Source organism: Zootoca vivipara, chromosome 4, assembly GCF_965207765.1.
Source record: "Zootoca vivipara chromosome 4, rZooViv2.hap1.1, whole genome shotgun sequence".
Lineage (NCBI taxonomy): Eukaryota > Metazoa > Chordata > Lepidosauria > Squamata > Lacertidae > Zootoca > Zootoca vivipara.
Genome location: NC_142587.1, coordinates 93,746,437 through 93,818,525, shown reverse-complemented (window position 1 = coordinate 93,818,525; position 72,089 = coordinate 93,746,437). Strand labels below are relative to the sequence as shown.

Genomic DNA, 72,089 nt, shown 5'->3' with positions numbered 1-72,089 from the left:
GCTCTCAAATAATCCAATTGAACATGTACAGGCAGCATTTTAGAAAACCAGGACACTTATTCAGGGTATCTAAATATGGATTCCAGGATCTAATTTTAAAAAAGGCCCTTTGTTTAAAATAAAAGCGAGGCGGGCAGAAAGGGTGCAAAAGACGTACGAGCTCAGGGGACTCGAAAGAACAAAGAAGAGGATTTTAGGATATCTCTGAAATGTATTCCCAAACAATCACTTTCTTGTAACTAAGCCCCAAGATTTATTCAATTTGGTTGGCTGGGCTTGTGTGGTTCCTTTGAGATTTATGTCATTTCCCATTCCTTTACACATTCTGCAAACTGTGGTCACAAACCAAATATGGGGTGCTCTCTTGGCTTTCAGGATACCCAGAGTAAGAACATAGTATCATAGAATTAAAGAATCATAGAATTGGAAGGTCCATCCAAGGGTCATATACGGTAGTCGAACCCTGGGGGGTGTCAAACAGAGAGTTCAGAAGAACCACATTTGCCCCCCAGCCCCGAGGTTCCATACCACTGCTCCATCAGAAGGGCCACCTAGACCAAGTTTTGCTTAAAGATAAATAACCGCAAGAAGGCAGAACAGTGGCTCACCATCCAGTAGGAAGCATGTCGAGTGAGCACACAACTCACTTGCTTGCTGTCTCCCCCACTATGGTGAGATTTAAATTTTAGATTTAAATTACAGCAATTATTTTGGAGAATTATTTCAACTTGGGAAGGTGGCCCATATTGGAGAAGGATGACTCTGGTCCTAAACCTCCGCTGTCTCGCAGGATTCTTTCAGGAGAAGAAAAGGCTAAGGAGTAAACCATACATGAATCTGGACTGGAGTCCCTAAGACAGTTGGATGGCAACTTGCAGGCCTCCTTCCGGCAATTCCTGCAGCCAAGCTGGTACCAGATCTGCTTTCCTTTGCACCACATCAACGAGGCCAGGAGGGGTGTGTGTGTCTTGTCATCTGGACAGCCAAGGACCTCCATGCACACTGCCCAGGCTTGCACCCTGGGGAGGTCACTTCAGTGCTGTTAATGCAGCAGTTTGACCACCCCAAGAGATGGACTCCATTGTCTCTTGAGACAGACAGATGCCAGCAACAACAATCCCCCCCCAAACTTACCTATATTTAGGGCTACTTTGGGGAAAGGAAGGGATATATGTTAAATACTACATTGGTACCTCGCAAGACGAATGCCCTGCAAGACTAATTTTTCACAAGATGAATGCGTTTTGCGATCCGATGGTGATTCGCAAGACGAATTTCTTTTGCGAAAAATTCGTCTTGCGAATCGCGGTTTCCCATAGGGAAGCATTGAAAGTTAATTAATGCGTTCCTATGGGCAAAAAAGGAAATTTCAATGCATTCCTATGGGAAACCGCAATTCGCAAGATGAATTTTTCGCAAAACAAATTGACTCGTGGAACAAATTAAATTCGTCTTGCGAGGCACCACTATACTACTAGTAGCGTTATGATCAGACTACATAACACCGGTCTTGAAAGACCTACATTGGCTCCCAGTATGTTTCCAATCTCAATTCAAAGTGTTGGTGCTGACCTTGAAAGCCCTAAACGGCCTCGTCCCAGTAGACCTGAAGAAGCGTCCCCACCCCCATCGTTCTGCCCGGACACTGAGGTCCAGCGGCAAGGGCCTTCTGGCGGTTCCCTCACTGCGAGAAGCGAGGTTACAGGGAACCAGGCAGAGGGCCTTCTTGGTAGTGGTGCCCACCCTGTGGAACACCCTCCCATTAGATGTTAAGGCAATAAACAACTATCTGACTTTTAGAAAAATAAAAAAATTCCTTCAGTAGCACCTTAAAGACCAACTAAGTTTTTATTTTGGTATGAGCTTCTGTGTGCATGCACACTTCGTCAGATATCAGGTGTGCATGCACACGAAAGCTCATACCAAAATAAAAACTTAGTTGGTCTTTAAGGTGCTACTGAAGGAATTTTTTTATTTTGCTACGACTCAGACCAACACGGCTACCTACCTGTGACTTTTAGAAGCCATCTGAAGGCAGCCCTGTTTAGGGAAGTTTTTAATGTTTGAAGTTTTATTCTGTTTATAATGCTTTGTTGAAAGCATTAAAAACAGAATGGCTGGGGAAACCCAGCCAGATGGGTGGGATATAAATAAATAAATAAAGTATTATTATTATTATTATTATTATTATTATTATTATTATTATTATTATTTCCATCCCCTCAAAGGCAGAAGTCTCAGCATCCTACGTGGCTTTTCATTTGAATAATGATATGTTGGCTGCCTATGTTCTACACACCTACACTACTTGCAATTTCTTCAATGGAAGATTACACTTTCCTCCCCTTCCCTTTTACACATTGCCTTGATGTGGTTGCTGCACACATCGCTCGGTGCCCCAGGGACACATTATCAACGACAGGTGCGATTTCACACTCTTTGTGCAATGGACTTCTGGAGCAATAAAGACAAGCCTGGATCTTCCTGCAAACTCTCTCTCTCCTGCGCTTCTGCCGAGAGGCTTCCTCATTTCCTGTATTTGTACAATACTTTATTTCATGGGTCCTCCAAGCTTTGAGCGCTACCGTAATAATGCAAGTGTTTATTAGATCTGTTGCGCAAACAATAGGCATGTTACGACAATAGTCATAAGCACCAGCTAGTCTTAAGCAGTAGCTCCTTAGCTGCGACTCTCTGTGTGAAGTATTCTCAAAGCTGTTTCCCTCCACCGTTCCTCTATGTTCAACCGGTCCACGACACTGGGAAACATTTGGCTTAGTTCATATTTTAATGCAGATCTACCTGATTCTTAGTTCCCAAGCAATATGTAAACCAAAAGGCACCCACCCCTGGGAATTCAACACCACCCTGAATCATGGGATGCAGTTTGTGTACAATTGGCCAGGGGTGCTGGGAGTTGTAATTCAATACATAGCTGCCAAGTCTCCCGTATTCCCCGGGAAACCCCCGTTTTTCTAGCCGTTCCCAGCTGGAAAAACGGACTTTTTTGTTTTCCCCTGGTTTACTTACCAGCCGGGGGAGGCTCCTTCTGCGCATGTCTGGAGTCTCTGGACATGCTCAGAAGCGATTTCTGGCATGGTGGCCATTTTGGAACTGGGTGGAGCATGCTCAGAAGCGACTTTCAATGCTGCTCTGCCTAGTTCCAAAATGGCGGCAGCGCTACTTCCGGTCTGCCGATCCCTTATTTTTCTGGCAGGAACTTGGCAGGTATGGTTCAATAACATCTAGAGGGTAGCTGCACTGGCATCTCCTGCCCTATGCACACTGAACACTCATCTAGTTAAGCCAATAATATGCCTCTAATCTGGAGAAAGGAGCCTGCATATGAGCATATGGCCTATAATAGGCCTAATTGCAGGCGGAGATGAAACAGCGTACGGGGGGAGGTTTAAAAAGTATCTACATGGTGATTGGAGAATAACTTGCACCAAAATATTAGTAAGACAAAGGAGATGGTGTTGGACTTCCGGAGAAAGAGAGGGGAACTTGCCCCGTTGTATATCGGCAGGGGGGGCTGTGTGGAGAGAGTCTCCTCTTTTAAATTCCTGGGAGTTTACCTTAGTGAGGACCTCACTTGGAAAATCAACATAACTCCAGTGGTCAGAAAGGCCCAACAGAGACTCCATTTCCTCAGGGTCTTGCAAAAGAATAATGTTAAACAACAATTGATGAACTCCTTTTACTGGTCCAGTGTCCTTTCATATTGTATCACAGTTGCCTTAGGAGAGCGAGGAAAATTCTCAGGGGTGACTCACACCCCGCCACCACCCCTTTAATCTTCTACCCTCAGGCAGGAGATATAGAAGTATAATCAGCCGTACCAACAGGCTAAAAAATAGCTTCTATCTGTGGGGCTGTTGAATGGAAAATAACATAGCGAAATTGACTTGCGAGGTGATGTGTTGTTTGATAAGAGATTGAGTGTTGGGGGGGGGAGGGAGCTCGTTTAATTTCATTGTACACTGGTTGTACAGTGACAATAAAGGTATTATTATTATTATTATTATTATTATTATTATTCTAAGCATTGTACTGAGCCAGACCAATAGTTCATCTAGTTCGATGTTGTCTACACTGACTAACAGCAGCTCTTCAGAGGTTCATACATTAGCCTCCTCTTGGCGATCACTTGTGGCCGAGTAAGATTGTCCTCCATGAATATAGTCTTAGTGGTCCGTAAATGATGGTGGAGGCCAATTCTGGCGCAGCACATCCTTCCACAGTGGGGACATAGGTTTCCAGGTGGGAGTTGATCACATTGAGGATTTGCCAAACGTGCCTTCCTCTTAGCTCATTTCTCCCTTTTGTCCTGATTTCATGCTTCTTCAAAACCCATGATGCCTTAGGAAAGGCTATTCTCCAATTGGAGCGCTTGCAGGCCAGTGTTTTCCCATTGTCATTGCTTATACTATATTTTTAAAGATTTGCCCTGAGAGCTTCCTTAAACCCATTTTGTTCTCTAGCAGTATTTTGCTTTCCATTCTTAAGTCGGGAATAGAGTAGTTGCTTTGGAAGACGATAATCAGGCATCCAAACAACATGGCCAGATGATGTTGGAGAATCATTGCTTCAACACTGGGGATCTTTCTTCTTCTGGTACACTGACATTTGTTTGCCTGTCTTCCCAAGTAATATTTAATTCCCCTCCCCCCAAAGACACTGTTGATGGGGGTGGCATTTGTAGGTGGTCCATGATCAGGCATTTGCCTCCACCAGCCCTATCTGGAAATACTGGGGATTGAATCTGGGACTTTCTGCATGCAAGGCAGATAGATGTTCTACCACTTGAAAGATTTCTCAGGACTCTGGTGCTGGATCATCTCTTGCAATCTTTGCCGTTTTCAGTCCAGCGGTCCAGCTCCTCTCTGTTGGGGATGAATTGCTACGATATATTAAACTGTGTTCTCACATTAAGGACCCCCACCCCAAACACAGAAGATGAGTGCCGAAGCGATGGAAATCCATCCATCAAGCCAAAATTTGGGTCTCCGTCATCGGTGACTTTGTGTCAGCTGAAGGAATTCTTCTCCTCTGTTTGCCCACCCCTAGGTGACCCAAATGTTCCCTGCGTTGGCCTCTTTTTGGTGTATGAAAGATTAACTTATTTTCCTAGCTTCTGTGTTAAGACGACAAGTTAATTTTTCACTCCTTTGGTTGAGTTATTGTGCCACTGGCTTCTATGAGATATAGCCGAGGCCTTAGAGAATGGCTCATAATTCACCAGAGGTGAAGTTCCAAGTGAGCAATGAGGGGGACGGCGATCACTCGCTTCCCCTTTTTAAGTTTCTGAAGGGTATTTTTCCTTTCCCCCACATGGAGACAAGTAGGAGATGTAAATCAACCCTCTACAAAACTCTGAAGCAGCCAAGTTCAGGTGTCTCCCAGAAGATAACGCCCACGTTGTGTGGCCGCCAAATTGTCATCCAAAGGGAATTTCAAGACAAATTTATGGGCTCATCCCAAACATCTGTGGGAATACATAGGGTACTATTACTATGGTGTCACCAATGGCGATGGCACTTTATGCTGTAGAAGGGGACGGGCACATCTAATTCAACATTAATTGAGGGAGAAGGATGTAAGAACATCAGAAGAGACCTACTGGATTGGCTCAAAGGTCCATCTAGTCCACCAACCTGTTCACACGGTGGCAAGCCAGATGTTTCTTCCAGAAAGCCCACAAACAGGGCCTGAGTGCATCATCATCACCATCCTTTTTAATGCTCCTGCCAACCTAGCAGTTTGAAAGCACGTCAAAGTGCAAGTAGATAAATAGGTACCGCTCTGGTGGGAAGGTAAACGGCGTTTCTGTGTGCTGCTCTGGTTTGCCAGAAGCGGCTTAGTCGTGCTGGCCACATGACCTGGAAGCTGTACGCTGGCTCCCTCGGCCAGTAAAGCGAGATGAGCGCCGCAACCCCAGAGTCGTCCACGTCCCTTTACCTTTACCGTTTACTGTACATCAGTACTTGCATCAGTACTCTCCCCACCTGTGATTCTCAACAACTAGTATTCAGAGGCACACTGCCTCCAGCAGTGAAGGCAGAGAACACAGCTATTGTGACCCCCTGCAATGCAGGAATACCCAGCTTTCCCTTACGAGGATCAAACCTGCAAACTTGGCATTATCAGTGCCAAGCTCTGACCATCCATGCTCTCATGTCATCCAGTTCAACTCCCTGCTGAATGCAGGAACTACAGTGCAAGATACAAGCATGGTTTCCTCCATCTTCTATCCCCATGCACGCCTTGTGCCCCATCAGATTGGCTTGGGGAGGGTCAGAACCCCAAAACAATGCACAGGGCAGGAAAGGGGAGATAGTTCTGTTGGGTAAGCAGAATCAATCCTAATAGCATGACATAGGATTTCTCCTGCTGGGTGGTATTCAACTCACTTTTACACAGTCTAGAGTATTTGAAATTAAGGAACATGGCTAAGTTTTGTCCATTCATTCCAGTGGGTCTACTCTGAGTAATGTCACCCGATTTTATGAAATCAATCAATCAATTGATAAAATATATTGAGCTCCCTATATAATATATAGAGTCACTATGTATTATTTGATTTATATTTAATACAGTGGTACCTTGGTTTACGAACTTAATCAATTCCGGAAGTCCGTTCTTAAACCAAAGCATTCTTAAACCAAGGCGTGCTTTCCCATAGCAGCAGGGAACTCAATTTACAAATGGAACACACTCAACAGGAAGCAAATCATGTTCTTATTCCAAAGCAAAGTTCACAAACCAAAACACCTAATTCTGGGTTTGCAGCATTCTTAATCCAAGTTGTTCATAAACCAAGCTGTTCTTAAACCAAGGTACTACTGTATAAGGGTTAAGATATGAAATGCAATATTATTGTGCTCATTATTACTATTATTATTATTATTATTATTAAATTTATATACTGCCCTGTACCTGCAGGTCCCAGACTTTCAGAGTGGGCAACAGTATCCCAGAGAAATTCTCAACAACAATAAAATCAAAATGGCAATGCATTGTCAAAAAGTGTATTTCAGAGCAGAAACGATGAAAACGTCTGAGAAAAGTCAGCAGAAGAACCACAATTAAAACTTATCTAGCTGACATGCTGAAAAGCCCCAACAAGTAGTAAAGAAAGAAAGAAAGAAAAAAGTTTCGCCTGGTGCAAAAAAGAAAATGGATTTGGTGCCAAGTAAGTCTCTTTGGAAATGCAGCAAGAATATTACAAGCCAGGCAAGTTTGCCTGCCAGGATAATAGAAACATCATTGACATCTCTGCGGAACATGCATGCACTCAGCATCAGAAGACCTGGTCTCACCTATGGCTGTTTTGTGAGATGCACACCTTCTTTGGAAGAGTAAAGGCTTGGGAGTAAACCCTACATAAATCTAGAGCGTAGTCCCTAAGGCAGTTGGATGGTGCCTTATACGCCTCCTTCCGGCAATTCCTGCAGCCAAGCTGGTGCCAAATGTATTGCTCTGCTTTGTTTTGGCCCACGTCAGCGAGGCTTGTGACTTCACCGCCAGAGGCACATTCCATTGTCTCTCAAGACAGATAGATGCCAACAAGGAATTGGTCCATCTAAGTCATTGTCTACACTGGCTGGCAACAGCTCTCCAGGGTGGACCATTCCCAGCTCTAACCGGAGAGGCTGAGAATTGAAACTGGGAGCTTCTGGATGCAAAACAGATGCTCTGCCATCGAGCTATGCCCTTTCCTACAGAGGCAGGCCTACATGCTCGAGCGAGTCGGAAGCTCTTATATACTCGAAATCCATGATGTGAATATCAGGAGGGGGAGAAGGGAGGGAGGGAGGGTGGGAGGGAGGGAGGGAGGGGGAGCTAGGGAAAACCCTGGTAATTGATCAAATGGAAACAAAGGCTTAAATTGGCAGCAAACCTCAAGAAAACTGAAAACCGCACATCTGCTGCCGTTGCGTTCTAAATACACAGTTGTGCCCCACATGCTGCGAACGCCAGTAGCAGCTGGCCCCCTGTTGTGAATAAGGAATGAAACAATTTATTACAAAGGGACCTCTCTAAATCAATCTAGAAACCAGTAGCAGAGGGCTGGAAGCAGATGTGACACGAGCAATGCCAGCCCCCCCCGAAGTGGCACTGCCTATTCATCCCGCTTTAAACGCCGGGCGGATTCTTCCCTCCCCGGGGTGTGGAGAAAGAGCAACGATGGGATGCATTACACGAGGAAGGCAGGAGTTGGTGCATACACAAACCCCCATGAAGTTGGCATTTTCTGACATAGTCTGTTGCCATACATGGGCCAGTGCTTCTAGGGAGGCCACCTGCCCTACGCAATGGAGGATAGCCCTCTGTTTGGAAGGCTGCTGCCTTGTCCAAGTCTGGATTAAAAGGTAAGGAACCACCAGAAGGTCTTGACCGTCAACAGTTGACACCTGGGCGCGCAGGTCAGCTGATCAAAGTCTTTTCCACTGCAGCATGCATATTTAAGTTATCAACATTATTTCTAAACCTGCAATTCTCAATCTTTGAGAATTGTGAGCTTCGGTAGTCTTATTAAGCTTTTGCACATGAACCTTAGAAAGAGTCCGCCTCCTGAGGAAACCATTCCTGTGAAATGGGAAAGAAGCTAGCCGCCCGTCGGAAGAGATAAGGACGCATGGGAAGAGATAAGAACGCATGATACATCGTATCGGACTTTATTCTCGGACTTGATTATTGCACTTTATACTGGACTTTTAAGACTTCGAGCATGAGATTTTGTACACATTTTTGAATCTCTTTGTATATGTAAAGGTTGTTGGTGCATATACATTTAAATATTTGCACTTCATGGTTGTTTACCTTTTCATTGTTTTGCTAACATTACCGTGTTGTCTGCTTGTTGCTGCTACTGAAGGTAATGGGGCTGTTCATATGTCCAGCTGTCTTTTGTCAACAACAAATGGTCGCTGTTTTGTGTGCATGTGTTGAATATATGCTATATGGTAATTTATGGACCTCATAGGTATCTCAAGCCATTTGCACATGCATAATGTAGGCACCCTATATATAGAAATAAGCAAACCAGTGATATTTTAGAGTGCAGGCTAGCAGGCGGGGCCCATGACTTACATCATAGGAGCCTACACAACACAAAACACTGCATGTAGGTTTTCCTTATTTCCTTTTTTTAATCTTTTATTTTGGCATCCAGGTTTTTCCCTTTAATTTTTTTGGGGGCCCCCAAGAGAGGGCGGCCCTAAGCTATAGCTTGTTTAGCTTATACGTAAATCTGGCAGAGTCGACACATACACAAAGTTGGCATTTTCTAACGTAGTCCATTGCCATTTTCTGATGGCACTGCTCCCACATTTTGGCTAAAAGCGAACCTCAGAGCACCTTCCAGATCAGCAGTTAAGACAGTTTCACACTCCCTCAGCCTTACAATCATAAGAGGACCTCACACAAAGAAAATGGATGAGAAAGTGAGCTCAAGGGAATGTGTCCTGGAAAAGAAAATGGCCAACTGGCTGGAATGGTGAACAGATGCCCTCTACACCAGGCCTGGAGGTGCCACCTGGCCCAACCCACCACACTGTTGTTCCTGCTGTGCATCTAGAGAATGCGGGGAGAAGACAATGGTGAGACTCGGGTTGTGGGAGTGGCTCTGTGGGAGTGGCAGCCTGGGTCTCTAACTGTGCTCAAGCAGCCATCATGTTATTGATGCCCTGCCCGGCCTCTGCATCATCTCTGCACACAGCGATGTCGGTGTTGAGAGGGCAGCTCAGAAGCACTGCCTGGCCCAACTATGTCTCCTCCTCCTCCTCCTCCTCCTCCTCCTCCTCCTCCTCCTCCTCCTCCTCCTCCTCCTCCTCCTCCTCCATCTCCATGCTGCAACCTCATGCATCTCTGAATACCAGACAGTGGGTGTCTCCATGCCCTGCTTGGGAGCTGCCAGAGGCTTTGCGTTGGCTGAATGTGGGACTAGATTTGATGTGATCCAGTGAGGCAACTGTTAAACTGAGCAGAAGAACATCCTGCCGTTTGGGGGGAACAGCCAGAGCTCAGCGGTAGAGTGTCAGGGACTGGCTGGAAGAGGAGTGGTGGTGGAAGCCACCCGAACCAAGAGCCCCCCAGGGAAAGCATAGAGAGAGAAGATTTGGATCTGGGCTCCTGGTGGTGGGAAACCGGCTCCACCCCAGAGGAGGGGGAAGGCTGGGAAGTGCTGGAGGAGGAAACGGGCAGGTGCCCTGACCCACAGGGATCAGACTTGACAGCTCCACCACAGAGCCACCCTGGCAGCTTCTCTACTGACAGCCTGCAAGACCCCACCCCCCCCACCCCTAGAACAAGGCATCTACTGTATGTCACAGAACAAAGTGCCAGGCAGAAACAGAGAGGGGCTTGGGGCTCACAGTAGACAGAGAGAGGGGCCTGACTCACAGGGTTAGAGAGTGAAGTGGGAGGGAGTTAAAAGTCAGTCTGGGCAACAGCTTCATCTAGAAAGGAGCAATCCTTCCATCATCATCATCATCATCATCATGGGGTGATATGATAGCCATGTTCAAATATATGAAAGGATGTCATATGGAGGAGGGAGAAATATTGTTTTCTGCTGCTCCAGAGAAGCGGACACGGAGCAATGGATTCAAACTTCAAGAAAGAAGATTCCACCTAAACATTAGGAAGAACTTCCTGACAGTAAGAGCTGTTCGGCAGTGGAATTTGCTGCCAAGGAGTGTGGTGGAGTCTCCTTCTTTGGAGGTCTTTAAGCAGAGGCTTGACAGGCATATGTCAAGAATGCTTTGATGGTGTTTCCTGCTTGGCAGGGGGTTGGACTGGATGGCCCTTGTGGTCTCTTCCAACTCTATGATTCTATGATCATCATCATCAAACTAACTGCAAGTTAGCCGGCTTGTTACTGACTTTCTCTGTTCAGTGAATGACCTGTTCTCCCTTTTGGCTCCCTGACACAGAGCATCTACATTGTACACAGAAGCTCCCGCGTTCAATCCCTGGCTCCTCCAAGTAGGGCTGGGAGAGCTGCCCTCTCTGAGGCTCTGGAGTATCCCTGCCAGTCCATGTAGATCAGGCATCCCCAAACTGCGGCTCTCCATATGTTTTGGCCTACAACTCCCATGATCGCTAGCTAACAGGACCAGCGGTCGGAGAAGATGGGAATTGTAGTCTAAAACATCTGGAGGGCCGCAGTTTGGGGATGCCTGATGTAGATCATACTGAGCTAGATGGACCAGTGGGTCTGATTCAGGATAATGTTCCTACATTTTAAAGAGAAGAGTCCTTCTGAGTCAGGCCAAAGGCCCATCTAGTCCAGCACCCTATTCTCACACCCAAACCCGATGCCCACGAGAAGCTGAAAAGCAAGGCCAGAGCCCCAGGGCACTCTGCAATCTTACACTTGCATGCTTATGCATGAGTAAATCTAATTAACTCAAGGGGACTTGCTTCCGAGTAGGATTGTGCTGCTGCATTCTTAAGGAGGACAAGGGTTTTGTCTACATGGCAAAGGAGCTCTTTCTTGGCAGATGTCTGCCTGCCTATGGGATCACACAGCATTTGCCATCTTGTGAATAGAGGGCATTGTATGTTTGTTCTGGTAATTATAGGCCTCCGAGTCCGATTGTGATGCTGGCATCAGAGCCCAGCTTCTCAGACTCTGAGATAGTGAGCCTCCCAAAGTCAAGAACTGGAATTGTTTTGAGCATTCCCAAGTGGAACGGAAACAAAATGAAGACAGATGCGAAGGGTTGGCAGGCGACCATCTTGGACGGGGCCTGGAGGAGGTTGGCAGAATGGAAAAGGTAGAGAGACGCACATTGGCTTCCAACAACCCGACTCCAAATTCTCCTCTGTGAATGTTGACGTTAAATACCCTCCAGATATCCTCTAAGTGCTGGAGTATTTACTGCATATTTGATATCTGAATTTGACACTTGCTTAGAGAATAGCTGGACTTGAGCAAACTCTCGAAAGGGCTAAATCGGATTGACTCGGAAGCCATCCACAGTCAGTAGCCCCTGCGAAAGTGGCATTTCCATGGCAGAAGCAAGATTTAAATCTGGGATTTCCCGATTTCTAATGCAGTCTCTTGGCTGCTATGCATCTTCATCATGTTATCAGCTCTTATAGATCAGACAGGCGGAAACAGGAAGGTGCCTTATACCTAGTTGCCTCATTGGTTTATGTAGCTCAGTATTGTCTACACTTACTGACAGCAGCTGTCCAGGGTTCTGCAGGGGTCTCAGTGGAGTTCTCTCCCAGCCCTACCTGAGGACGCTGGAGATTGAACCTGGGACCTTCTGCATGTAAGGCAAATTGGACTGTGGCTCCTTACAGGCAGGTTATCATCCAAGAAGTCCAACGTATTGCTCCGCTAATGCAGCAGTTTGACTTCACCCCGGGAGGCACACTCCATTGTCTCTTGAGACGGATGCCAATGAAAGCAGCAACACAATGACCAGGACTGAACAGTGTGCCTAGAGATCCTGGGCTGCCCTGACCACAAGACTCCCCTCTCGGCCTCACTGATGTGGTCCAAAGGAAAGCAGAGCAAGATGTTTGGCACCAGCTTGGCTGCAGGCAGGGGCGAACGGTGCCGCTTGGCTGCCCAGGGCAGCACCCGCTGGGGGTGGGGTGTCGCCAGGACGCACCAGAACGGACCGCACATGCACAGTCCGTCCGGGTTGGCACTGCTGCTCTGCTTGGCCGGCGCACTCTGAAGCAGAGCATGCTATGGAGCGGGTTGCCGGGTGGCGGCGGCAAACTGCAAGCAAGCCGCAGAGAGGCTTGCTCGCAGTTTGACGACGACGCCTGGCAACCCGCTCCATAGCGTGCTCTGCTTCTTCCTACTCGGGCGGAGGAGGCGAGGGGCGGGCTAGGGGCCGGAGGCGCTGCTCCTGTGCTGCCCCTGCCAGACTGGAGCTAGGGGCGGACCGCCCCCTTCGCTCCTCCCTTGCTACACGCCTGGCTGCAGGAGTTGCTCGCCAAGGCGCCATCAAACCATCTTATGGACTCCACTCTGGGTTTTTGTAGGGTTTACTCCTTGGCCATCTCTTCTCCCGAAGATATCCTGCAAGGCAGTGGAGGTTTAGGACAGGCACCCCCAAACTTCGGCCCTCCAGATGTTTTGGACTACAATTCCCATCATCCCTGACCACTGGTCCTCTTAGCTAGGGATCATGGGAGTTGTAGGCTAAAACATCTGGAGGGCCGCAGTTTGGGAATGCCTGGTTTAGGATCAGAGTTTTCCTTCTCTTAGATAGGCTCCCTTCTCAGGTTGACGATCCCCACATGCCCCTCACTTCCCTCTACAGTATATTCAGAAACTACCTTCTTGACCTGTAGACCCATGTTTCTTTGACATCACAGGACACATCTGTTGAGACATCCATTTCAGCTTCCAATTCCTCAGCTTTGTGGTGCTTGAGCCAATGGGAGCTTTAACTCTGGTCATAAACCTGCCAGTTTGTGGATCCCTGAATATATCTTGATTCCTGATTATGTTGCTCCAGAATCACACACCACCGCCTGCGGTTTCACATCGATCTATTTGTGAATGCACGGTCCCAGGTTCAATCCCTGTCATCTCCAAGATAGGACTGGCCACTCAGTGTTGACAATGCTGAGGTAGATGGCCCAATGATCTGACTTAGAATGAGGCAGCTTCCTATAGGAATATGGTCCTAAAACGCATGTGACAATGGCTAATGAGAGAAGGATGCAGTATGCCACATGGTGTTCTACCACTCCAGGGGTGGGGGGGTGGGGGAGTTGGGAGGAATGTTCCACTAAACATGTCATGTTCCTAGGGCGCCACATCAGGAATGGGCTTGCGCTAAAATCTGGCATTGATTTCAAAGCTCAGAATACAGGAGAGCTCTTATACAGCTGGAGCCACAAAATCAGCTCCCCAGTTTCGGGTTACAACAGGGTCAGTTTGACATTCTGCAGAGCCCTGCTCAATATTACATGTTTCTGACAGATTACAAGGTCAGCAGACCAATGATCATAAAGTTTAAAAGGATGGAGCCTTGATTTTCAAAGTTTGCAGTACAATTTCAGGAAAACAACCTGCCCTGGTCATCTTAACACAAAAGCAAAAGACCATCCCTGACTAATATACTTTCTGCAATAATAATAGTAAAAAACAAACGCCGTGGACAAAGTATGAAAGACCTTTTCCCCTGCCATTGATAGTTCATTGAGTTTTTCTTCTGCTGCCTAATTCGTTCTGCATTGATCTAGTTCAAGAGCTTCAAGCCATTAATGTACATGCACTTAAACCAGTTTTTGCTTAATTCCGTCATTTAGCAAGGGAGACTAAACTGATTTCAAGAAAGGGTTCCAGTGGTTTAAGTGCAGTGACGATATGGATTTGCACTCGTTTATCCAGATCAGATTAACACCTACTTTCTGAAATTAGTGGATATTTTTCCACGTAGGCAAGTTTATTAGGAAAATTAATGGAGTTCTTTTGTGGCTTAAAAAAACAACCCAACAAGACAAAACCCAAACAGAGGTGAGCTACAGTTTGTTGGAAAGAAAGCTCTGTGAATTATATGACTGTATTCAGCACAATACAATATTCTCTTTCCAAATGAGAAAATCACCAGGCCTGTGGATAAGTCAAATACATTTTGGAACATTAAGGGGCTCTAATTCAATCGCCACTCCATTCATTTTTTAAAGCATTTAGAGCGATTCTCCCCTGATTTGTCATGGCAGCTAGAATCCTCATGGAATAGATGCATTGTCTGGTTTAGATTCAGAGGTGGAGAGTCAACAGGCCATCAGTATTGCCAAGGGACTAACCATCTGTTCTCTTGGATGGTTATTTGGAGTGTTCTCACCACCTGCCTTTTTTTTTTTTTTTTACTAAATGGCCTGCTTATATGATAACCAGTTGTTGCACTTTTTTGAAAGGCACACACTTTTTTGAAAGGCCCAGTCTTGTTCAACATCTTTATCAATGACTTGGATGATGGGCTTGAGGGAATCCTGAGCAAGTTTGCAGATGACACCAAGTTGGGAGGGGTGGCTAACACCCCAGAGGACAGGATCACACTTCAGAATGACCTTAACAGATTAGACAACTGGGCCAAAGCAAACAAGATGAATTTTAACAAGGAGAAATGTAAAGTACTACACTTGGGCAAAAAAAATGAAAGGCACAAATACAGGATGGGAGACACCTGGCTTGAGAGCAGTACATGTGAAAAGGATCTAGGAGTTTTGGTTGACCACAAACTTGACATGAGTCAGCAGTGTGATGCAGCAGCTAAAAAAGCCAATGCAATTCTGGGCTGCATCAATAGGAGTATAGCATCTAGATCAAGGGAAGTAATAGTACCACTGTATTCTGCTCTGGTCAGACCTCACCTGGAGTATTGTGTCCAGTTCTGGGCACCACAGTTCAAGAAGGATACTGATAAGCTGGAACGTGTCCAGAAGAGGGCAACCAAAATGGTCAAAGGCCTGGAAACGATGCCTTATGAGGAACGGCTTAGGGAGCTGGGTATGTTTAGCCTGGAGAAGAGAAGGTTAAGGGGTGATATGATAACCATGTTCAAATATATAAAAGGATGTCATATAAAGGAGGGAGAAAGGTTGTTTTCTGCTGCTCCAGAGAAGCGGACACGGAGCAACGGATTCAAACTACAAGAAAGAAAATTCCACCTAAACATTAGGAAGAACTTCCTGACAGTAAGAGCTGTTCGGCAGTGGAATTTGCTGCCAAGGAGTGTGGTGGAGTCTCCTTCTTTGGAGGTCTTTAAGCAGAGGCTTGACAGCCATCTGTCAGGAATGCTTTGATGGTGTTTCCTGCTTGGCAGGGGGTTGGACTGGATGGCCCTTGTGGTCTCTTCCAACTCTATGATTCTATGATTCTATGATTCACATGTTGAAAGGAGGTTTTGCTGTTTTGTAACCTGTGCTACCTGTGCATTGGCTTTTTTACCCAGCTCCCTAAGCCGTTCCTCATGACCCTTGGGGTCCTTTCTGACTCTACAATTCTATGATTATGTCCAGGTCTGGTTTGAACATAAAAAATCCTAAGAAGGGCCTGGTAATTGCCCATCAACGGTGAACACCTGGGAAGCAGACTGAGCAGGTATGCAGGGCGCCAGCACATAGTCTTCCTCATTATGGGGAGATGCATTGCATTTCTATTTAAATTATAGGCATTATTTCTACATTTGCATCCATACATATACATGAGCATATGCACATTTCAGGAAAACCGGTGTTTTTGTTGACGCCTGCCCTAGTATGCTCTCCTGACATGCCTTGCAGCCTCAGGCGCACTGAGAGGCCAGCCACACCATTGATTTCCATGGCAGGTCAGAGGCTTACATCAAAAGTTTTGACGTGCTCAGCTTGCTGACCTTAGGCTATCCTTGATGCTTTTGGAGAAAATGAGATACAGCTCAGGGACATCCCTGGAAAGTGAAGTGGGGGGGCTAGGTACCGCTGTAAAACATATGGAGTGGCTTCCAGCACCCGCTCCAGATACAGGAACCCACTCCAGATTTTGGGCAGAAGGGAATGCTTTCTTCTTTAACTATCAACACACCAGCATATTAGGTTTGAACCATTCATACAAGCGGCTGAGATGAAGCGGAGGCTTTCTTCTGAAGGCAGTGTGGGAGATGCTTTTTGTCAACGGCACTTGAATCCCCAAAACAACCTCCCATGCTACCCTGGGAGGAGCCCCTGACCCGCCAAAGCAATTGGGGGGGGGGGCTGCGGGAAGGAATGGGAATCAGCAGCAGCAACAACCATCTTCCTCATTCCTTGAGGGCCACCTTGGCCCTCCAGATGTTTTGGACTCTGGCTCCTATCAGCCTCACAGGCTATGCAGGGTGAGTGGTGAGCTTAGAATAATAGAGTTGTAGAGTTGATGGCAGAAAGTGAGGAGGAATTAAAGAAGCTTTTAATGAGGGTGAAAGAGGAGAGCGCAAAATAAGGTCTGAACCTCAACATCAAAAAAACCAAGATCATGGCCACTGGTCCCATCACCTCCTGGCAAATAGAAGGGGAAGAAATGGAGGCAGTGAGAGATTTTACTTTCTTGGGCTCCTTGATCACTGCAGATGGTGACAGCAGTCATGAAATACTCAACACAAACATACAGAAGATGACTTCTCATTCTTTGTAATCTGGACATTGCCGCAAACCCGCTTTCAACATATGAACATTGACAGACTCCTTCTCCAACAGGAGTCCAAATTTATTCATCTTTTCAACACTTTACATCCAGGGGGCTTGAACAATAGTTTAGACTTCACATCATTCCTAGAATCGAATTTGTACTTTGTAACAACATTGAACCTAGTTATGTCCATATGCCTTTAAATTATCTCAACACTTGTAGTCCTAAATGCTATACTGTCTCTTTAATTTTGCTGCAACCTCGTTTCCTCTATCATTTAAGTGCTGCAAACAATTTGAGTTAACAAAGCAAACATACCTGGTACACTTAGACCTAAGAAACCCCGGTAAGCTACCTTTGTTTTTACTAGTATTATAACTCTGTTTGTAAAAACTACAAGTATTCCTGTAACAAGGATTGTTATATTTTGTAAGAGGATTTCTTATTTAAGTTTAGACAAGCCTTTTGTACGCTACAAGCAGTTTAAATCTTTATTTAGAAAGCAGACTATAAGGTTGAAGTTAGGTTGGTCACTCAAAGATATATCAGTAATGTTTATTTGAATACAGTCTCTGTCCTTTTTATGTGTTAAAACTTTATATCTTAAGAGTTGAATAATTTCTCATTACAAACATTTATGTTAACTTTTACATTCCAGCTGATGAAGAATCATCGAAACAGGGCCTTGTCCTGATGTTGATATTTACTGGAAGTTATCCTGAATAAAACTTTGTGAATATTTTTTGAAATTATCCTTTCTGGCCCGAGTTCTTGCAACTTTTCGTTTACTTATGAAATTAAAAGACGCCTGCTTCTTGGGAGAAAAGCAATGACAAACCTAGACAGCATCTTAAAAAGCAGAGACATCACCTTGCCTACAAAGGTCCGTATAGTTAAAGCTATGGTTTTCCCAGTAGTGATGTATGGAAGTGAGAGCTGGACCATAAAGAAGGCTTGAGAGCCCCATGGACTGCAAGAAGATCAAACCTATCAATTCTGAAGGAAATCAGCCCTGAGTGCTTACTGGAAGCACAGATCGTGAAGCTGAGGCTCCAATACTTTGGCCACCTCATGAGAAGAGAAGACTCCCTGGAAAAGACCCTGATGTTGGGAAAGATGGAGGGCACAAGGAGAAGGGGATGACAGAGGACGAGATGGTTGGACAGTGTTCTCAAAGCTAAGAACATGAGTTTGACCAAATTGTTGGAGGCAGTGCAAGACAGGAGTGCCTGGCGTGCTACGGTCCATGGGGTCACGAAGAGTCGGACACGACTAAACGACTAAACAACAGAGTTGAAAGGGACCCTGAGACTCATCTGGTCCAACCCCTGCAATGAAAGAATGTGGGGCTCAGACCCACAACCCTGAGTCTCATGCTCTACTGAGATCACAGCTTGCCAATGAGATCACAGTTCTCGCTCCTCTCGAGCCATATTCCCTTTTTTAATATTGAGTTTCCCTGTCTAAGCTGTGTCCAACGAAGGCCCCTCATATCTCCCCATGCAAGTCACACTACCATGATCAGAAAATAAGACGAGCCTGCTGGATCAGGCCAAAGGCCCACCTAGTCTTGGGCTCTATTCCTACAGTGGCAACCAGATGTCCATGGAAAGCCTGCAAAAAAAACTTGAACACAACAGCCTTCTACGCCCCCCATGGGATTCCCAGCAATGGGTATTCAGAGGTGGACAATCTCCAAAAATAGAGGTAGAAAATCTCAATCAGGGTTAGTAGAAATAAGCCATGAATTTGTGTAATCTGAATGGTGCCCAGTGCTGGCTCTCCTGTTCAGCGATAGCCACCAACAGGAGGCAATGATGGCGGCCAATTTGGATTGATTTTAAAGAGAATGAGACAATTTCACGGAGGAGAGGGCTATTCATGGCTCCTAGCCAGAATGGCCATGCTCTGCCTTCACGGAGGCAGAAATGCTTCTGAATACCAGCCGCTGAAAACCACAGGAGGGGAGGGGGCTCTTGTGCTCAAACCCTGCTTGCTGGTTTCCCAAAGGCCACTGCGAGAACAAGATAGTGGACTAGATGGGCCAATGGCCTGATCCAGCAGGTTCTTATGATGTGCGTATGAGAACATTCCACTGAGTAACTATGCATTGTATGAAGCACCATGCTTTTCCGTGTATAAGACGCCCCCATGTATAAGACGCCCCTATTTGGGGGGACTCAAATTTAAGAATATGTGGGGAGATGGCTAAGAGTTGTTGAGCTTTTTTAGGGGGGATTGCCAAAAATCGCTCACCTGCACGCACCGCTAAATCCATCTCTCATCTGTGCCCTCACTGGCAGAAACTGCCAAACACCCACCCAATTGCTGCAGCATCAGCCAATCAACCCCAGCCCTTGACGCAGCAACGAATAACATGGCCAATAGCCGCTGAAAGCCATAGCAGCAACCAATCAAATGGCTTAGGGAGCTGGGTATGTTTAGCCTGGAGAAGAGAAGGTTAAGGGGTGATACGATAGCCATGTTCAAATATATGAAAGGATGTCATATGGAGGAGGGAGGAAGATTGTTTTCTGCTGCTCCAGAGAAGCGGACATGGAGCAATGGATTCAAACTACAAGAAAGAAGATTCCACCTAAACATTAGGAAGAACTTTCTGACAGTAAGAGCTGTTTGGCAGTGGAATTTGCTACCAAGGAGTGTGGTGGAGTCTCCTTCTTTGGAGGTCTTTAAGCAGGGGCTTGACAGGCATATGTCAAGAATGCTTTGATGGTGTTTCCTGCTCGGCAGGGGGTTGGACTGGATGGCCCTTGTGGTCTCTTCCAACTCTACGATTCTATGATTCTATGACCACCCTATGCTACTATCCATGTATAAGATGACCCCCACTTTTAAGCATAATTTTTAAAGAAAAAAACCTAGTCTTATACACGGAAAACTACGGTAGTTTCTTTTGTCTGTGCTGAGTCTCACAATCTTTAGCTTCACTGGACAGCCTCAAGTTGGAGAGGGAAAGAAAAAGCTTCTCTCAGTTATGATTATTATGATAATTACCATATTATTATTTATATGCCGCCCATCCGGCTGGGTTAGCCCTGCCACTCTGGGCAGCTTCCATCACATATAAAATCACGATAAAATGCCAAACGTTAAAAACTTCCCAGAATAATAATAATAATAATCTCTCTCCGCATGTCTGCGTCCAAAACACTACCTTGCCTCCCACAAGGTGTCCAAGGCATGCTTTTAAAAAGCAAACCAGAAATATATATATATAATAATCTCCAAACCATTATGGTCAGATTGTACACACTTATTTTTCTCTTCTTCTTCTTGCCAGAGATGATGGACAGCCCATATGCTCTGTCTGATATGCCCAGCTAATTACATTGATGTTCAGCAGCAGTGCTCCAGTTAAGGACCTGTCAGCATTTCCTTATTTGCCGGGTTCAGAATGTAGTTGTAAAGCAATCGATTCTGGGCTGAGTTCTGACATGCTGGGCTATGTACTCGAGAGGCACCAAGCATCTGCTAAATACAGCACATAAACAGCCTTTTCTATTACAAAGCAGAGGAGGGGGAGGGAAGGAATTAACACTGCCCATCCAAGCAATATACATGAAGCAAGTGCCATGAAATCTTACGCTATAATACAATGAATTTGGGAGCAAGCCTAATTCCAAGCCCAAAGGATGGGTAGCTAAGGGGCCTTTGGAAGAAGTGGAAACACTGTGTTGCTAATGGAGAGGGGAGCCCGTTGGGGGGCACTCAGCCACAGAAGAAGACTTCTGAATGCCAGTGTGAAGCTCCACAGCTATGCCTAGGAGGCTACCTCGGGCCCAGGCTCGGCGTTAGAGGTCAGCCACGTTGGGAATTGTCCAAGACCCCCTTTGGGCTCAGAAGGGACCCTCACTGGGGAGCCAGGGGTTTGTTATAAGATGTGTGTTAATATCTGGATTTGGCTGACCCTGCCCGGAAAGACTGCAAATCCACGACCGGAGGAATTAACAAGCAGAAGCCTGGACATGACTTCTTGGATCTTTAAGGTGGCGTCTGTCCGTGATAAACGGCGGAGCTTGGAGGATATCCCAGTCTGGAAGGAGAGTGCAAGGATTTATGGGGAAGCTGGACAGAAACATAGGCTTTGTGGTAAATCTCGCCTGAAAATATTTCAGAGGCTGTTGGAAAAGATCTGGACTGTGTTGGATTAAAAGGATTGGAAAGAACTTGGAACTTTGATTAGAATGGCAGCAATTATCAATATTCAGAACCCTCAGAATTTGAAGCATGGGGAAGCAAAACTTTTATAATTTGGCACAATATTTGGTTGAATAGATATATCTTTGTATAATTTGGAATAATTGGTTTGATATGATTGATTTGTAAGTAAAAATCTAATAAAAAATGTTGTTGTTGTTTATAAAAAAGAATGGACCCCCACTGGCCTGACCTCAGTGCCGTTCCCTAGAATGGACATTTTACCTACAGGCGGGTGAATGGAAGCAATGCTCATCACCCACGGCAATGCATTTTGGGGACAGATCTATTGCCTGGGGATCTGGATCTCGGGTACGCTAAGGTGGCAGGTGGTCAACATGGACGGGAGCAGTTTGTGTCCCATTCTAAAGTGGTCCCACCATCTGGACCAATGCAGTGAGAGAGAACTGATGAAGAAATCATAGAACCATGTAACTGTAGAGTTGGAAGGGACCACAAAGCTCATTCCCTGCAACCCCAATCTTTTGCCCAGCGTAGGACTCGAACCCACAACTCTCTGAGATTAAGAGTTCCATGCTCTACTGACTGAGCTATGTCCTGAGTGAATCTGCCCATTTCAGTTTCTCTCATTTTACAACCCTAAATTCAATTCTCTGTATTTCCACATCCATTTGCATTCTTTCTTTTTTAAGTCTGTATGAAAATGCATCAGCACTTTAGTGCGAATTTCTTCTAATATACACACTTTTGTATGCACTATTGTCTGATATACACAATTCCCCCAAGCAATTTCCCCCAATATAATGCACTAGTGCATGTTATTTTCCAACACATGTATTTTTTTAATGTTTTTTTGCTCATTTCACCCTAGCACCTGAATATTTGTACATGTTACTGGACAGGAGGACTGCACTGCAAAATTCACAAAAAGCACAGTTTTTGAACAATGCCCATGCTTCAGTTCACATACTGGTTTGGAAAGCGAATTAGGTAGCTTCCCCCTTTAAAACCAAACCGAATCAAATTTCTCCTGCTCCCTAGGAAAGAGTTAAGTTCAGAGTATGGCCAATACCTCTTCTATCGCTACCAATGTAGATTTTTATTAATGCACCTAAATCAATTTTCTGCCCTTCACATTTGACCCACTAAGCTTTGAATCTGCTGACACGGGAGAGAAGCAGCCCTTTCTAAATTGAGGTTGCAAGATTTCCTTTTTGTAACACACACAGACTCACACTGCATTTTTTTTTTATTATTATTGCCTCGCTGTGTTTCCTAGCACAAAGCTGCTTTCTCTTATGTTGTAACAACATGCTTTACAGTTTGCATCGTGTGCAAACGACAACTTCAATGGGGGAAGCGGGAGAAGAGGCCGTCAAACTGGCGGGTCCACAGTCAGGAAACAACAACAAGCCCAGCAAAGGTCAGAGGAAAGAGGAGGCCCAGAAGAGTATCAAGAGTCTAGGCGGGTGAGAAGTCCAGCCAGGCAAGGATCACAGGAACAGGCTATAGGTCAGCAGAAGACCGTGTTTCTGTGGCAAAGACCAAGGGCGAAATGCAGGTCTTTCTTATGTAGTCTTCCTTGGCTTGCTCCCAGCTGTAGTGTGTCTCGTCACCTGACTGTACTTGCCGACCTGCACCCGATTCGGATAAGGTCAGCACAGCCAGGGCATGGCTCCTGCAAAACCTCACAATGCTCATTACAACTACAAAGAGTCCCATTCTGGCGGGGAGCAGGTTTGTTGTGCAAAAGCTCCAACCCGAATTCAGTGGCGGAGCTTCATGCTCTGGCACCGGGGGCAGAGAGCAGGTGGGGGAGGGGCTGGCGAGTGTTCTGGAGGTGTGGTGCATCGCCCGTAGGGGTGTGGCGCGCATTCTGGGGGCATGGTGCACTGCCCATAGGGGCGTGGGGCGTGTTCTAGGGGCGTGGCACACATTCTGGTGGCGGGGACTGCCGCCTGTGGGGGCGGGGTGCCCAGCGCGGGCGGGGGGACAGCCGCGATGGCGCCCTCAGGATCATGCTGCCTGGGGCGAGGCGCTCCTATCGCCCCCCTTCCTACGCCCCTGCCCGAATTGGGTTGTATGCAATCGAGTCTCAATCCCAGATAGTGACAGTCTGGATTTATGGAAAGTACGCAGGTGGCGCTGTGGGTTAAACCACTGAGCCTAGGGCTTGCTGATCAGAAGGTCGGCAGTTCGAATCCCTGTGACGGGGTGAGCGTCCGTTGCTCAGTCCCAGCTCCTGCCAACCTAGCAGTTCGAAAGCACATCAAAATGCAAGTAGATAAATAGGAACCGCTCAGACGGGAAGGTAAATGGTGCTTCCTTGCGCTGCTCTGGTTCGCCAGAAGCGGCTTTATCATGCTGGCCACATGACCTGGAAGCTGCACGCCGGCTCCCTCGGCCAGTAAAGTGAGATGAGCACCACAACCCCAGAGTCGTCCGCAACTGGACCTAATGGTCAGGGGTCCCTTCACCTTTACCTTTGACCTAGCTTCTAAAAAGAAACAGACAGTATATATATGGATATCGTGACTAGTTTGGGCTACCTGACGTGCTATCCAAATCAAGAACTGTTTCCCACATTGTGGTTTAGGAGTGGATGATGCTTCTCTGATGCAAAGGACAAAGGGAGCATCACAATCGTTTTGCAGGGACATTTCCATCCGCAATTTGATCTGAGACCTAAAATGAGGCAGCGATTGCAGACCTGATGATCCAGTGCTGGACCAGGGAAATAAGCTGGAGATGAAACCAAGGCTTCTGCTGTATTATTCTGTTCATCATCATAAACTGCTTTGTTTTTTTTTTTTTTGTGCCTATATAAGGCTAGATGCACCCATTTGCTACGCTATTTGGATACCGGCTTATAGGAATACAACAGGTGAAGGACTCAAAATTCACCTGTTTCAAAGGGCTTTTCACAGGTGTATTTTTGTTCGGACATGCTGTTGTCTTATTGTTCTATTGTTTTACTGCCACGGCTTTGGAAATGAATCTGTACTGTTTAATGTAGATCCACAGTGTTGGAAGGGATCCTGAAGGTCATCTAGCCCAACCCCCTACAATGCAGGAATGACCATCCAACGTCTGCTTTAAAACCTCCAAGGAAGGTAAACATTGAAGAGAACTGAACAAAGGAAGATGGCAATTATCTATCACAACACACCAGGTCTGGGGAAATGACCAGAGTCAATTGCAGATGGCCCTCCTAAAAGCTTGAAATGCACAGTGTATATACTACTGTTCTCCATGTAGAACACAAAACTAGTTGATATGAAGGGAAGTCTAGTAACGATATAGAGAACTTGGGAGTTGGATCCGGGTGGGGGGGGAGCTATAAAGAACCAGGTGCTTTATAGCTGATGTGATTAGATTAGAGGCAAGCCCATTTCGAGAGGCTTCCTTCGCACTGCCTGTGACACTGCAGCAATTTCCCCTTGCACATTCAGGCGAGGTATCGGGCGAATGATAAATCATTTGCATCCATTTCTCAATGAATGGAGGGGAGGCGAATTAGTATGCAAATGTAACTGTTGGCAAGCAGGACCATGTCAGCCCGAACGGAGTCAAATTAGTTGACGATTTTCCAAGAACAAATTTACATATTTCCGGGTGGGGTGGGAGGAAACACACACACAAAAAAAACAGAGAGAGAAAGAACCCCCAGACCTGCTTGCTGGCCACACGTCCAGGTTATCCAATTGGGAACAGAGGCTCTTTTTGAAATGTTGTCTGAAAGAATGTGATTAGGAGGAAAACTGATGACCGGTTGATGCATTCAGCAGGACCCGTTGCAAAGCTTTATTCACCAAAGAATCTGTCACTTTTCGTGCTGCAGGCATAGGCTTGACATCAGCGCGAGGCATCTTCAGGCGGTAGGTACCTCAGAGACCCAGTAGGCCCAGTACTGACACCTGCTCTGGGTCCACTGATTAGCACCAGGCAAAGAACAAACAAACAAACACCATTTCAATTCTCCCAAAATGACCCCAGAGTGATGCTAAACTGAAGGCATTGTGGGAAATTGAAAATGGCTGCTCAGCAGTGGACACTAATCAGGGCAAGGTGGCTGCTTGCCTCGGTAGCTAGCAGATCAGATCCCCTCCCTGTCCCCAATAGACGTCCCATTGTGATAAGGGACGCAGGTGGTGCCGTGGTCTAAACCTCTGAGCCTCTTGGGCTTGCCGATTGTAAGGTCGGCAGTTCGAACCGCCGTGACGGGGTGAGCTCCCGTTGCTCTGTCCCAGCTCCTGCCAACCTAGAAGTTCGAAATCATGAGTAAATAAATAGGTACCGCTGTGGTGGGAAGGTAAACAGTGTTTCTGTGCACTCTGGCACTCGCCACAATCCTCCGTGAGCCAGAAGCAGTTTAGTCATGCTGGCCACAGGACCTGGAAAATATGCCTGCAGAAAAACGCCAGCTCCCTCAGCCTGAAAGTAGAGATGAGCACCACCCCCTTATAGTGGAATTCGACTGGACTTAACCATCCAGGGGTCCTTTACCTTACCTCTTCACCAACCCATTTTGATGGATTAATGAAAACAGACGGCTCTGACGGGAGTTGTAGTTCAAAATATCTGGAGGGCACCAGGTTGGCGACGGCTGCTCTGGACACAATGCCCTGCAGCCAAATAGCGGAAGCCATCTTTGCAGGAAGCAAAGGGGGAAACAACCTAACTAAAGGCAGGGATCACTTAAGGAGCAAATGCCACTTTTAATGCAAATCGACTAATGTTTTTAGGCAATCTATATATACAGAGCACTCGGCAAAAGTATTTCCTCTCTAGCGCAACGCCACACTGCGTGCAGCGCTCTCAGGGAAAATTCTTCCTGCCTTGGATGGGAGCAATAAACCAGATTATTTTACGGCAGGTAGTAATTAGGCAGAAAGGCTGCTAGTATATGTATATGTATGTGTGTGTGTGTGTATAGAGAGAGAGAGAGAGAAGGGCAGACCCCCCTCCAACAACCCCTTTCCCTCAGCTCTCTTGCACGCCATCACAGCCTCTCCTGCCCTGTTTTTATAGTTCTCTCTGGAGCCTCCGTTTCCTGTCCCTCATCAACATGCCTTGCTCATTTTCCAGCGGCGGCCAATCATGGGCCAGCGCACATATTGAGTGGATATTTACGGCACCGGAGCTGTAGGTCGTAACTCAAAGCCTGCGGAAAGCGTGTGCGGAAGAACTCATGTCTTGGAAAGCCCCGACGCTGAGCCAAGGCTGGCCAGGAGACAAAAGGAGGGTTGCGATCTGCAATGGCTGAAAGTGTGGGTTTTTTCGTGGAACGTAGGAGACATGGAATTCCAGGGTGGAATCGTTTAGGTTGTGCATGTCGAGAGAAGCACCCAGGAGATATCTATCTCCATTTATTGTACAGTCGTACCTTGGTTTTCAAATAGCTTAGTTCTCGAACATTTTGGCTCCTGAACGCCGTGAACCTGAAAATGAGTGCCCTGGTTTGCCAACATTCTTTGAAACCCGAATGTCTGACGTGACTTCCATGGCTTCCGATTGGCTGCAGGAGCTTCCTGCAGCTAATCAGAAGCTGCACTTTGGTTTCCGAAAGTTTTGGAAGTCGAATGGACTTCTAGAACTGATTACGTTCAACTTCAGGGCCGTCTTTAGCAGATGCGGCGCCGGGGTGCAAATATCTGCCCAGTGTCCCCAAATTACCGCAGATAGTGTTGGGGTGGCTGTAGCTGTACACTGCCAGTCATGGGGGGGGTGCAACTCTCCCCCATGCCACTGCGGGAGAGCGATCCCTGCAGAGGCTTGGGAGTGAAGTTGTGCCCCTCCCAAGCCTCCTCGGGAGGAGAGCGATCCCCGCAGAGGAGGGGGAGGGAAGCTGTGTGCCCGCCAGCTGGCGGTGCCCAGCTTCCATCCTAAGCCTCTGTGGGGATCGCTCTCCTCTTGTGCAAGCTTGGGAGTGAAGCTTCGCTCTCCTCCTGCGGAGGCTTGGGAAGGGCACAACTTCACTCCCAAGCCTCTGCGAGGATCGCTCTCCTCCCGGGGAGGCTTGGGAGGGAAGCTGCATGCCCGCCAGCCTTATGGTTGGCGGGCGTAGCTGGCGGGCGTGCAGGGAAAGGGGAGGCCGCCGGCAAAGCCATGCAGCTCCCCCACTGGCTGGGGCGCCCCTGAGAGACCAGCGCCCTGGTGCGACACATCGCTAAGCCCTATGGGAAAGACGGCTCTGTTCAACTTCCAAGGTATGACTGTATTACAAATATCAAGAAGACCTCATATTTAAAGACAAGACCCTCCCCGTCCTAATTCTTATAATTCACCTGATTTGAAGATTAATATAATTTGGATAGATATATATTTTTTGCAAACCACCCCATCCAACCAATTTTTAAAAATAAAATATTACTGGGATGAATAAGCGTTAGAATTTTAACTGGCCTTTTCTCCAAGATAAGTCGTTCCACTTATAAGGATTGCCTGCTGTCTGGTGTGCCAGCTGCGGATGGATGGGCAAGGCTCCCCCCATTTCTTCGGGGGGGGGGCTGGGCTCCCTCAATACTGAGCGGCAACGTTGCCCATCACAAGAAGCTCCCAGTGTAATGCTGAACGTCACAAGGCAATGACATGTGGCATCGCAAGGTTTATCTCAGATGATCTTACAAAGGGAATCGCACAGCCTCTGCCTTCAATGGAAGCCATGCTTCTGATGTGATGACCACCTTTCGTTTGAGATCCTTTAAAATGAAGATGTCAGGGACTGAATCTAGGACGCTCTGCATGCTAGCATGTGCTCTCCTACTAATCTATGGTTTCTTCCCAATTAGACTGTCTTCACTTTCAAACTGAAGGAACCAAAAAATTGAGAGTTTTCGCTCATGCTTGCTGCTTGCATCCCTCCGACAACTTGCATTAGAGAGCAGTGTTTCTGCGTGCGAACGTTAACAGTGCGTCCCTTCTCACCGACTGTTACCCTGTCGTTGCATTCCTTACTGATGTTAACGTTAGCAGGACTAGAAATGAGATGATGCTAATTGGCCCAAGGGGGTGTGCGCAATTTCTCTCCATTGTAAAACATTGAAGGGATTTTTTCCGGCAAATTTTGCATTGCGACAGAATGAGCTCCGCCTTGAGAGGGGCTAGCTGCAAAGGTCCCTAAGGCTGGATCAGATCAGAGGAGTGATCTTTTCCTCCCCTTTAAAAGGGGAAAAAAATGAAAACTTCAATCTAGACCAAGCCAGCAGAAAGTGTGACCTACCAAGATGAACAAAGTCTGCTAAACACGTATTGTGATTCACCAGTGCCTGACCCCTGTTTCTGCAGCATGAAGCAAAAGCAAGAGGCTTAGGAAGATAGAACGCTGCCTTATAATGAGTCAGACTATTGGCCTATCTAGCTCAATGCTGTCTACACTGGCAGGCAGTGGCTTTTCAGGGGTTCAGACTGGGGACTCTCCAAGCCCTACCTGGAGATGCTGGGGACTGAACCTGGGATGTTTTGTATGCTATGGTTAATAATAATAATAATAATAATAATAATAATAATAATAATAATGCGTACTTAACCTAAAGTGAACTTTCCCATTGAAAGTAATGGAAAGTGGATTAATCCGTTCCAGACGGGTCCGTACTCAACCTGAAGCATACTTAACCCGAAGTGTAATTGGTTTTGGAAGTCCGGACTTAACCTGAAGCGTACTTAACCTGAAGCAAACTTTCCCATTGAAAGTAATGGAAAGTGGATTAATCCATTCCAGATGGGTCCATGGAGTACTTAAACTGAAAGTACTCAAACCGAAGCGTACTTAAAGCGATGTGTGACTGTAATAATGAAATAACAACAACAACAACAACAATTTTTATACAGTGGTACCTTGGTTCTCAAACTTAATCCGTTCCGGAAGTCTGTTTCAAAACCAAAGCGGTCCAAAACCAAGGCACACTTTCCCATAGAAAGTAATGCAAAATGGATTAATCTGTTCCAGACTTTTAAAAACAACCCCTAAAACAGCAATTTAACATGAATTTTATCATCTAACGAGACCATTGATCCATAAAATGAAAGCAATAAGCCTTGTACTGCAGTCACACAATCAATCAATCAATCAATCAGTAGCTGAACCTGTTTCCACACAGTCACAAAAACAAAACAAAAACGCAAAATCAATAGCAAAAACAGACAGACCTCAGCATAACACCCAAAACGGAACATGTTTGGCTTCCGAAAAAAAGTTCACAAAACGGAACACTTACTTCTGGGTTTGCAGTGTTTGGGTTCTAAGTTGTTTGAGTACCATGGCATTTGAGAACCAAGGTACCACTGTACTGCCCATCATCCAAAGATCACAGGGTGGTTCACAACAGAAAAATACAAAACTACAACACAAAATACATAATACCCGGTAAAACAAAAGCCAATAAATAACCCTCCCTCCCACAAACACATTTAAATGGAGGAAGAATGTTAATCATCCCAAGGCCTGGTTGAAGAGGAACATTTTTGCCTGGTGCCTGAAGATGTATAATGAAGGTGCCAGGTGAGCCTCCATGGGGAGAGCATTCCACAAACGGGAGCCACTGCATAAAAGGCCCCGTTCTCATGTTGCCACCCTTCAGATCTCTTGTGGAGGAGGCACAAGAAGAAGAGCCTCATATGATGATTGTGGGGTCTGGGTCGGTTGAAAACTTATTGAGCCTTGGAACAGGGGCGTAGGAAGATAGGGGCGGTGGCGGCGGGCCGCCCCGAGCGGCGGGTTCCAAGGGGCGCCATCGCGGGCACCCACCCCACCCTCAAAACGCATGGCACACCCCCGGAACGGATGTCACGGCCCTCCGGGAGGCGCGTCCCACCCCCGGAACGCGCACCACAGCCCTCTGGGAGGTGCGCCCCACCCCTCTGGGAGGCGTGTCCCGCCCCCAGAACGGACGCCAGCCCCACCCCCGCCCCTGGTGCCGGAGCATGAAGCTCCACCACTGCCTTGGAATCTTATTCTGGAACATAATCTCCAGGGAAGAGCAGGACCACCATAACACCAGTGTCTCAACCCCCAGTTAAGACAACTGGTTCAGTTGAATACCATGACCAATAGTTCTGAAAGTTAATAAGAGCTCCTAGACAATCCACAGATCAGCCTCCCTCCCTCTTCTTTCATACTGATCATCGACCACAGCAGCAAAGATGAGCCTGGCACCAGATTCAAAGGGATCCAGAGGATCGTTTTCACCACCAGAGTTCCCAGAGTTACTTTCTTAAACTTCTCCCGGCCAGTTAGTCCCACTTTAGGAAATTAGTTCCTGCCTGCATTTTAAATCATTTTGCTGACTCTGTATTTTCTTTTAATTTAATTTAGGGTTGTTGTTTTGCTTTTTTAAAAAATCAATTGTTTTAATAGGTATGTGTGCAAAAAAGAGGGGGGGGCTTGGAAAATCTAACAATAAATAACTATCTGATGCCATTCATACAAATGGAAAAGACACCCTAGATTGGTCACAATATATGAACCGTGTGTGTGTGTGCGTGTGCGGGGGACCTTTGCTGATATCCTGGCATATTGCATTGCGGAATATATCCACACCTACCAGCACAGGTGTGTCCTGCAAAATGAAGAGTGTTGGGTTGTTCTGGGTTGGCTGCTGTCAATCATCGCTCTATTCTCCAGGTCAGCCTCCGCCCACCTGACACCCCCTGTGCTGGCTGGGGCTGATGGGATTTGTGGTCCAAAGCACTGGATTTGTGGTCCAGTATACCTGAAGGAGCATCTCCACCTCCATCATTCTGCCCGGACACTGAGGTCCAGCACCGAGGGCCTTCTGGTGGTTCCCTCGTTGCGAGATGCCAAGTTGCAGGGAACTAGGCACAGGGCCTTCTCGGTGGTGGCGCCTACCCTGTGGAACGCCCTCCCAACAGATGTCAAAAAGGAAAAAAACTACCAGACTTTTAGAAGACATCTGAAGGCAGCCCTGTTCAGGGAGGCTTTTAATGTTTAATAGATTATTGTGTTTTATTTTTCTGTTGGAAGCCGCCCAGAGTGGCTGGGGAAACCCAGCCAGATGGGCGGGTTATAAATAATAAATTATTATTATTATTATTATTGGATCGGCAAAGGAAACTCTGGGCACTCACAAGTAGATCACTTCGTAACCTTTTCTCTGCCTAATAATTTCCCAGGTTTTCTTATGTTTGAAATCAAAACTAATTTGTCAATAATTCCTTGGGCCCTCCTCAGTGAGAGGACCTATCTCTCGGAGAAAGGTAATTGGCATCGGATCTGAAAAAAATGCTAAGTTCATTTGGCACCCGAGGGTATATTTTGTCAGGTGCTGCTCAGCTAGATTAATTCATATGAGTCAGATGTGCTTTGACCTCATCCTTCCCCTCGCTGATCTGCATTCATTCCTTATCATTTTCTCCTCTCCCCATCTGTTCTCTAGCTATTTTCCATTAAAAGTTTTTGCTGTTGTGTTTTCTTCCTCTACTTCTGCCCGTTGTATGGTTGCGCTTTGAAAGTGACATTTTCTATTTTGTTCGATTGACTGATTGATTGCATTTGCATCCCATGAGAGTCCTATGGACTGCAAGAAGATCAAACCTCTCCATTCTGAAGGAAATCAGCCCTGAGTGCTCCCTGGAAGGACAGATCGTGAAGCTGAGGCTCCAATACTTTGGCCACCTCATGAGAAGAGAAGACTCCCTGGAAAAGACCCTGATGTTGGGAAAGATGGAGGGCACAAGGAGAAGGGGACGACAGAGGATGAGATGGTTGGACAGTGTTCTCGAAGCTACGGACATGAGTTTGACCAAACTGCGGGAGGCAGTGCAAGACAGGAGTGCCTGGCGTGCTCTGGTCCATGGGGTCACGAAGAGTCGGACACGACTAAACGACTAAACAACAACAACAATTTGCATCCCACCTTTTGCTCCAAGGAGTTTCAGGTGGTATACATGTTTCACCCCCTCCTCATTTAATCTCCACATAAACTCCCTGAATTCTTCAGCGCTCTCTTTTGATGCCACCTCTTCCCCATGAATCAGATGTGTTCCATGTCACTTCACTAAGAGGACTGAAATATACCTTGGCTAGCTCACTTAGAATTCCCCAAAACTCCAGCCATCACCATGGCTTTAATCTCAAATACCAGTTCTTTTGCTTTTCTCTCCTTCCCCACTTTTGGCTAGACCGTCTCTCTGCTGCAACCCAAAAGGGAGTTTGGCCTGCTGCCCACTTAGAAATATTCAGCGCTGAAGAGGCAACTCTCTCTCTTTCTCTCCCCCAAGCACAATATTTGATAGATTTGTAATTAATATGCAGAGGCAAGAAAATCGCGGCATGATGAGTAGATTACAAAGCCAGCTCTTTCATCATCTTTGTGATTCCCACCCACCTCCCCTGCCAATGGCGGTGATTGCAATCCATTTCCATATTTCCTTGAACTGCTGAAGGAGCACGCTGATTTGATGCTTTGCTTCCATTTTCAACGCGCTGCAGGTGTTTGGTGACAATCAGGATTGCTGTCATAGGTTGCTTTCACATTCAGGCCTGGACAGGTGTGTTCCTTGCTTTTGTTCAACCAGCCAAAAGTGGAATTAAAATAGCGGACCAGCTGGCATTTAATATAATGCCATATGATCCAGCAATGCCCCTCATCACGGCTAAGGCCCTTTGGCAATATTTGTTTGTGCTGATCAGAAGGTCGGCAGTTTGAATCCCTGCGACGGGGTGAGCTCCCATTGCTCGGTCCCAGCTCCTGCCCACCTAGCGGTTCGAAAGCACATCAAAGTGCAAGTAGATAAATAGGGACCGCTCTGGCGGGAAGGTAAATGGCGTTTCCGTGCACTGTTCTGGTTCGCCAGAAGCAGCTTTGTCATGCTGGCCACATGACCCGGAAGCTGTCTGCGGACAAACGCCGGCTCCCTCGGCCTATAGAGCGAGATGAGCGCCGCAACCCCAGAGTTGGACACGACTGGACCTGATGGTCAGGGGCCCCTTTACCTTTACGCCCCTTTGAGAGACGCAGGTGGCGCTGTGGGTTAAACCACAGAGCCTGGGGCTTGCCAATCAGAAGGTTGGCGGTTTGAATCCCCGCGACGGGGTGAGCTCCCGTTGCTCGGTCCCAGCTCCTGCCAACCTAGCAGTTCGAAAGCACGCCAAAGTGCAAGTAGATAAATAGGTACCACTCTGGCAGGAAGGTAAACGGCGTTTCCGTGTGCTGCTCTGGTTTGCCAGAAGTGGCTTTGTCATGCTGGCCACATGACCTGGAAGCTGTACGCTGGCTCCCTTGGCCAGTAAAGCAAGATGAGTGCCACAACCCCAGAGTCGGTCACGACTGGACCTAATTGTCAGGGGTCCCTTTACCTTTAAGCCCCTTTCAGCAAATACCCCATGCAATGTTAAGTAATAGCTTTCTCCTTACCTGTTCTACCCTCATTATTCCTTCCTGTTCTTTGTGGCTGGGTGATTAGTTATTAACTGCCCCTTATTTAGTTAGTTCCTGTTCATTGGGGGTGTAAAGATTTATTTACTGCTTTATGAAGGAAAATAAAGTAGTGTAAAACCCCTGCAAAGCACCACATTGACAACATCTGCACAAGGCTTTTTTATGATCTGCTCTCCTTCCAAAAGCACTTCCCCAGGATGATTCTTCAAGTACAATGGTACCTCGGAAATCAAACAGAAGCCTATTTGACTTCCAAAGTGTTTGGAAACCAAGGCACGGCTTCTGATTGGCTGCAGGAATCTGCTGGAGCCAATCAGAAGCCGCGGAAGTTGTGTCAGACGTGCAGGTTACAAAGAACATGTGCAAAACAGAACATTCACTTCTGGGTTTGCGGCATCCGACTCACAAGACGTTTGGAACCCAAGGTACGACTGTATTGTAAGCCAGTGTGGTGTATGCAGGCATGTGTGTGGGTAATTATGCAATGGTAGAAATAGATTTATTACTTTTAGTCTACTGAGTTTATAATCTTTCCTGTTTTGTCTTAGGTGACTGCACATCGTTTTTGGCAAGTTTGCGTTGTGAAGCAGTTTACGAATCTGCCGATGGATAAAATAAAACCTCAAAAAGCCCGCCAGCCTCGAAGACTTTAAAAATAAGATTTCGATCAGCTTTTTAAAAGAACACCGCACATTTCCCAACCTGCTTGGTTGTTTCACTCATGGCTGAGTTTTGTTCATAGGATTTACATTTTAAAGATTGCCCCAATTAATCTGTCTGGAAAAAATGTATCGCGAAAATGCATGGTTTGGCTTGTAAGAATGAAAATGGCTTGTTGGGGGAACATGTTTAAGTGTGAAGCATAAATGGAAGTCAGTCAGTCAGTCAGTCAGTCAGAAGAATGCAGATGGCTTGTTGCAAAAGGTTGTCTCTTAAAATGACACCGCTATCACAAGAACATGTAATGACTGTAAATTGAAATGTATAGCCCATTTTAGAACGGCCAGGAGATTTTTTGTGGATCATGATCCAGGCCGACACAAATTTATTAATTTATTAAAAAATGGTCTCCCTGCTTATTTAACTTATATGCAGAATTCATCATGCGAAAGGCTGGACTAGATGAATCCCAAGCCGGAATTAAGATTGCTGGAAGAATTATCAACAATGGACTGCAAGAAGATCAAACCTATCCATTCTTAAGGAAATCAGCCCTGAGTGCTCACTGGAAGGACAGATCGTGAAGCTGAGGCTGCAATACTTTGGCCACCTCATGAGAAGAGAAGAATCCTTGGAAAAGACCCTGATGTTGGGAAAGATTGAGGGCACTAGGAGAAGGGGACGACAGAGGACAAGATGGTTGGACAGTGTTCTCGGAGCTACGAACATGAGTTTGACCAAACTGCGGGAGGCAGTGGAAGACAGGAGTGCCTGGCGTGCTATGGTCCATGGGGTCACGAAGAGTCGGACACGACTAAACGACTAAACAACAACAACAACATTTAAAAATTTATCTGCCCTTCACCCGAAGGTCCCAGCGAAGCTTACAGCAACAGAATAGACAATTATGAAACCAGACAAATAAAACTGTTCCAGCCAGAAGAATTGAGCAAACGAGGTGAGGCCCACAAAAAACAAAACACCTCAACTAGCAAAGTCCATAGTGAAGAGATCTGTCTTGAGCTCCATATGGCAAAAGCTATTCAGCAACAAAGCTAGATGCACTTCTTTGGGGAGGGAGTACCGCAGTCTAGGGGCTATCACTGAGAAAGTCCTTTTCTAGACTGCCCTTCATCATACTTCTGAGGCTGGTGGAACTACCAAGAGAGGCCCCTCTCCCTATCAACATCTGTCAGGGACTGTGCTGGTGAGGGCTGCACGGAGGAGCAATGCGGGGAGCCTCCCCCTGCTCTTACTCCTGAATCTTCCCAGGAACAGGAGGAGAGTATAGATTTGGAACAGTGGTTTGCAGAGGGCCATAGTTCAGAAGGCAGAAGCCGGGAAATACTGGATGGGGAACAGCTAGGTGAAAAAAACACTGGAAGTCTCTGGACTCAGCCCAAGGTCAAGAAGAGCTCAGAAAGTCTCAGAACAGAAAGCACAGAGGGTACAAGCTCTGATTACAAAATGTAGGAGTGATGTAGATTATTAGGGACAGAAGGGGGTGTGATCCTTAATTGGGAGCACCGCCATTTCTAGGAGAAGTGTTCGTTGTTTGCTCTCTGTGATTATTAAAGTTTCTAACTGGTAAGATGTCACTTTCTTTGATCATCTTATATACTGCCATGGGGGGAAGGAAGCCGATTCCCCGAACCCTGACAACATCTGAGCATTTCATTAGGGACTGAATCCTTCAGGAGCACTTTTTCTCTCTCATAATACTAGAACCTGTATGAAGCTGATTGTTGGAAGATTGGGGGCGCATAAAAGAAAGCGCATCTTTTCGCAGCACGTAGTTAAACTATGGAACTCACTCCCACAGGAGGCAGTGATGGGCAGCAGCTTGGATGACTTTAAAAGAGGATCTGACAACTTATGGAGCCATGACGGCTCTGCTCTGCTTCCACAGCTGGAGTCAAGGACGCTTCCAAACATCAGTTGCTGGAAACCGCAGGAGGGGAGAATGGGCTCAGGTCCTGCTTGCTGGTTTCCTACAGGTTGGCCACTGTGAGAACAGGATGCTGGACCAGATGGGACATTTGCCTGATCCAGCAGGCTCACCATATGTTCTTGTGATGGTTACCACGAAAATCCTTCCTCAGTATATATAAATATAGAGACAGAGATAGAGGGTGGATCTACACACGGGGGGCGGGGATGCTATGGATAAGTCAGAAATTAAATAGTTATAACAAAAAAAACCCACTAGGTGAAATTGCACAGAAAAGTTTTCTGCTCTACAGCGCCACCTGGTGTTGCAGGTGTATAACACATTCAAAATGCTGGTTTGTTTGTTTTTTTACTAATGTAGCTGTTTCCAGAAACACACACACACACACTCCACATACAGGATGTTCCTTTGGATTATATTCACTGGGCAGAGTGATTAGGTTATGGTTAAGTGGGTTGTGGGTTTCTGTGCTCCCTCCAATTACCTCTCCCCTCCCCAAAACAATTCCCCCACTCCTCTCTCCACGGCTGGCCCTACCATTGGGCAGAATGAGGCAGCTGCCTCGGACTAGCCTGATGCCCTCAGGTATGGTGGACGATGCTGTCTCATCACCAGCATTGAGATGAGATCCAATTGGCCAGCTTCCACACATGGAATTGTGGACACCATCTCGTCCTTTGCCTTAGGAAGTGAAATGTTCTGGACCCGTGAAACGTTCTGATCCCTGATTGGGATGTAGATTTGACAGAGCTGAAATGTTCAATCTGGAGCCTGATCTTTTTCACGGCGAATCTCAACCTAAGCACAGGCGTCCTTTCCTTTGGTTAAGCGGCAGTTCGTTCAACGATGCATGGAATGACCCAGTTCCATCGCTGCCTTTTTGCAGGACTGCAGCGAGGATAAAACTCAAGGCATATATATGTAACAATTTTACCGAGCGTTCAAGTACGTTGAGGCTCCTGTCATATCCGGGCCTTCCTTACATAAAATATAACAGATGGAGATTAAAATCAATGATTGGGATTTGATTGAACAACTGAAAGCTTTCCAGAAAGACATATCCTGAAAGTTTTATGGAGGTATCCTATGAGCATCTGACTGTCATTGCTGTCGGAGTCTTAAAGCTGCCTCACCCAGTCTGGGCTTCCATTCCTCGGTCTATTTGTGATTTCATGAGAGCCAATTTCACAACACACAACACTGGATGCATCCCATCAAATAATTGGGCGAGGATTGGGTTTCTCAACAGCGACAGTAAAGATTATTACAAGTGGGATCTACAACAAAATGTTGCAGCACGGAGTGTCCCGCTCACTCCATTCCACTCCCCCATTTTTCCATCCCTTCCCAAATAGCGCACCAGCATTATGTGACCACTGAGCCTGCTCATTTTTCATTGGCCTGTTCTTGGGTCACCCCCTGCCCCCAACTTCCCTCTCCCCAAGATTTGCTTGAATATCCACACGCATTAGGGTTCCCTCATGTCTGCTGATTCTTTCCTGCGGCATGGAGCTGTTGCTATTTTGGCCACATATACAGCGGCACACAACTCTGAACGTTGGAAATCGAGGGAACAGGGATGTGTGTGTGTGTGTGTGTGTGTGATTCAGTTTGTGTTTAAAGTCAAAGTTACCCAGTTCACATTTTCTGGAACAAAACACAGCCACTCTTCCAAATGCACATGCCTAAAATTTTGCAATATCCAATATATCCTACACATATATTGGTGATGATAACACAACATGCCATATATTAGGAAATTTGCTTTGCACAAATGTGTGTTAGGTGAAATTGCATGCAAACATGCGCATTAGGAGAAGTTTTGTGCTAAAATGCTGGCAAATTTTCACTGTGGTTTTTTTCTTTAATAAACTGCAAACTTATGTGGAAATGTGGAGAATTGAACTTTGGGGAAATGAGAAAACAGCACTGAGAGATTCACTGATCCCTGGGGGTGGGTGGGTGATAGTGCATTGCTTACTTTCACATAAGTTCACTCATGCTCAAGCGCATGACAATCTATAAGTTGGCCCATTCACCTGCTGAGCCAGCAAACATAGCTCACCCATTCTCCCCTCTTTTCCACCAGTATAAATAAGAGTTAAACACAAGTAACACACCCACTTTCTCTCTCACACACACACACATATACACATACAGAGTATGGTTATTGCTTAAGGCGATTTAAGTGCTAGGTAAAAATCACCGAACTAAAAACTCTGAACCGAGCATTTTAATTCCTTGATTGTGATATGTACAAATGTCAGCTTTCTGGGAGACCCTGCGCTGCCCCGCCCCCCAATTCCACTGGAAAGAAACATAATTCAAAAAGGATAGCTGAAATGGGAGTCATTTGTTAGACTCATTCATTCATTTTTTATTTATTTCCATTCATGAATCACTTCCTGTGAAGCGCTGTTAAATTATTGTTGCTGTTTTTTATTGAAATTCATCTTGTTTGCTTTGGCCCAGTTGTCTAATCTGTTAAGGTCATTTTGAAGTGTGATCCTGTCCTCTGGGGTATTAGCCACCCCTCCCAATTTGGTGTCGTCTGCAAACTTGCTCAGGATGCCCTCAAGCCCATCATCCAAGATATAATAGCCATCTTCAAATATCTAAAGATTTTTCAGATGGAGGATGGAGCAAGCTTGTTTTCCCCTGCTCTGGAGGGTAGGGCCCCAACCAATGGGTTCAAGTTACAAGAAAAGAGATTCCGAATCAACATCAGGAGGAACTTTCTGACAGCAAGAGCTGTCCAAGACAGTGGAATGGTCTCCCTCGGGAGATTGTGGACTCTCCTTCCTTGGGGGTTTTAAGCAGAGGTTGGTTGGCAATCTGTCAGTCATGTATGAAATCCTTGCATTGCAGGGGGTTGGACTAGATGACCTTTGGGATACCTTGCAACTCTAAAGTTCTGTGATTCTATGAATGGCAGTTGCTGGAAACCTCAGGAGGGGAGAGATGCTGTTGCTCTTAGGTTCTGCCTCTGGGCTTCCCAGAGGCATCTTATTAGCCACTGTGAGAGCCTTGCTGGACCAGGTGGGTCATTGGCCTGATCCAGCTAAAGGCCTTTTCTAACATTCCTTTGAGAAAGCGGAATTGCAAACAATTTTTCCCCCATTGTGCAAAGAATAAAAAATAAAAAGTAGGTGGCATTGAATGTAAACAAAGCAGGAGCAAAACATACAAACTGCAAATCATGGGCTTCATGTATACATTTTAATAAGGAACCAAGGATCTATGAATTACCAGTTAATCTGCATATACCAAAGAGCGAATTTACAAATTCATCACAAATACCAAGCACGCAATCTGCATATTCACAAATCAAGCAACTGGAGCTTTGAGAAAATCTGAATGCAAATTCAGTTGGTCGAAAGAGAAGCTGGAAACCCCAATCCCAACCAAGCCATGGTCCTGAAATCTGTCGGGTGTTCCCTTTTGACCCAACCAATCAATTGGGCTACAAATCCTGGGGAAGCAAAAAAAAAAAATAGGAGACATCTCTGAAGATTGTCAAGTCATGTAAGGCTCTATCTTTAAGACAAAAAAGAGAGAAGTCCTTCCAGTAGCACCTTAAAGGTAAAGGGACCCCTGACCATTAGTGTGAGGGACAGGGGATATCGGGAGGTCCCTCCCATCTTGAGCTCCAGCCCATCTCCGAGCGCTGGGGAAAGCAGGGAGAGTTCCGACTCAAGTGGAGAAGCAGGAAGTGGTGTCCGAGGCTCAGGTAAGGTAGCAGAGCCACTGCCCAAGGTGGGACAGGAAGGGGGGAGCAAGGGGGGAAGGCCAATCCCACCGACTCCGGAATTGCGCAAGAAACGTCGTGGGAAGAGGCTGGGTCTCCCCAAGCTTTTATGCTGGAGGAGAACGCGCCAACCTCCATTCGGAGGTTCTGAAGAAGACGGATAAGATGTGTCAATCTCTGTAAATAGCACTGCCTTTAGCACTGTAAATACACAGCACCAATAAAAGAATAAAATGCAGAGCTGTGTGGAGTCGTTACTCTGAAGTAGCCCACCCAGGCCACTGTGACAATTAGGACCAGTCCCGGACGACTCTGGGGTTGCAGCGCTCATCTCGCTTTACTGGCCAAGGAGCCGGCGTACAGTTTCTGGGGCATGTGGCCAGCATGACTAAACCGCTTCTGGCGAACCAGAGCAGCTCACAGAAACGCCGTTTACCTTCCCGCTGGAGCGGTACCTATTTATTTACTTGCACTTTGCCGGGCTTTCGAACTGTTAGGTTGGCAGAAGCAGGGACCGAACAATGGGAGCTCACCCTGTTGTGGGGATTCGAACCGCCAACCTTCTGATCGGCAAGCCCTAAGCTCTGTGGTTTAACCCACAGTGCCACCCGCGCATGCACACGAAAGCTCATACCAATGACAAACTTAGTTGGTCTCTAAGGTGCTACTGCTGTCTTTGTCCATGGAGTTTTCTTGGCAGGGATACTGGAGTGGCTTGCCAGTTCCTTCTCCAGGTGGATCATGTTTAGTCAAAACTCTCCACTATGACCTGTCCATCTTGGGTGGCCCTGCATGGCATAGCACATAGCTTCTCTGAGTTATTCAAGCCCCTTCGCCACGACAAGGCATTGATCCATGAAGGAAATCAGCCCTGAGTGCTCACTGGAAGGACAGATCGTGAAGCTGAGGCTCCAATACTTTGGCCACCTCATGAGAAGAGAAGACTCCCTGGAAAAGACCCTGATGTTGGGAAAGATGGAGGGCACTAGGAGAAGGGGACGACAGAGGACGAGATGGTTGGACAGTGTTCTCGAAGCTACGAACATGAGTTTGACCAAACTGCGGGAGGTAGTGGAAGACAGAAGTGCCTGGCCTGCTATGGTCCATAGGGTCACGAAGAGTCGGACACAACTAAACGACTAAACAACAACAATACTACATTTTTAAAGATTTGCCTTGAGAGTCTCTTTAAACCTCTTTTGTTGACCACCAGCATTACACTTTCCATTTTTGAGTTCAGAATAGAGTAGTTGCTTTGGAAGACGATTATCAGGCATCCACACATCATGACCAATCCAACGAAACTGATGTTGAAGAACCATTGCTTCAACACTGGTGATCTTTGCTTCTTCCAGTAACACAGATAGTTTGCCTGTCTTCCCAAGTGATGTGTAAAATTTTTTGGAGACACCGTTGGTGGAATCTTTCGAGGAGTTGGAGATGGTGTTTATAAGTGGTCCATGTTTCACAAGGAGACAGTAAGGAAAAGTAGAGTTGGGATTTTAGAAACCTGTAGCACTTTGAATGAATGTTGTACCACAATGCCCACCATCCCTGGTCATTGGCAACTCTGGCAGGGGCTGATGGGAGTTGGAGTCCAACCACATCTGAGGTCTGAATCAACTGCTTTCTTTTCCCCAGTTAGTAATTTCTACTTTATTTTATTCTATTTCTAAGAGAGTCGCACATGCAAAACTGGTGCAAAGCAGCTAGATTCTCCGGGTGCCAAGTCAATCTGATAGGAGCCCATTTAATTAATATGCCTTTTGTATTCTAATTGAAAAGGGAAATAAAAGAAAGCCAGCAAGACTGCGCAGCTAATGCCCAGCTACTGTTTCTCCCCCTCTGCAATGCTTTATTCCATTTTCCCTCCGAGCTAACTGGCTGCGTTATAATGAATTATTTTTATGCCATCTGCATAAAAGGTTAAAACTCTGCATGGGGTTTTGGGTCTAAAAACAGAATGCGACACTTGCTTCTCAGGTTTGCTTAATATCTACAATGCAAGCTTTTCCATGTGTAATTGTTTTCATTGCAGTTTGATGCTCTTATGAAGTGAACATGAAATGAGGCATCCTCTACCCTCAAGAAAAAAAGGAACACCACATTTTAGAATGGGGGTGGGGAACATATGGCCCTCTTGATGTTAGAATCATAGAATCCTAGAATTGTTGATGAACTCCAGTTCCCATCAGCCCTTGGAAGCATGGCCAGTGGACAGGGATGATGGAGGTTGTAGTCCAGGAACATCTGAAAGGCCTCCTTTCATATATATATATATTTTGTACCTCAGCAAATGCAAAGGTGCAGTGAATCTTAGGAATACAGGAAGTTGCCTTAAACAGACTCAAGACCACTGGCCCATCTTGCTCAGTATTGTCCACCGACTGGCAGGAGCTGTCTGAAAAATCTACATCTAGAGGATGTAGAGATGGCTTGGGCCAAGAGAAATATAGACCCCCAGATAGCAAGATAGCCATGAGGAACCCCTGAACTGCTTCGGGAGCACTGGGGGCTGGGAAGACAGTGTGCTCCTAAGGACATAATGTCAGGGACTGGACAGCGGACAAGGAATGCTGGAGACTGCCTCCTCCTCCTCCTCCTGAACCTTCCAGAGAAGAGGAAGACAGTATAGATCAGGCATAGGCAAACTTCGGCCCTCCAGATGTTTTGGGACTACAACTCCCATCATCCCTACCTAACAGGACCAGTGGCCAGGGATTATGGGGATTGTAGCCCAAAACATCTGGAGGGCTGACGTTTGCCTATGCCTGGTATAGATTTACAACAGTGGTTGGGGGGAGGTCATCGCCCAGAGGCTGAAGAAGGGAAAAACTGGGAAATAATGGGAGAGGAACAGGAAGAAGTAGTAGTATCAGGGCAGAGAAGCTGACAGACTCAGTGTCTTTAGAAAGCATGGCAGACCACCCCCCCTCCCAGAACCTGGCAAGCATTGAAAGTAGGAGAGCAGAGAGCTCAGAGGCAGAAGGCACAGATCAGCCGCCATAGGGATGGCGTATAATGGGAGAGATAGAGGGTGTGGGGTTTCACTCGGAGCAATGCCATTACTGCAAGAGGCAGCTTTTCTAAGCCTCTCTCTGTAAATATTGAATAAAAGACTTTGGTAAGAACTCTCCTTGTTTATCTCTTCCTGGCAGCCTACTGTGGGGGATCAGATTCCCGTAGAGATGGGAAGGCCTGACCCCCCCCCCCCGAAAAAAGAGAGGAAAAAACCAGTTTTTTCTGTTTTTTCCCCCAAAGCCGTTTTTTTCCCATAAAAAAATGGGGGGGGGGGAGTTTGTGGAATATTCAAACTATATCAAAATGTGTTTTTCTCCCAATTTTTCAGGGGAAAAATAAAGGGGAAACAGGGAAAAAACTGCCCCCTCCCATTTTTCTGGTTTTTTCCTACGCCTTCTGACACATACGGTAATAAGTCTTCTGCCCATCTATTCCAGCATCCAGTTCTCTCAGTGGCCAGCCTGTGGAAAACTCACAAGCAGGACTTGAACTCAGGAGCTGTCTCTCCTCCTTTGGCAGGGCCGTCTCAAGCAGGTCAGGCGCCCTGGCGCTGAGGCGTGGAGATCGCTCCAGCGCCCCCGCCCTCGCAGTGCGCAGCATGGCTTCCGCGCGGCTTCGCTGTGCAGCGCCCCCCTGCCAGCCCCGCGCCACCGGGACTACACCTAGAACCGGACCTGTCCTTTGGTTTCCAGCAACTGGAATTCAGAAGCATTGCTGCCTCCATTTTTAGAGGCAGGGCTTAGGCATCATAACTAGTAGCCTTATCCTCCCAGTTCAGCTCCCAGCTAATCCTGACCCAAGGTCCGCAAAGCAGAAAGAAATCACAATAGCAGTCCGCACTGCAACCAAGTTTGAGCACCACTGCCAGTTTGCACGTGCCATTTGACAACCACCATTTAACTCGACGTTTATGTTCTCCTCCAATTCATTAGTCAGCAAAACACTCCCTTCGCCTTGACCCTTGGGCTGGTGTGGAGATGCTGCTTATTCCTTCCATCCTATCATCTGCCACTAACCCAATCTATAAATCAAAAGCAAGACTTTGCTCCTTACCTTGTGGGAGATTTAGTTTCCTTAATACTGTTTTATGAGATGCCCCACCAAAGGCTTTCCAGAAACCCAAGCAAATTATATCCACTGGGTCACCTTTAGCTGCTCTTTTTATGAACTTCCGCAATGAACTCAAACAGGTTAGTGAGGGAGAATGTCCCCTCTAAGGACTCCCAGTGGTTTGACCCCACTCGCCTGGCGCCACGCTTTTCCTTTTCTTAACGAGATCCGCATCATCTTTTATTTCCAATTTGCACCTCCGCTGAGGTAGTTTTATGTTCCATAATATGCTTCTGAGGTTTGGGTAGCTGAGACTTCCACTCTGCTCTCCGACGCTTTACAAACGGAAATGGGGATATTGTTGCAATCCTTTATAAACACACTGAATCTCATGCTATGGGTGGTGGCTGGAATGCCCCCACAACCTGTCCTATATTCATTGAAAAAGAGAGGGGGGTCTGTCCTTTGGTGAGGAGTATATTGCAACACACAAGACTATATCCAGCTCCGTTCTACAGAACATGGACCCACTGGGAAAGATCTCGACGTCAAAGACTTGTTGGAAGAGGAGGGTCTTCTGAAGGCACCAAAAGGACAACAGGCATGGCACCTGTCTAACAAAGAAACACAGGATGTTGCCTTATTCAGAATCACACCATTGGTCCATCTAGCTCAGTACTGTCGTCACTGACTGGCAGCGACTCTCTGGCTTTTCAGGCAGTGAGATGCCAGAGATTGAGCCAGGGACCTTCTCCATGCAAATCAGGTGCCCTGTCATTGAGCTTATACTCTTATATGGCCATCACAACCATATAAGATATCCTCATCGTTCAGGATGGCATCCTGCAGGAGACTGGACTATATGACCCTTGGGATCCCTTCCAACACTACAATTCTACGCTTCTATGAATTTTTCCGACCCCCTTTTTAAAACAAGTTTGGTGACCATTCTCCATAGCTGCCAAGTCTCCCGTTTTTCGCGGGAAACCCCCGTATTTTAAACCATTTCCCGCATGCAGCCCGGATTGGAAAAAATCCCGTAAATACCCCGGATTTCCTACCTGCCAGTGAGGCTCCATTTTGGGTGCTGGCGCCGCCTGATTTCCGGTGCCCAGACATGGGTAGTCCGGACATGCATAGAAGCGACTTCCGGTGCTGCGCCGCCCATGTCTGGGCACCGGAAATCGGGCACCGGAAATCGGGCAGAGTGGCACCGGAAGTTGCTTCTACGCATGCGTAGAAGCGACTTTCGGTGCCGTGCTACCCATGTCTGGGCACCGAAAATCGGGCGGCACTTTGGAATTATAAGAGCACATTTTTCAGCGGGAGACTGGGCAGCTATGCCATTCTCACATCTTGTTCCATTGCATAATTCTGTGCTGTCTGATGAACTACTGGTACTTCTTTCTGCCTGTCCTGAATTTCCCACCGTACAGCTTCAGAGGAGGTCCCTAAACTCTAGTGTTAAGAGAGAGGGGGGGAGGGAATAATCTCCCGGACCACTTTCTCCACAATGTGCATCACATTATATGCCTCTATCATAGGGGAGTTGCTCAGCATCTTGATCCTAATGGGTACCTTTTTCTGCACCTTTCCCAGCTCTGCAGTCTTCCTGATGTATAGTGATGAGAAATGTACACAGCATCCCCCTCCCAATCTCACTCTCTCCTTCCCCCATCATTTCTCCAGTAATTTTTGAGGAGCCTTTGGATTTCAGTCCTACAGACTAGATTTTCTTACTGATGCTCAATGGGCTGGATTTATTTGAGACTGTACCCCAGTGAGACAGCAGCAGCAGGGAGAGTTTCCTTGGTGACACACTGTTCTTAGCTCTGGTAGAAACCCAGGAAACTGCCTTAGATCAAGTATTGCTCACTAGTGACGACACCATTGCTGGTGGCCCGTGGGTCAATCCTGGCCTATCAGCAGCACCCAAGTTGTATCAATGTATGTGGAATGAAGTAAGAGAAACTTGGCGCTATAGAAGGAAGGAACAGATTAAGGGGACAACTACTAGGAGCACAACGAGACAGAGCAGGAGGGTCAGAGAGAGTTAGGAATTGAATCCAAGCTTGCTTAAATAAAGTTCTTCGTTTTATATTGCTCCTGCTTGATTCTTAGTGATAAGTAGCACCACTTGAAACATGTTGGCAAAGGTTTAGAAGTCGAACCCAGTTTGAAGCAGCCGAGAAAAGAAAAAATAGTAAAAAAAAAATTACATCACGGAGAGAGGCCTGAAACCTCCAGCACCACTGAATTTCACTGCAGGTAATCTAGCCCAGGTTGAAAAGGAAGTTGGCCTAAACCAACCCAAACCATGCACACCTGTCCACAAGCCATAGCTGCCCAGTTCGGGCCTGAGAAATAAGGGACTGGACCAGAAGTAGCAGACCGGAAGTAGCGCTGCCGCCATTTTGGAACTGGGCGGAGCATGCTCAGAAGCGACTTTTGATGCTGCTCTGCCCTGTTCCAAAATGGCCACCGCACCAGAAGTCATGCTGCAGCCATTTTGGAACTGGGCAAAGCAGCATCAAAAGTCGCTTCTGAGCATGCTCTGCCCAGTTCCAAAATGGCCGCCGCACCAGAATAAACCAGGGGAAAACAAAAAAAATCCGTTTTTTTCGGCTGGGGACAGCCAGAAAAACGGGGGTATCCCGGGGAATACGGGAGACTTGGCAGCTATGCCACAAGCTGACATCACTGGGTGACATCAGCTGAAGGGTGGGAAGGCAGAGCACAATTCTGCCAGGGTCTGCTTTGCGAGCACATTCCTTGTGGGAAACTCGCTGGTGAAGTGGATGGCAGCAGCCAGCAGGATTGAAGCCTCCACTCACCAGCAGAAATGCACAGGCAAGGTGCAGTGCAGGGCTTTTTGAAAGCCCTTTTGCAAACAGCCCAGGGCTGCTCCCCAAACCTGCTGTTTTCAGAAGTTCATAGAGCACTTGCTGTGTTCAGAGAGCAGTGCAGAAGGGAGGGAGATGACCTAAGCCCACCAGCCGAAAAAGGTCCCACAGCCCTGGTCTACACTGACCGACAGTGGCTCTCCGGGATTTCAGACAATGGATCTTTCCACCCCTATCCAGAGATACTGTGGATCAAACCTGGGACCTTGTGGATGCAAGACAGGTGTTCTACCGCTGCGCCACAGCCCTCCCCCCTTTTCTCTGATATGACTTGTGCCCTTTATGTGGCACAGGACAGGTATTTATTCAGTTTCAATCCCCTGTCAAGCTGGAAGAGATTCTAGCCGTGCTCCCTTTGCTACTTTTAACGCACATCCATCATTATGAGCTCAGTTGTTCCTCCTCCAACTTGCCTGCCACAAAGCACACTTTTTATCACCTACTGCTCAGTGTAAACAACGCGAGGACGGAATGAAATCAGCTCCATTTGTTAGCAATTTCCAGGGCGCGCAATGACAAAGCCGACCTGATCTGCTCCTCCCGAGCGCAGCTGTTGCAGACGGAAGAATCTGCGGAGAGGGTAAATTCCAAACAAATCAAGCATTGGGAGCCTCGCGCTGCCACAGGTGTCTTCAAGGAACTGATGGGGGCCATCAATCAGCAGGTCTCGCTGCCCTCCTCTGAATGACAGGCAACAGCAACGATGAATGCAAAATTTATTGGACAGAAGCTGTATTTCCAAACCTCTGCGGCAAAAAAAAAAAAGTTTGCCCCTCTCCCTTCCAGCAAATGCAGGATTAATCACTTTACCCTTGAACTGGGAGTCTTCTAAAATATACAACCTGGCATGTCGTATTCAAACAAGGCGAGGCAGGGGCCTCCAGCCTCTTGCCCTCAGTTATATTCGACTCTTCATTTATTTAAAGTAGTCCAGATGCAGTCAGGAGTTCTTTGTTCAATATTTATTATTGTTTAACCTGCCCTGAAACAAAAATGCAGGAGGGCACTGGGGGTCAGCGCATTCAATCTTGAAAGGCAGCCTGGTCTGTTTCTTTGTTCCAGGCATCCACAGCCCCTCCAGTTTTCGACTCGCGTCTCTTAATCAACATGCCCTGCGGAAGGAGGCTCTGAATATTTGCAACCACCAAAAGAAATTTCGCAAAGAGGGAGGGAGAAAGAAAAAGATCCCAGCTGAATTCCAGCGGCTGGTGAACTTGGAGCTAGCCGGAGACAAGTAGTATTCAGTGCTGTCCAGGGCTGCATCTATCCTTTTATTACACTCTACTCCCATCTCCAAACGGTGTGAGATTCCAGAGGTTTGGGTGCATATAGAGCAGGCTTCCTCAACCTCGGCCCTCCAGATGTTTTGAGACTACAATTCCCAACATCCCTGACCACTGGTCCTGCTACAACTCATGGGAGTTGTAGGCCAAAAACACCTGGAGGGCCGAGGCTGAGGAAGCCTGATATAGAGGGTTCGTGGGCACACTAGGCAGAGTGGAGACTGCAGTGTCTTTATGATATATGGCTTATTTACAGTGCCTGGAGACAGACAGACAGGTCATGCATCCACAGCAGTGACTGGAAGAGGAATGACCCCTGGGAGGAGCTATGGTGCATCTGCAGCAACTCAACCACATGCCTTCATCTGCCTCAGCTGCAATGAGACACATAGCTGCCAAGTACCCCGTTTCCCCGGGAAAGCCCGTTTTTACTTACCTTTTCCCGGTGGCCCCCCGTATCACTTCGTCTCCCGTTTTTCTCCGTTATTTTCTCCTGCTGGTGGCCATTTTTTTTTCTTTCTGATTTGCCCTTCTATGGGCACAAAAAATGGCCGCCGACGGCTTCAAAAGTCGCATCTACGCATGTCCGGAAGTGCATAGATGCTACTTCTGGTGTCGGCGCTGGCCATTTTTGGTGCCCATAGAAGGGCAAAGCGACACCGGAAGTTACGTCGACGCAACTTCCGGTGTCACATGGCTGCCGGTCCCGGATTCTGCAGTCCGGGACTTGGAAGGTAAGATGAGACATGCCTCTCGCATATCGGTCTCTACAGCCGCAGCAGGAGCTGTAACCTTCTGACAGCTTGACTTCAACCCCCAAAGCACATTCCTCCACCATCTCCTGAAACAGACAGGTGCCAACAACTATTTATACATACATTCAACCTAAGTCTACAGTGGAGGAGTTTCTAGCATTCACATCTCAAGATAATTCTTTCCTCCTCTCTTAGGAGTGGCAGGCTTCAGTCTACAAACAGAGGAACCAACCATGCTGCCTGCCTGTTTGTTACAGCCCTACTTCTCCCCTGCTTTTCATACCTCTTACAAAGTGCCACTATTCAGACCTTCCAAATGTCCCTATTTTCCAGGGAGAGTCCCGAATTTACAGATTTCTGATTTCCGATCCTGGAATATCCCACTTTTCCTTAGGACGTCCCTGTTTTCACCAGAGAAATGTTGGAGGGGAGTCTCTATTTTCATTGGAGAAACGTTGGACTGTACGGAATAGAATGTCCCTATTTTCATGTATGGAACTGAGAGCTGGACCATAAAGAAGGCTGATCGCCGAAGAATTGATGCTTTTGAATTATGGTGCTGGAGGAGACTCTTGAGAGTCCCATGGACTGCAAGAAGATCAAACCTATCCATTCTGAAGGAAATCAGCCCTGAGTGCTCACTGGAAGGACAGATTGTGAAGCTGAGGCTCCAATACTTTGGCCACCTCATGAGAAGAGAAGACTCCCTGGAAAAGACCCTGATGTTGGGAAAGATGGAGGGCACTAGGAGAAGGGGAAGACAGAGGACGAGATGGTTGGACAGTGTTCTCGAAGCTACGAACATGAGTTTGACCAAACTGCGGGAGGCAGTGGAAGACAGGAGTGCTATGGTCCATGGGGGCTTTGCGTGCTCTGGTCCATGGGGTCACGAAGAGTCGGACACGACTAAACGACTAAACAACAACAATTTTCATCAGAGAAATGTTGGAGGGCATGCTATGTTATGCAGCACCAAAATCTTCAACCTTTTCTTTCCCTGCCCACTATCACACTCCTCTCCTGGCCTGGCAGTCTTGCCCTCTGATAGTTTCCTTGATGGGCCTTCAGTGGCCTTCAGTGGCCTTTGTTTAATGGCCCACATGAGTGGCTTCATCAAGTTGGCTTGGGTTGTTGGCATAAAAACTAAATTAGCGTTTCAGCATTTGACGGAGTTTAATCAAAACTTGATTAATTCTAATTTCTGCTAAATCCAGGAATTATGGGGAGTCTACACCTCAAAAAACCCTCATAAAAACATTCTTCTATGGCTGGTGGCAATTCATTTACACCATACATTTAAAGCACTAATAATAATTTTATTATTTATACCATCTGCTTGGGTTGCCCTAAAGAATACCACCTTAAATAGGCATGGCTTATTTAAGGCATGGCTTATTTAAATAGGCACGGGGAACTGTAGTTTGTTAAGGGCACTTAGAGTTGCCCAGAGGCCCCTATTCACCTCCCAGAGTGGTTTAACAATCAATCCCCCTTTCCCAGGGAGCTCTGGAGAGAAAGTGCTTCTTCACGCAGTACATAGTTTAAATCAGGTTTCCTCAAACTTGGCCCTCCAGATGTTTTGGGCTACAACTCCCGTGATCCCTAGCTAACAGGACCAGTGGTCAGGGATGATGGGAATTGTAGTCTCAAAACATCTGGAGGGCGAGTTTGAGGAAGCCTGGTTTAAACTATGGAAGTCGCTCCCACAGGAGGCTGTGATGGCCACTAACTTACGTAGATGACTTTAAAAGATAAAACCCATGGAGGAGGAGACGATTGATGGCTACTCGCCATGCTGCCCATGTTCTGCCTTTAACAGTCACTAATTATGAGGGGAGAGTGGTTTTGTGCTCTGTGAGAACAGGATGCTAGACTAGATGGGCCATTGGCCTGATTCAGCAAGCTCTTCTTATATGCTGATGAGCTGGAAGAGTGTTGATGCTTTCCTCCTGCGAGGGGTCATACACAGGGAAAGAGACTCAGACCAATTGTGGAGGACGAGTTTAAAGCACCAACCAGTGGGAAGGGCAGGGGCTTCATTTGTATGACCATTATTAAATTTAGATCCCACTTTTTTTCCTTGAAAGAGCTCAACTTCCCCTCGTCATGTTATCTTCAAACGGACCTGTAAGGTAGACTACTGGGGCAACCCATTCAGGTGAGCAGGGTAGAAATGAAATTATTATTATTATTATTATTATTATTATTATTATTATTATTAATAAAGCCAGTGAGCTTCAGGTCTGAGTGGGGATTTGAACCCTGGTCTCCCTGGTCTTAGTCCAACACCCTAACCATTACACCACGCTGGCCCTCTTATGCACTCCAAGATGGAGCCTGGCAGGTGTTAAAAATGGAACCTAAGAGATTTAGGCCATTACGTCTTCTAAGCCATAGATGAGCAGGATTACCACACGAGCCAATATAAAATGCTGCATGTTGACTGATGCAGAAGAGAAAAACTGGATCACGAACCAGAGTTGCTTTCCTAAGCCAATGGCGACATGATAAAAACCGAAAAGCCAATTACTACTATTTTTTAAAAGGAAGTATGTGCAATTGGCAAAATACACACTGTTATGCAAAAAACTATTCCAAATGCCTTCATTGCCAAAACATGGATTCATCCTTGAAATGTCAGGAGACAAAATGTGAATCCAAATGGCTGCTTCTTAGGAAGTTCAGACTATTGGGAGAATGGCTGAAATTGTGTTTTCTGCTCTAGTGATGGCCAATTCCCAGAGTTCCCTGGGGAGAGGGATTGATTTTTAAACTGCTCTAAGAATTGTTGCTCTGTGAAAGGGAATAGGAGTCTCCCAACAGTCTCCAGGATGCTTTGGTGGAAACCATGGCTATTTTCAGTGGTATGATAGTGCTTTAAATGTATGACGCAGATGTGGTGTTAGGAACCCATCACTGAGTGAGACACATTGTGGTTCCCAACCTTTTCTTTGGCAATGTTAGACTCCAACATGATCTTTTGATGCTTTGGAATTATGGTGCTGGAGGAGACTCTTGAGAGTCCCATGGACTACAAGAAGATCAAACCTATCCATTGATGTTGGGAAAGATGGAGGGCACTAGGAGAAGGGGACGGCAGAGGACGAGATGGTTGGACAGTGTTCTCGAAGCTATGAGCATGAGTCTGACCAAACTGCGGGAGGCAGTGGAAGACAGGAGTGCCTGGCGTGCTCTGGTCCATGGGGTCACGAAGAGTCGGACATGACTAAATGACTAAACAACAAACAACCAAGACTCTAACAGCTTTTCTGTCAAAAAGTTCTTCCTGATGTTTAGCCAGAATCTCCTTTCTTGTAACTTGACTCCGTTGGTTCGTGTCCTACCCACCAGAGCAGGAGAAAACAAGCTTGCTCCACGTGACAGCCCTTCGGATATTTGAAAATGACCATCATAACTCATCTCAATCTCCTCTTATCCAGGCTAGGTAAGGTAAAGGTAAAGGGACCCCTGACCATTAGGTCCAGTCGTGACCGACTCTGGGGTTGTGCGCTCATCTCACATTATTGGTCGAGAGAGCCGACGTACAGCTTCCGGGTCATGTGGCCAGCATGACAAAGCCGCTTCTGGCAAACCAGAGCAGCACACGGAAACACCATTTACCTTCCCGCTGTAGTGGTCCCTATTTATCTACTTGCACTTTGATGTGCTTTCGAACTGCTAGGTTGGCAGGAGCTGACCGTCGACCTTCTGATCAGCAAGCCCTAGGCCCTGTGGTTTAACCCACAGCGCCACCTGTGTCCCTCTCTTATCCAGGCTAAGCATCCCCAATTCCTTCAACCGTTCCTCATAAAGCTTGGCTTCCAGACCCTTAATCTTCTTGGTCACCCTCCTTTCTTAAACTTCCTTCTTAAATTGTGGTGCCCAGAACTGGACACTGGTTCCCTTTCCCCCCTCTTTTCCTATCTTGGGCTGCAGCTCCCTCCTTGCATCGTTCATTCTCTTATCATTGGGTTGGCCACTGCTTTCCTTTCGGGTGAAGGCATTTTTCCATGACCTGCTCTGTGGCTTTGAATGAAGGGTGGTATATAAATGGCAATAAAACATAAATACGTTAATTGATGAAAGACCTGGACGTCTCAGCCACTCACCCATCTTTAGTTAATAAAATATTAGCCCAACATTTGGTGTCCTCTCTTTCTCTTTATTGATTTGTTCAGATGCTCTTCAGACTTTTTTTTAATTTTAAAAAAACATGAGCTGAAGTTCTTTGCCCCTGTAACAAGATTGTGTGCTTTCCAATGTCAGAATCACAAAAAGCTTTTCACTCACTTTTCATCAACTTGGCCAGTGACATTGGCTCCATGCGCAAATCTGGCATGGATACCATTGATTTAGGACAGTGAGGTCTGGGGTCCCTAATGGCTTGACTCCTATCTATTGTCTCCATAATTAGAAATGCCTGCTTATTCCAAATATAAAGGAAAAACTTTAAAGACTGCAAGGCAGCTATGTGCAATGAGGTCTTCTTTCCAGTCAGAAGTTGTTCGTATTAACTTTGGATTGGGGGGGGGGATCATTGATATTTGCAAATGTTCAGGCAATGATGTGGGGGATAACAGATGGGCAGCAAAAGTGGGTCATGCGAGCTCTTATAATTCCAAAGGCACATGGGGAAGATCTACCAGCATGAACAGCTTAGAATGCAACAGATCTCTTGTTCAGCTGGTCGATTCCTGGATCAGTCAGTGTCCCCAACCCTGGCTCAAGAAATAATACACCAGCATAACTTGCCCATCGTGGCTCAGCATAAATCTCAAACCAGGGACATTCTAGGGGTGTGGGGGATGGGACCAGAGAAGGAGGACTTAGTAGTCTGGATCTTAAGCCCATTCATCTTGGTCTTGCGACCTGGAAATGTAGTATAGAACCAGAGGTGGAGCTAGGTTCTCCGGCACCCGGAGCGGCGCGGTGCTAGCTGTGTGCAGGGGTGGGGCTAGCCACGCGTGGCGAGTGTCCCAGGGGGTGGGGCAGCAATGTCGCCCCCCAGGGATGACACCCTGGGCGGACCGCACCCCCCGCACCCCCCTTTCTCCACCAGTGCATAGAATAGCATTTTAAAAGCTTGTTTTCCTTCCACAAGGCTTAGGCAGAGTAGCAGCAACCCCACTTCTGAACGGGGTTCGGATCTGGTGTAAGTTTACGCTTCCTTTATGCCAGCTTCATGTGCAGAGGATTTCTCCCTTATACTGCAACGTTGTAAGGGTAAACACCCACTATCCACTACTCAGTAGTCTGAAGAACTCACTGCTTTCTTCTATGTTTGAATGCATAGCATATAATCATCAGTCTCATTTTGATAATACAGCCTGTCTATATTAATTCATACATTTAAATTAGAATTGATGGAAGATACCTATTAATACCAGCTAACAATGCTTCCCCCCCTTACATCTGCTTACTTTTTATAAAAAAGGGAAAACAATAAATACAATCTTAAATGATGCAATAACTGTCACTATATATTACATGCCTGTTGTCTTTGTCCATGGAGTTTTCTTGGCAGGGATACTGGAGTGGCTTGCCAGTTCCTTCTCCAGGTGGATCACGTTTAGTCAAAACTCTCCACTATGACCTGTCCATCTTGGGTGGCCCTGCATGGCATAGCTCATAGCTTCTCTGAGTTATTCAAGCCCCTTCGCCACGACAAGGCATTGATCCATGAAGGGTCGAGTGTTCTCGAAGCTACGAACATGAGTTTGACCAAACTGCGGGAGGCAGTGCAAGACAGGAGTGCCTGGCGTGCTATGGTCCATGGGGTCACGAAGAGTTGGACATGACTAAACGACTAAACAACAACAACAACAACAACAACAACAACAACAACAACAACAACATATATTACATGACTTGTGGTGCACACACTTTGTGACCCAAGCAGATTGCACATGGGGCAAATGCTTTTTCATTCCACCCCACTACATTGCTGTCTGGGAATATCAGAGAGAATTTAAGCCAACACATCTTTCCCGAGCCTCATGGGACCTCTTGCCTCAGTCTATGCTACTGACCAACATGTTTCCATGGTCTCCTCCTCTCCAGAATCCTGAGATCTACAGGCTTTGGACCTCGTGCTACTTCATTCATTAGGCTTCTATCCCAATTAGCAACAAAACCCAAAGTGGTTTACAGTCAGGCAAGTATACGGTCAAGCACACAACGGAGGGAGTTCAACGGATAACAGTAGCCCCACCGTGGTACAGGGCTGGAAGACTGGCAAATATAAAGCAAATGACATAGAATATACATTTAGAAAAATAAATAAATCCCAAATGGCATTACATTTCTGCTCCCATGCAAAAAAAAAAAAGTGCACACTTGGGCTAGGAAATACACTCCATAATACTAAGGCCACCAAAGAGAAGGCTGTGCTACACATACCACAAACAGACAGACAGACAGACAGACAAGTACACATTTTACCCTCCTGGTGTTGGGTAATGTTGGGTTTTTTTTAAAAAAAAAAACTGGAAGCCAAACACTTTTTAATTCAAATGGAGGAAGCCAGCTCCTCCAATTAGCAACAGGATAATAGCCACACAATAAATCAAGTTCATCTTGATATAAAGAGAAAGTGGTTGTCTTAAGAGACTACTCAAGGCTACAAACTAGCCAACGTCTGCCCCTGTACTGGGCTGTACTGGGCTCCACTCCCATGGTCTGGCTGCCCCTTGGAGAGCATTGATTTCTTGATGTCCAAAAGCTAGGCTTCACCACGGAACAAATATTGTTATCTAAGAAGTCCAAGCTATTCAGGCCGGGGATGGAAAAAGGAGAGAATAATGATGTGATAAGAGGAAGGTCACATTGTACTTTTGAGCAGGATTCGTAAGGTTTACAACCCCGAGCCTTACGTTTCCCGTGGACAAAGCTCTCTTTCTTTCATACTTTATGGTGTCCTTTCCAAAGCCTTTCTAAAGATCTCAGAGTATCATTAACCAGATAGAAATAAAAACTGCAGTGGCATTTATGGCCTCACAAGCTCGCTTTGGCGTCAGACAAGCGGCAATATAGTACCTACAGTAAAAGGTACACACTGAGGAGCCCTCCAGCAAGGCCCAGACCACTCGCTCGGCACGCCACGGCCCACAAAGACAAGAAGCTAAACCATTTCAGTGTCACTTATCTTGCAAAGCACTCTCCGACTCAAATAGGACTTGGCTGCCCATTGAAAACCTTTTCTTCCTAGAGACAGGACATTGCCGCTGCCATTGGCACAGGTTGGGCGTGCTGAACAAAAATCCAAAACATGCAAAACAGTATTTGATTTTGAAGAAAAACACGTATTACCCCATCAGGTAATCCGCCCCCGAACATGGTTTTAAGGTATCAAAGAACTCTAGCGATTTTTACTCACCAAATGCGCTTGCTAAGCAATGGACTGGATCTTCCTTCCTGTAGTTTTGGGAGAAGTTTAATTCCTTCAGGATCTATATGCAGTGACCAAGAGTCCTGAAAAGAGAGATTGGGGTGGGGTGTGGAGAAGAGTGCATTAATTAATCAATATGAATATTGCAATTAATTAATTAATTAATATATGGCATTCAGCTAAAGAAACCATACAAGTTTAATCCGTGAGTTGGTCCAAGGATAAATATCACCCACGTAGGAGAAAAACAGTCCTAAAAAGCATAGGGGAGGGGCAATTTTCTTTGGTTTTAGATGATGTGTTGCTGGAGTTTTTTTTAATGTTCCTTACACTCTCCTTTATAGAGAAGAATGCCTCTTTAAGGTGGTGCTTGCCATCTGCAGGATGTGTGTCTATTAAAAACTAATTAACTAGCACCGCAAAAACTCTGCAACTGGACCTCGACAATGGTGAACCAATTGCCATTACGAGGTCAATGAGCTGGGTTGCCCACCCTAAAAGGATGATGAACATATTCGTGGCAAAATGGGCATTTTCTTCCATACCTCACCCCCACCAAATATACAACCCTGATTAAAAAATGCAACTACATAAGGGTACTTAGAAACATAGGAACCTGCCACTGTGGCAACTCTGCGGGAGCAGTTCTTTTGACTGAGGATCAATCGCAGGCATTGGTCTATCATTGGTCCGTAATATCTGCTCTAGCTTTCCCCAACCTGATGCCCACTCGTCAAGGATGATGGGAGTTGTAGTCCCACAACATCTGGAGGGCACCAGGATGGGGAGAGTTGGTCTATGAGGAAGCAGCTCTCTCCAGGGTTTAGACAGAATTCTTTTCCTGCCCTACTGAGATATTCCAGGGATTGAACTTGAAGCCTTCTACCTCCAGAATCCAGTCGTACCTTGGTTCTTGACTGGAATTCTTTCTGGAAGTCCGTTCAACTTCTGAAAACGTTTGAAAACCAAGGCACGGCTTCCAATTGGCTGCAGGAGCTTCCTGCACACAATCGGAAGCCATGACGGACGTTTGGGTTCCAAAGAACGTTCACAAACCGGAACACTCACTCCCGGGTTTGCGGCGTTCGGGAGCCAAAACAGTTCGAGTCGCAAGGCGTTTGTCAACCAAGGTATGATTGTATGCACTCTACTGCTAAGTCACGACTTTTTTTAAAAAAGACAATTTATTAAATTTTCCAATTAAACACATTTAAACAAAAACAAAACATACAACCACAAACACAACAACACATAATAAACATAATGAACACAATTTTTCTTCTTCTTAACATCTTATCAATTATTACAATTTTCTTTGCTCTGCCGAGCTTTGACTTCCCTCCTTCCCCCCAATTGGTTTTCTTATCCATTCCTATCTCACAGTTCCTTTGTTCCTTCTACTTAAAGTCAATTCGTAGGATTTATTTCAATCCTGCAAGTGTCTTTAAACTTCTACAGTTCTTCTCCATATAGACCACAAATTTACTCCAATCCTTTTGGAACTTTGACTTTATTCGGATCCTGCTAGTCAGTTTTGCTAATTCCGCATAGTCCATAATTTTCATCTGCCACTCTTCAATCGTCGGTAACTCCTGGATTTCCCATTTTTGGGCTAACAAAGTCCTAGCAGCAGTTGTCATATACATAAATAATACTTGATCTCCTTTCACTATCTCTTGTCCTATAAGTCCTAATAAAAAAGCTTCTGTTTTTTTGGGGGGGAAGGTGTATTTAAAAATCTTTTTCAGTTCGTTATATATCATTTCCCAAAATATTTTGATTTTTTCGCATGTCCACCACACATGATACAATTCACCATCCTTCTCTTTACATTTCCAGCATGTTTTGCTACTCATCCTAAACATCTTATCCAATTTTACTGGTGTTAAATACCATCTATACATCATCTTCAAAACATTCTCTTTCAGGGCAGTACATGCAGTAAATTTTAATGTTTGATTCCACAATTTGCAAAGTCACGACATTTGTGACTTACAGCATAAGGTTGTGCTCTTATGTATAGCAACTGTTTTCACAACTGTACTTGTATACATTTGCAGAGCCCTTCTGTTTTGCCACCCCGTTGGTCTATCCCACCCCCACCAAAGCTTCACTTACTGGGGGTTGTGTGGTGCCTTCCAGTGAGATCTTGCAAGAGTTCTTTGAGATCTCGTTGGAAGTTGCTGCTGCCTCCATTGTTAATCTCAAGCAGCAATAAAAGGCAGGATGCCCCAGTGGCGAAGGGAGTGAGGTGGGTGCAGTCTGTCCCGAGTGTCTTTGCTGAGGGGGGTGACATTTGGCACGCCGCCCGGACGCGACTCCCAAACCTACCCCGAGCTGTTGGGGGGAGCTGCACCGCTTTGCCAGCAGCATTCCCCCCTTCCCCCTTCATTTTGACAGCTGGGGGGGAGGCTTGGGAGTCACGGGCAGGTGGTGCACCGAATGTCCGCCATTGGCAGCTCGCTCTGCCCCCATGGGTGGGCACCCTCCGCGCCCCACGCCCCTCAGGAGTGTGCCTGCCTTGGGTAGCATGGGCATATGCTCCGCCTAAGGTATGCCCCCCAGAGTGCCTCCCCATGGGATTCCGCCTCCAACGTGCCTACTTCACACTGCATCTTTGGTGGCTTGGCCCTGGCACAAAATAATAATAACAACTATAATAATAATAATAATAATAATAATAATAATAATAATAATAATAATAATAATTTATTATTCATACCCCGCCCATCTGGCCGGGTTCCCCTAGCCACTCTGGGTGGCTTCCAACAAAATATTAAAATACAGAAATCCATCAAACATTAAAAGCTTCCCTAAACAGGGCTGCCTTGAGATGCCTTCTAAAGGTCTGGTAATTGTTGTTCTCTTTGACCTCTGGTGGGAGGGCATTCCACAGGGTGGGTGCCACTACCGAGAAGGCCCTCTGCCTGGTTCCCTGTAACTTGGCTTCTCGTAGCGAGGGAACCGCCAGAAGGCCCTCGGCGCTGGACCTCAGTGTCCGGGTTGAACGATGGGGGTGGAGACGCTCCTTCAGGTATACTGGACCGAGGCCGTTTAGGGCTTTAAAGGTCAGCACCCACACTTTGAACTGTGCTCAGAAATGTACTGGGAGCCAATGTAGGTCTTTCAGGACCGGTGTTATGTGGTCTCGGCGGCCGCTCCCAGTCACCAGTCTAGCTGCCGCATTCTGGGTTAGTTGTAGTTTCCGGGTCACCTTCAAAGGTAGCCCCATGTAGAGCGCATTGCAGTAGTCCAAGCGAGAGATAACTAGAGCATGCACCACTCTGGCAAGACAGTTCGCGGGCAGGTAGGGTCTCAGCCTGCGTACCAGATGGAGCTGATAAACAGCCGCCCTGGACACAGAATTGACCTGCGCCGCCATGGTCAGCTGTGAGTCCAAAATGACTCCCAGGCTGCGCACCTGGTCCTTCAGGGGCACAGTTACCCCATTCAGGACCAGGGAGTCCTCCACACCTGCCAAAATCCTCAATATCCCCAGGTTGCAGAAATGGCACAGAGGACTTCCTTTCTCAGTTTCTTGTGTTTGGAAAAGGTGGTGTTTCTTTAACATGGGAAACAAAGACACTCTCCGAAAGTCAACCAGCTGAACAAAACAGGATTCCTTCCCAAGGAGTCAACAAGCCTACAGATATGTCTAGACATACCCAACCATTACGGATAATTACATGACACCGCATTTGAAGCAATCAACATTTTTTTGTGTGTGTGTGTGTGAGTCAACCAACCTCGGTCATGATCCAAACCTGATGAAAAATATGCCTGGTCTGTCAGTGAACTCTAATTTAGCAAACTCATGCTAGACATTTTTTTCATTTAATACTTGGAGTGACTTGGAGGTCAGAGATGGAATGCCCTGGATTGTGCTGGTGGGCTGGGTGAACACAAACATAACAGCCCTGTTACAAATCTGGAGACTTCAGGTCAGACCTGGAGGTCCGGCAACCCTTCAGCAGGATCCTCTATTGCGCCCGAGTGTAGTGGGGCAAGAATAGGGGTCACAGAGAAGGCTGTACGGCACACAGAACTGTCTCCTCCAACACTCTGGCACAGCTCCCTGCCACTTGGCCACACGGAATGCTGCTCGAACCAGTTGCCTCACTCCATCTAATGGTACAGCCAGCCTCTTCCAAGCTTTTTCTTTTTATTGCCGAGAGCAAATCAAACGACCAATTTGAGGCAGCTTTCTCTCCTAATGGCTTCAGATTTGATTTTTGATTTTTTGCAGCGCATTTGTAGGAAAGCAACACACACACACACACACACACACAGAGAGAGAGAGAGAGAGAGAGAGAGAGAGAGAGAGAGAGAGAGAGAGAGAGAGAGAGAGAGAGAGAGAGAGAGGAGCTCAATTGCAATGGCAGATCTTCGGCTTGGAACCATTTCAGACCATCTCAGAAGCCTGAGTCATCTGATTGTGGGGTGTTTGGAGACAAGCAGGAGCAGCCCTGTTTCCAAAATGACATTTGGTTTGAAGCCGGCTTGTAAGAAATCTTGCAGCAGTCGGCACGCCATCCTAGAGGCTATTGTGCTTTGATATGTCATCCCAAATGTTGCTTGTTGCTTTTCTAATGCAAGGGAAAAGTGCTCCCGTTAATATTTCCACTCTCGCTCGAGGGTTCCCTGTCTCCTGTATGTGTCTGCGTGTTTTATTCCTAGCTGGTCTAATGGCTCCAGTCAAAATAATTGACTTTTGCACACACTGCAGCGACGTCCTTCAAAGACCTTGCAAAGGTAAATGGTGATATTTTAGCAACCAGCTAGGCCCAGAGTCTGGGTCTTTGATCCGTTCGGATAAGCAGGCATAAAATAAGACAAGCAGATGCTTCGGCAAAGATTTCGGAAAGCGCTTCGATCCCCAAAGCTGAATCCGAAGCTTCGCAAAAGCTTTCTTCTGCAGAGTGACCGCAGGCTGCCTCAAAAGGCAGCATTTAAACAGAATTGATGTGCAGCAGTGTTTGGTGGGTTGATGTGGTCTTGAGGCCACCTTGACAGGTATTCAAGTCATGAATCATCCTGATTCTAGTTTAACTAAATTTTTCCAGGATGTGGGAAGCTGACATCCGGAAACGAGTCAGGAAATTTAAGTCAAATACTTTCTAACGTGTCATAGATAACAACTGAGATTGGCTTGTAAGCAGAGCCAAAGAATGAGGTGTGGGGAGGAGGCAAAGGAGTCACTTTACTTGTCTCAAGATGTCTAAGGGTGGCCCATGCATTAGGCAATGTGAAGCCATTTGCTTCAAGTAGCAGATCCGCGCCCCGCCCTGCCCCGTGCCTCCTGCTGTGGCGCTGCTAGCCCTGCCAGGGCTTCACTTGCCAGCACAGTGTCCTCCCTGCTACCACTGAGCCCTTGTTGCTGCTGAGGGTGCGGTTGTTGTGCCTGGCAGCAGTGCAGGCACAACGGCGGGGGCAGGGTGGAGACCCAGGACGGACCTGCTGGGAGCCTGAAGGGCCCTGCCCTGCTTCTCTCCACCTGGCTTGGGACGGGGCCTGACAAAGGCTTCACAAAGAACTGCTGCCACTGCTGTTGGGCAGAGAGGGCTCCATTTTTGTTTTCGTTTTAACTTGCTTTTTTAAAAAAAATCTATGTCATTTTAAATTGTGATGGATATTAACACTGTATTCTTAGATTTAGCTTTTATGATTTATGTGGAAATTGCTTTCCATTTGGTTGTGTACATTTTGATGTGTTTCATTTATTGTTTATGACTTTTGTCATGCTGGTAATTATGTAAATCTTGTCATGTTGTGAGCTGCCTTGAGCATTGTTTTAACTATGTAAAGGAGGCAAACAAATAAAAAGATGACGATGAGACCTGGATTCTACAGGATCAGGGGGACATTGGGGCATTTTGTCTACAGAGACAGAGGCATAGCAAGCCCAGGTGGTACCCGGTGCGGAATTTTTTTTGTGTCAACCCCACCACCACCACCACCACGCGGCTCTAGCTCTGGTGAAAAGTGAAAAACATGAATTGCAAAAAAACCTAGAGCTTACAGAACAAAACCGATTTCAGATATGAAATCAGCATTGAAAGAACATATAAGGACAGTTGAAAAATCTCATGCAACAGAAAATAAAAAAGTCTTCCCTAGTGGGGGGCGCCGAGTGTCACCCCCCTCCAGGGTGGCACCCGGGGTGACCCGCCCCCATCGCCCCCCTTGCTACGCCACTGTACAGAGACACAACATCTCTGGTCGGCCCTGCTGTAGGGGATATTCAAGCGGATATTCCCCTTGAAAATATCAAGTATGGAGGTTTACATCAAATTCCCACTTTGTCTGACTTTATTCAGTAATGCATTACAGGGCAGAGTCCAGAGAGTCTGCAAGAGCATTTCCATTAGGACACACAATATATAGGATCTATACATCATCTTAGCTGTTCATCTTCTGCTCAACCTCCTTCTGTCACCCCAGCGCCTCACTATCTCTCATCCAACCACAGCCCTTGAAAACACTTACTCACCCATTCCCCTTCACTATGCATATTAGAACACTCCTCGTACCTTAACTGAAATTATTTTTCACTTTAGCATTCAGCCGTTAGGATGCTCCTTAACTAGTTTATACCAGATTTGTGGTCAGGTCCCACAATCATTTGGCCCCAATGATACTGAATTTAACAGAAACTCCACATCATCCCCTCATGAAAATGGCAGGAAATAACTATATGCAGGTATAACGCCTCAAATTTTGTCACAAGATGTTCCAGGTTAAGGGGGGCTGCAAACAATTCCCCCCCCCACCTATTAATTTTCCAGAAGTGGCTTTTACATTGTGCAAAAGTTCAAATATACAGTCGTACCTCGGGTTGCGAACACCTCGGGTTGCGAACAACTCGGGTTACGAACTGCGCAAACCTGGAAGTGTTTTCGCCGCATGCGCGCGCGCAGAAACGGTGTACACTTTTGCGCATGCGCAAAGAGCGAAAATAGCGCTTTGTGCATGTGCAAAACGGCGGTTCGGGCCTTTTTCGGGTTACGAACTGCGACCCGGAACGGATCGCGTTCGTAACCCGAGGTACCACTGTAATGTGGAAATAAAGAGTTGGAGAAACATTGGGGGAATGGAATAAAATACCGTGTGAATGCAGAGAAGTTCTAGCCAGGTTAAAGGTCAAGGACAGCACAGAACACAGCTGTTGAAAAGCCCTGTCTGAGGAGGGGGACGTGGCCTAGGATTGAGGTCCACATCCACACACATACAGAAGCCTGCCTGAGGTTCTCCACTCCTGGCGTAAACAGAACTGTAGAGAAGGCTAGGATTTTCCAGCTCTGGCTGCTTGCTCCAAATGAGTACAGTGACCCCTTCTCTCGGCTACTAAAGGTAATAAGCGACATGGGTGTGCCCAGGGGGCAGGGGGGGCAGCTGCTCCCCCTATCAAGTAGATAAAAATACTTAATTAAAAGTAGAAATAATAAGAATATTTGAAGTTGAAACATTCACTGAGGTCACTTGGATGATGTCATGGTGCATTCTAGCGACGCAAGTAGTGATCTGACCGAGTCCGGGCCGTCTTACCCATAGGCGCCAGGGGTGTGGGGCACCTGGGCGCCGGGCTCTCAGGGGCACCAGGCCAAGAGTCTGGGGCCCAAGAGTTGAGTCCGGGGAAGAGCCCGCCTCTTGGTTGGAGCCCCGCGGCGGGCTCTTCTGCTGCAGACGGCTCTGTGCCGTGGGTTTGGGGGTGACCGAGTCAGCGAGACGCTGAGGTGGCCGGCCGGATCCGCCCTCCTGCGTGCCGGGGACTGGGCAACCTGGGGGGGGGGGCGTCGGGCGAATTTTTGCACTTCAGCGCCTCATATGCTGATGACATCCCTGGACTGAGTGATAGGCATGGCTTCAGTGAGCTGACCAATTGTGTTTCAGGTAGCTTGTCCCTGCCCTGCCTGACATAAATCCTGGCTCCACCCATCGTAAGAGAGGAGAATATCTTTATATCTGACACTGTGCAGTCCGGTTTCTACAAAATCTCGTCTGTAGCCTCCTTTGCTTTTGGAGACGGGGTAGTCCAGAGCTTGAGCAACTGAGCATAGTCCAAAATCAGGATTATTACAGAGGGAATTGTGAGTGACCAGAGGACATGGCAAGTTCAAATCCCCCCTCTTATCACTTGAAAGCTGAGAAAGTGTGGTTTGTACCGCTGATGGAGATCTGACTAGAAGCAGAACTGTTGAGGGGCTAGCTCAGGGAACATGTCAGCTCTTGTTTTCCTTCCTGTAACCTTTAAAGTAAAAGCAAGTGACAACCCGACTCGTACATGGATTGCTAATGAATCTCAAAGGCTGTTGAAATAATTAGATGGCAAATCAAGGCACATATACTTACATATATAGAGAGAAGGTTTTTGTGTGTGTGCTTTGATTTGTAGATGATAGATAGATAGATAGATGATAGATGATAGATAGATAGATAGATAGATAGATAGATAGATAGATAGATAGATAGATAGATAGATATTGGTTTTGGTCTTGGTGGATTTACCAAGATCACAAAATAATTTATTTATGTATGCAACCACAGCCGCACGAATACTACTAGCGCAACATTGGAAAGAAGAAGGTGTCTGAGCCAAAGAAGATTGGCAAGTTAAATTAATGGAATACACTGAAATGGCAAAATTGACAATGAAACTAAGAGGAAGAGATGACCATGAATTTAAAGAAGAGTGGAAGGACTTTATTGCATATGTACAGAAGCAATGTGCACAAGTTAATACATTAGCAGGGGTTTAGTACTACTTGTAATCTTATCAGGCATGGACAATAAGCAATTTAAGTGGTTTTTAAATATACAGTGGACATGCGGTATGTTGATAAATAATGGAACCAATGAAGGGACTAGGGGGGAGTCAATTTGATTTGTTATATTTTGATCTTCTGTCATTGTATTATTTTTGTTATATTTGGAAAATTAACAAAATGTAAAAAAGAAAGAAAGATTGATTTGATATGCTTAGAAGCCATTCTGGCATGTAGGTGGTATATAATATAATATAATATAATATAATATAATATAATATAATATAATATAATATAATATAATATTATATTATATTATATTATATTATATTATATTATATTATATTATATTATATTATACAATACTATTATGTCATGAACTGGCAGGACAACGGCGAGGAAGAAGAGGAGGAAGAGGATCTCAGTATAGGACACACCGGAGCAAGCAGGGGATGAAGAAAGAAGAACTCACAGGTTGACGGAGGATGGTGAAGGGTTGGGGATCAATGCACAGGAACCAGAGCAGCAGGACCCATCACCAGAGCCGGAACGGCCCCTGACTCCACAAACACGGTGAGCCCTGAGGGGTATGGAGCAGCCAGAGTGGTGCTCTGGGAAGCTAAGGCAGGCAAGGGCCCACAACCCTGCTCCCTAGCAGGTGGAGCTCGCTGGCTCTGGGAGGAGGGGTGTGATTACTCAGCCAGAGTAGGCTTCAAACAGGTGAGGGTCACCTGCCTCATCAAGCCCAGATGCTGCAATCAGCAAACTACCCATGTTGAAGGACCTTGGCTGCTGCTTCTGGACCTCTGTGGACTGTGCTTTGGGTTTGACTATGGACTGTATCCTGACTGCAGGACTTCAGGCTTGGCTATTTGGATTTACCCTGGTCTGTGTTTCCTGACATTTGGACTTTGGTTTGTGGACTTTAGACATGGCTTTAAACTTTGAACTGGACATACTGATTTGTGGCCATGTAGGCCAGGGGTTCAGGACATATAATCAGATCTATCCTGCCTTCTGGGGCATCATCTGGGCTGGCCCTGCCATTCAGAAGACTGAGATTCCTGTCTCAGATGGCAGATGGCCTTCTTCCTCTCTATTGGGAGGACGGACCTGAATGTACCACACAGGCTGCTTTGCACTCCTTAAACTGGTCCCTTTGCCCTCATCTACCGTGGTGGATATTGTCCTGTTGCACTGAAGTAAGATTCAACTTCCACTCAGTTGGCTTGGCAGGCAGCCTTAGGTAGCAAAATGTCAAAAAGTTATCCTTGATGGATTCCCGCTAGCATCTGGTTGTCCACGCCATGAGTCCAAGGTAATGGACATTTTAAAGGTAAAGGTAAAGGACCCCTGGACGGTTAAGTCCAGCCAAAGGCGACTATGGGGTTGCGGTGCTCATCCCGCTTTCAGGCCGAGGGAGCCGGCGTTTGTCCACAGACAGCTTTCCGGGTCATGTGGCCAGCAGGACTAAACAGCTTCTGGCGCAACGGGACACTATGAAGGAAGCCGGAGCGTGCGCTGTTTACCTTCGCACCGCAGTGGTACCTATTTATCTACTTGCACTGGCATGCTTTCGAACTGCTAGGTTGGCAGGAGCTGGGACAGAACAACAGGAGTGCACCCCGTGGGATTCAAACTGCCAACCTTCTGATCAGCAAGCTCAAGAGCTTAGTGGTTTAGACCACAGCGCCACCCGCGTCCCGAATGGACATGGGCCACATGCACAGAATACATTTTAAGCACCACGATGCCGTCTTAAATAGTCTCATCTGTCCCAGAAGAATTCTGGGAGCTGTAGTTTGCTAGGAGAGAGTTGCTGGGGACCCTTATTCCCCTCTTAGAGCTACAGTTCCCAGAGTGGTGTCATAATCCCAGAGAACTCTAGGGAACAGTAAATCTGTGAGGCAAATGGGGACCTCCTAAAAATTCTCTACAGCCTTAATAAACTTTTAAGAACATAGTAGCATAAAAGGAGCCTGCTGGATCAGGCCAATGGCCCATCTAGTCCAGCATCCTGCTCTCACGGTGTCTCTAGGAAACCTACAAGCAAGACCCAAACACAAGAACACTCTACCCTCCAGCAAACCCCCACCAACTAGTATCCAGAAGTGTTACTGCTTCCATAGATTAACGATGCACTGAACGAGGAAGTCCTTTATTTTATCTGTCTTGAATCTTCCAGCATTCATCTTCATTGGATGCCCCCAAATTCTAGTGTTATTACGGGGGAGGGGGGAATCTACCCATATTTTCTGTGGAAGATTCTCTACGACAATCTTTTCCCTCGCTTTCAACCCCACCCCCCACCCCCGGCTATCCATTTAACAATACCGCTGAGTAATCCTGCAGCAATCAAGGCAGGATTTTTCGTTGACACCCAACATGAAATTCTCCTTTCTCTTTTCCCCTGCAGCCTCCACGCTCAGCATCACTTGCAGGGACAACATTTCCTTTGTACAGGAAATCAATGTCATTCAGCAGAATTCACTCTGCAGGGCAGGAAGCCCTTGGGGTAACAACATGGCGATGGGAATAATGGAAATGCTTACCCAGACAGCTGGTTTAATACCGTCACACAAGCTAGAGGAGACAGAACCTGTTGGGACGCCCGGGAAAGATGGTTACTGCCTTTCTTTGACAAAATTGCTGGCTGTGGATGAAAATGCGCTGGGGAACGTGGCATAAATGGGGAACATGCAAAGGAAACGAACACCTTTCTCAAAGTTTCAATATTTGGTTTATTGTTGGTAAGATCCAGTGCATCGTTCTGGTTTGGGTGTCATACTGGAAGAGGAAGAGGAAGAGGAAGAGGAAGAGGAAGAAGAAGAAGAAGAAGAAGAAGAAGAAGAAGAAGAAGAAGAAGAAGAAGAAGAAGAAGAGGAGTTTGGATTTGATATCCCACTTTATCACTACCCGAAGGAGTCTCAAAGCGGCTAACAATCTCCTTTCCCCTCCTCCCCCACAACAGGCACCCTGTGAGGTGGGTGGGGCTGAGGGACTTCAGAGAAGTGTGACTAGCCCAAGGTCACCCAGCAGCTGCATGTGGAGGAGCGGGGACGCGAACCTGGTTCCCCAGATTACGAGTCTACCGCTCTTAACCACTACACCACACTGGCTTTCTGCTAGGACCAGTAAGATCAGCTTTCAAATTCCAGGTGTTTGTGGAGCTCATTGGGTGACCTTGAGCCAGTCACTCTGTCTCTTCCTGCTGTACCTAAGGGTGGCCAAGTGGTTTTGAGAGTCTCATTTCTTTCATTAGCATCATTTCTCCTGTGGCTGCATTCTGCAACCTGCCCGGATGCCCATGCTTCCTGAAAACACCATGCCATCCTTGGATGGGCTATTCTGTAAGTGCAGAGAGGCAGGATACCAGCTTTTACTTGTAAATCACTTTTACTTGTAAATCACTGTTGAAAATTTAAGGTAAAAGGAAGATGAAATATACTCGGAGTCAAGAGTGAATTTCATGCTCTTTATTCAGCTCTTAGTCATCAATCCCCTTTTCCCCAAACCATCTGCTTATATACATTATTTACACAATGGGCTTTGCGTGATTGGCTACTTCAGGGCTACACCTGTGGGCCAATCAGTTTGTGGATTGACTTCTGCCAGCAGCCTGATTGGCTGCTCCTGCAGGCCATACAGGTTGCGGATTCACTTCCACCTGGAGTTGGATTGGGTGGCTCCTGCGGACCAATCAGACTGCTGATTCTGGATCCTATTGTTCTATGATTCAGCTCAGTACATAACAGAAGAGCTTCCCATTTAAACATAATCAGTGAACACACCAATCTCAGGCATTTGCTAGTCAGCCCCCCCCCCCCCGGCATCTCATTCTTCAATGAGAGCCAGGAAAAATATTCAAAGGGTGACCCCCCTCGCAGAGGATATCTTCAGATCAGAAAGCATAGGCAGCCAAGGAGCTTCAGAGTGCTGGAGACATTTAATGGAAAGAAAAACACACAACCCTTGGCCATCTCACACCAATGAGCCGAAATGATCCCTACACCCACCAAAATTCTGCGGAAATTCCAATGTTGCTGTTTTGTGAATGGGAGGCAGGGAGAGTTGGTTCAAGCCCAGGATGGAATGGGTGTGAGGTGATATGTATGAGAGAAGTGAATATGGAGGAAAGAGCTAAGGATAAGTTTCTATATTTCTTATTCTACGATGGCCGATCAGATGCTTCTGGGAAACCCACAAAGCAGGGCATGAAGGCAACAGCCTTCCCACATTGTTGCTCTTCTTGATGCAGTTATCAAATAGTTCAAAGTTCATTAGCAAAACCACGATCTCTGCAGACTTGGCTGAGGGTCAGGACTAATGTGCAGAGCAGCTCATTCCCAGTGATCTTTCTCCATGAAAATCAGTTGCCGAGACTGAAAGTTTCCACCTCCTCACAGCCATCTAAGTCTCCTCCCCCCCAGGGCTTTCCCCAAGGACTACGCCTGTGTGCAGCCAGCCTCTTCTCCACCCTTTTCATGCCTCTTCCGGTTCTGGGAGACAAGGGAAGAGGAGAGCTAGTCACTAAAAGACGGCAAGGCATTTGTGACCAGCCTAATTCATCTCTATCTCTTGGCCTCTCTCCTCCCACTTTCTCTGCCACGGATTCTCCCAGCTCACTAAGCCCTATTACCGACAACTCCTCCTCCTCCCAGCCTCTTCCCATTTATCCCTCTCCCCACTCATTGCTGTCCCACCACCAATCCCTGGGCTCTGAGCCCTCTTCCCTTGGTGCTTTCCCAGTTGGTTTCTCCAACCAGTCCGTGTGTCCAACCAGTCTGTGACACCTCTGAACACGGAAATTTAACCCTTGCCACGAAAAGTTTTTGATGGCCATCAGGATTACAGAGATGGAAGTATTAATCATGATTCAGAAAGGGACACTGCTATTCTTTTTTATAATCCATTCTGTGTAGGTGCTTTTTCCTGAGATGTGTGTGTGTGTGTGTGTGTGCGTGCTTCCTTGTTAAATTCTTTTGCTGACATGACTGAGCGATTTAATAAACTCCCAATGATCTTTTCTGAAGAGCTGTTTCTCTCCGGCCTCTGAGTCCCATCTAACTTTACGCCTGGATTTTCCCATGCCAGAACAAAAAGGCAATTAGCCCATTAAAAATAACAAGTTAGCGGCAAAGTGAGCTGGCTCCCCCCCCCTTATTTCTTTCTTTCTTTTTTCTGCCTGTAGATTTTATGCCACACGCAAGTCAGAACAGGAGTCGTGGGGCTTAATTCTTTCTGGATTACAGTCCAATCAGGGCTTGTTTAAACTTCACCCACGTGGAAGAGTAATCCATAGACAAAGAGAGAGGGGGAGAGGGAGAGAGTTACACTTACATTTCAAGGACAAAAAGGACCTCCTAGCTTTGAAAAGCCGGATGAGGTGGTCTCTCCTGCTTTTTTCTCCTCTTTCGTTGCAAAGACCTTGCAGTCTATGATTCAATGCAATTTTCTATGGAGAGTCTGTTTAAGTGATATTACAAAAACATCGCTAATAGAAAACCCACTTTCCATGCCAGCAGCTTTTCAACATCCACACTTTAGTCTAATGTCTAGGAAGCGTGGATCGGAGCAGGATCCCACTTCTCCCATGCGCTGGGCATGGGTTTGAGTGGTTTTACCGTCGCCCTGCTGCTTTCTCCCTACTGCTCTAAATCGGAGCAAACAACCTAAAGGAAACTTGACTGACTTTTGCTCCGATTCAGCGATAAAGATCAGGTTTTCTTGGGGGAAGGGGAAGGGGGTGGGGTGAGTGGAAGTGTGGGCAAATCCAGAATTGCTGATATCTGTATTTCCAGGCCCCAAACAGTACATTTCCCACCTCCCCAATGAAGCCAGGTGCTAAGACAGTGACGAATTTCCCTCCCCGGCTTCAAAGGGTGCCTGGAGATGCATTTATACCCACTTGTGTTTTCAGCAGAGTTGGGGTAAGTGCCTGGCGCCACATTATATCACCGTCGAAACATCCGTGCGCCTCGAGCATCGCCAGGTGAGCTTGGTGATCCATATTGGTTCAGCCTGACAAGTGGAAACAAATTCAGACAGGTTCTTTGCGCCCAAATGGTTCGAGAGTTGGCTGCTTTCCTTTCTTATACTGAGCTTTGCCAGCTTCATAGGTATTGATGACTGCAGCTCAGCCTTAACGAAAAGGAGTGAATTTTTCAGCGTTCAAAGAACCTTTTTTCCTCCGGTACCCTGCACTTCAGTGACAACCAGAATAGGGAGAAAACACAGTGATGGGTTGGGGTTTGCTTTTCTCGAAGAAAACTTGTGCCATGCATGTCTGTATCTCTATATATGAGGTAAAAAGGTAAAGGACCCCTGGACAGTTAAGTCCAGTCCAAGGCGACTATTGGGTTGTGGCGCTCATCTCGCTTTAGGTCGACGGAGCCAGCATTCGTCCACGGACAGCTTTCCAGGTCACGTGGCCAGCAGGACTAAACCGCTTCTGGCGCAACAGAACACTGTGAGGGAAACCAGAGCGCACGGAAACACCATTTACCTTCCTGCCACAGTGGTACCTATTTATCTGCTTGCACTGGCATGCTTTCGAACTGCTAGGTTGGCAGGAGCTGGAACAGAGCAACAGGAGCTCACCCCGTTGCAGGGATTCGAACCATAGAGTTGGAAGAGACAACAAGGACCATCCAGTCCAACCCCCTGCCAAGCAGGAAACACCATCAAAGCATTCTTGACATATGCCTGTCAAGCCTCTGCTTAAAGACCTCCAAAGAAGGAGACTCCACCACACTCCTTGGTAGCAAATTCCACTGCCGAACAGCTCTTACTGTCAGGAAGTTCTTCCTAGTGTTTAGGTGGAATCTTCTTTCTTGTAGTTTGAATCCATTGCTCCGT

The 72,089-nt window shown here is 46.6% G+C and overlaps 1 pseudogene; it reads right to left on the bottom strand.

The window, feature by feature from the left end:
- Window positions 1-15,268: 15,268 nt before the first annotated feature.
- On the bottom strand, window positions 15,269-60,040 carry LOC148686050 (uncharacterized; annotated as a pseudogene).
- Window positions 60,041-72,089: the final 12,049 nt, after the last annotated feature.